At 39.2% G+C, this 72,089-nt stretch overlaps 1 protein-coding gene across 4 annotated transcripts; it reads left to right on the top strand.

Moving 5' to 3' along the window:
* Window positions 1–25,853: 25,853 nt before the first annotated feature.
* LOC107818410 (cytochrome b-c1 complex subunit 7-2, mitochondrial-like) lies at window positions 25,854–38,973 on the top strand. 4 transcript variants are annotated; one of them, XM_075225366.1, is made up of 4 exons: window positions 25,854–26,069; window positions 26,142–26,299; window positions 37,355–37,402; window positions 37,632–37,785. In XM_075225366.1, the coding sequence occupies exons 1-4, from the start codon at window positions 25,970–25,972 to the stop codon at window positions 37,647–37,649; spliced, it is 324 nt and encodes a 107-aa protein (XP_075081467.1). In that variant the 5' UTR covers window positions 25,854–25,969; the 3' UTR covers window positions 37,650–37,785. The 4 variants fall into 4 exon arrangements, with proteins under 4 accessions (XP_075081467.1, XP_075081466.1, XP_075081465.1 ...); XM_075225364.1 differs by lacking the exon at window positions 37,632–37,785 and adding an exon at window positions 38,465–38,973 and having other exon boundaries at window positions 25,856–26,069; XM_075225365.1 differs by lacking the exons at window positions 37,355–37,402; window positions 37,632–37,785 and adding an exon at window positions 38,465–38,904 and having other exon boundaries at window positions 25,855–26,069.
* The last annotated feature ends 33,116 nt before the right edge of the window (window positions 38,974–72,089 follow it).

Here is a 72,089-nt window from a genome sequence, read left to right as displayed (position 1 = left end):
TTGGGCTTTGAAGCCATTTTAGACCCCACTTCAAGGGGTTGGTTTAGGTTATTGGGTCAATTTGACCCATGAGATTTCTGAAGTAAATAGCAGGGCTTTAAGGGGTAATCTAGGAATTCTAGGTGAAAGAATCTCTTGTAACTGAATTGGAAGCTGCCTAGAAGGTGGGGATTGAGACTTATGTAAAAACCTAATTTTTAAACTAAGGATTAAACAGCAAAAATAAAAATTTCAAAAGGATAAAAGTGCAAAAACTGATTTCAATATTGCTGCCCTAAGGCTTGCCTATAAAGGCATTCTTTCTTATTCACAAGTGAGATTTTAGAGACTAAGAAGACTAAAAAAGGGAAACGGCTAGTTTTTGGAAAACTTTGAAGAAGACACTAAAATTCTTGCATTTCTTTGTTTCAAATTGGTTTAATTTTGCTTTGGAATTTCATAATGTTGATGAAAGTGTTCTGAGACTCTAAAGTCTGTTATCCATTGGTTTTCTCTACTGGATTGAAGAAGCTGTGGTTATGATTTTATTGCTGGTTGAGAAAAATATTTGAGTTTGGGGTTTAAAGTTTTGTTGAGCTGCTGATTTTCTGCACTGTTACATTGTTGTTTATTGTTGTTGCTCCTTCTTAACCTTAGAATTTTCCTTGTTTATTTGTTGTAACCAGGTATCTACTGAACCTCATTTGGCATGGTGAAATGAAAGATTTGTTGTTGTTGTTTGAGTTGGAAGCTTTGGGCTTATACATTTGATTAGTTTCATCTTTTTGTAGTTTGAATTCATCCAAATATGTATTATAAGTTTGTTCTTCCTCATGTATGATCTGCTCACTTTGTATTATTAGATACAATGTTACTAGATTAAACTTGATATGTAAACTTTAACACTTGTTCCAATCCGGTAGTTTGGGGATATGAAGTTATTGAAGCATGGTTTGAATGTATATGGATTTGTAGGAATTATGGTATTAGAAGGTTTAATTGACTTCCATATGTTTAGATCTATTTTACTCAAGCTGAAATTAGTATTTTTTTTGGGATTGATTGTCATTTGAGTTGCCAAAGTGACCACCATAGATTTGAAACCAAAAAATGTTCAGCTAAGGCTCATGTTAGTCGATGCTTTCTTTGTTTGAGAATTGTGTTGTTGTTTGGATATGGGTCTCGAATTATTCTGGGAATGAGGTTAATAGTACACCGAGTTATGGCAGCCTTAGTATATGTGTACTTGTAGGATAGAATTTAATAGTATGAAATCTGTTTTGCATTCGTCCAAGCCTTTTTCAAAATTGACAGTAGTTGTTTTAGTCTTAATCTCTTATGGAGAACTGTAGTATCGTTTAATTGGTTACTTTGGATTCATGCAGCTGGGCCTTAGTGTTGTCCCAGTACTCTCTTGACATCCAAGTATGCGTTACATGCTTCACTCAAGCCTCGCTCCTTTTTGGTTTTCGACGTGCAGGCTCACAAAATGCCATTTGGGCCTGTTGTCAGTTGGGTTTCTCGCATAAGCAAATGATGGTTTCATTTTATTCTACTGGTTCTTAAGGCTAGTTTACATGTTTGCCTAGATTGAATTCAAATCACGTTAAGCCTTTAGCTAATTAATTGGACCTTTGATTAGACTTAAGGCAAGCCATATTAGACAAGTTATAATTTATGGCCCTCAAAACTAAGTTTAGAAATCCTTTTAGTAAAATAGATTGAGGTGCGCCGTGCCAAATAAAATCTCGAAACGCATGGCCCTCACTTTAATTTTAATCCTTAGAAATCGAGGCATGCCATTTAGTTGAACTTTCCATGGCCCTCGCAAATTTGAAAGTGCGTAGTTGCTTTAGGCGCGTAACTTAAATTAATTTCCTTAAACTCGGGTGTGCATTTCATGTGACCCAAATCCAAATCTCAACAATGTTAAATAAAATATGTCGTGGACCGCGGGTGCATTTCATGTGGCGTGGTCCAAAGACGTGTTTTAAATAACGTTGAATCTACCTAAAATAATAAAAAAACGGTTAATAAGTTAAAATTGTACCATAGGTTAAAACATGTTTTCTTAAATCAGGTAATATACCAATTATGATAGTTTAAGCGACCGTGCTAGAACCACGGAATCCAGGGGTGCCTAACACCTTCCCTCGGGTTAACAGAATTCCTTATTCAGAATTTCTGGTTCGCAGACTTCAAAAGGAAAGTCGAATTTTCCTCGATTTGGGATTTTAAAATAAATCGGTGGCTTGGGACACTGGAAAACAAACTATTCCAAGTGGCGACTCTGAACAAAATTGAATAAATAATCCCATTTCGAATAATGTCACTTAAAGTGTAAAAATTCCCTATATATACCTCTCGGGGTGTATAAAAAGGAGGTGCATAATCCCTATATTCCCTAGTCGCCTTTTTCCAACATTAGGGCTCCAATCCCTAAGTTGAGATTTTTAGACATAGAGCCTCCATTCCCTAGTCGCCTTTTTGCCAACATTAGGGCTCCAATCCCTGAGTTGAGATTTTAGACATAGGGCCTCCATTCCCTAGTCGTCTTTTGCCAACATTAGGGCTCCAATCCCTGAGTTGAGATTTTTAGACATAGGGCCTCCATTCCCTAGTCGCCTTTTGCCAACATTAGGGCTCTGATCCCTAAGTTGAGATTTTTAGACATAGGGCCTCCATTCCCTAGTTGCCTTTTTGCCAACATTAGGGCTCCAATCCCTGAGTTAAGATTTTTAGACATAGGGCCTCCATTCCCTAGTCGCCTTGCCAACATCAGGGCTCCAATCCTTGAGTTGAGATTTTTAGACATAGGGCCTCCATTCCCTAGTCGCCTTTTTACTAACATTAGGGCTCCAATCCCTGAGTTGAGATTTTAGACATAGGGCCTCCATTCCCTAGTCGCCTTTTTTGCCAACATAGGGCTCCATTCCCTAGTTGAGAATTTTTAGACATAGGGCCTTCATTCCCTAGTCGTCTTTTGCCAACATAGGGCTTCATTCCCTAGTTGAGAATTTTAGATATAGGGCTCCATTCCCTAATCTTTCCTCCTAAAGACACACAATCCTTATTTTATCGCTTTCAAAAAAAAGGTTTTGATCTTAGTTACAAATAACTCACAAAATTTTTCTAGTGAAAACTGGGGCAGAAAAATTTCGTTTGTTTGTTTGTTTTGGTGTCTGAGCAGGTCTAACCTCGAGGCACAGGATTCGAGATGACCAAAAGAATGAGTCTCAATCCAGAATAAAGAAAAGAAGAGAAAAAAACAAAAAGAAACAAAAAAGAAGTGAACTCAGAATGCTGAAACGGAGAAAGACGCGGACTCCCCAAGATATGATTGAAATCATAGGCTTCGCATGTGTCGCCTTGATCCAAAGCTGAAGAAAGAACCAGCACCTACAGCTGACGAGCATCAAGATTCAGATTGGAGTCTGCAGCGAGAACTAGCCAAGACTCAAGATCAAGTTTCAAGAGATTTATAGATAGGAATCTTGTAACTCGTAGCTGATAGGATTAGCTAGCTTAGCTTTTTATTTTTCATTTTTTGGTGTAATAAGGAGTTCAACAAGCAGTAGCAGTAGCAGCAATAGTGAATCACAGCTTCCTGGTAGTCCCAGCTACCAAAACTTCCAGAACTACACTAACCTGATTCCTTTATAGCCAAGGATATGTAGGCAACCTTTGAAGCAAGGTTCGGTCAGATTTTTCAAAAAAATGGATCTCATGGAGTTTCAGATAGGCAAAAATCCCTCGAAACTGCTCATTTTATCTTTGCCCGAAAACCCTTCGTGTCTCCGAGCAAAGAGGGGCAGTTGTGAGCACGTGATTTTTTCCTCACATGAATTACTCCTACAAAATTCCCAAAATTAGATTTTTTTTCTTTTAATTATTTGTTATTTTAGGAATTATTGTAGAATTTTTCTAATTATTTGCATTCTTTGTGTGCATGTTTAATTCTTTTTAATTCATATAAATACAAAAAAAAGACATTGCATTTGCATTTAGGATTTAATTTTACATTTTTATATTAATTAGTAAATTAGTCTATTTTACAAAAAATAGAAAAATCACAAATAATAACTTATTTTTGCACTTTTAATGTTTAACTTCGAATTTTGGTATTTTTCTTTTAATTTAGTATTTAATAAGTTGTGGTAGTTATTATTTAGAGTTAATTAATTTAATTTGATAAGATAATTTGGTTTAGGGATTAATTTAGGTTTTATTTTTAATTTTTGAAAAGAAAAAGAAACAAAAGAAAGGAAAGGGATCAGATTTTGGGCTCTTAATTAAGTCTTCTCATAAGCCCAATCGTTTTACCCTCAAATACCCATTCAAACCTGGCCTTATTTCCGCCCCAACCCAGTCTGCCCCCACGCAGAGACCAAACGACCCCGTTTTAATAGCCTTCGATCAAGACCGTTGATCTCATTTGATCGAACGGTCCGGAACTGGGGTCATTGTTAATATATTAGGCCTATATAGTAACAATATAGTCGATAGCGACCAATATGAATCTATGCCCATTTGAAGCTTTCGGCTTAATCGGCCCAATGACGTCCATGCCCCAAGTAACAAACTGCCAAGGTGCTGACATGGGATGCAGTTCCGTAGGCGATGCATGAATCAAATCACCGTGCACCTGACATTGGTGACATTTTCGGACGAAACTGAAGCAGTCTTTTTCCATAGTCATCCAGTAGAAGCCCGTTCGAAGGATTTTCTTTTCCAAAACATACTCGTTTATATGGGGTCCGCACACTCCTGCGTGCACTTCATACATGATTCTTCCGGCTTCTTTGGCGTCGACACATCTTAACAAGTTGAGATCCGGAGTCCTTTTGTACAAGACATCACCGGTCAGGAAGAAACCACTTGTGTGTCGTCTAATGGTTCTCTTTTGGTCTCCACTGGCTTGCTCGAGGTATTCGTTAGTTTTTAGAAATCTTTTGATGTCATGGTACCATGGCTAAATATTTGGTTCTGCCTCAACCATATTACAGTAACCGTGCTTTTCCCGTATTTGGATTTCCAAGGGATCAATATGGGCATTGCCTGGGTATGGCAGCATCGAGGCTAAAGTAGCAAGTGCATCAGCTAGTTCATTGTGACAACGAGGGATGTACCTGAACTCTATTGACTTGAATCGCTTGCTAAGATCTTCCACATGTTGCCTGTAGGGAATAAGTTTGACATCTCGGTCTCCTATTCTTCTTGAGCTTGTCGGATAATAAGATCCAAGTCTCCTATGATTAACAATTCTTTGACATCTTGGTCAATTGCCATGTTCATACCCATAATGTAGGCTCCATACTCGGCAGTGTTGTTTGTGCAGAAAAACCGAAGTCGGGTTGTGGCTGGATAATGCTGACCAGTGGGTGAGATTAAGATTTCCCCGATTCCAACACCTTTTGCGTTTACCGCTCCATCAAAGAACATTTTCCAAGCATTAGTATTTTCAGATATTGCCTCAACTGAATTTACCTCTTCATCCGGGAAGTAGGTGCTCAAAGGTTGGTATTCATCATCAACCGGGTTTTCTGCCAGGTGATCTGCTAACGTCTGGGCTTTTATTGCCGTGCGAGTGACGTAGACTATGTCAAATTCAGTGAGTAGGATCTGCCACTTTGTTAACCTTGCCGTGGGCATTGGTTTCTGGAATATGTACTTTAAAGGGTCCAACCTGGTGATGAGATAAGTGGTGTAGGCCAACAAGTAATGCCTCAGCTTTTGAGCTACCCAGGTCAGAGCGCAACAAGTCCTTTCCAACAGATATATTTAGCTTCGTAAGTTGTGAATTTTTTGATCAAATAGTAGATTGCTTGTTCTTGCTTCCCGGTCATGTCATGTTGCTCGAGGACACATCCAAAAGAATTCTCCAAGACTGTCAAATACAAGAACAGAGGCCTTTCCGGTTCATGTGGGACCAAGACTTGCGGGTTCGACAAGTATTCTTTGACTTTGTCAAAAGCTTCTTGGTATTTGTTTGTCCATTTAATTGCTGCATCTTTCTTTAGCAGCTTGAAAATGGGTTCACATGTAGATGTCAACTCGGCAATGAATCGGCTGATGTAGTTCAATCTTCCAAGCAAGCTCATAACATCTTTTTTGGTTCTTGGAGGAGGCAGATCTCGAAAGAATTTTATCTTTGTTGGGTCTAACTCGATGGCCCCCCGACTGACTATGAATCCCAAGAGTTTTCCAGATGGAACCTCAAATGCACATTTGGCTGGGTTTAGCTACAGATCATATTTATGCAGCCGCTCAAAGAATTTTCTCAAATCCCGAACATGGTCATCATGGGTCTTGGACTTGATAATCACGTCGTCCACATACACCTCTATCTCTTGGTACATCATATCATGAAAAATGGCAGTCATGGCCCTCATGTAGGTTGCCCCGGCATTCTTCAGACCAAAAGGCATGACCCTGTAACAGTATGTGCCCCAGCGTGTGGTAAAAGCTATCTTTTCTGCATCCTCTTCATCCATCAACACCTGGTGATATCCTGCATAACAATCTAGGAAGGACTATATCTCATGTTTGGCGCAGTATCAACAAGGATGTGGATGTTCGGCAAAGGGAAATTATCCTTAGGACTTGCTTTGCTTAGATCTCTATAATCCACACACACTCGGGTTTTCCCGTCTTTATTTGGCACTAGAACTACGTTGGCTAACCATATGGTGTATCGAACCACTCGGATCACCCCCGCTTTTAACTGTTTTGTGACTTCTTCTTTAATCTTGTCACTGATATCGGTTTTAAACTTTCTTTGCTTTTGCTAGACAGGGGGATAATCGGGGTAAGTTGGCAACTTATGAACCACCAAATCAACACTTAGTCCTGGCATGTCATCGTATGACCAAGCAAACACATCTTTGAACTCAAACAAAAGTTGGATCAATGCATCCCAGATTTTTTCATCTGTGTGAATGCTTATCTTAGTTTCCCTGATTTCTTCAGAACCACCCAAATTAACCGGCTCAGTATCATTTAGGTTCGGCTTAGGTCTATTCTCAAATTGTTCCAATTCTCGATTTATTTCCCTAAAAAGCCTCTTCTTCATCATATTCTGGTTCTTGGTTCATTATTTCACAGTTAGACAGCGTGTTTGAATCTGGGCATAAAGTCCGCAAGCATGTCATGTTATTTAAAGCCGCATTATTAGAACTAAAAGAAGAAATAAAAGAGAAAAATAACAAAAATCAGAAAGAATAAAGAAAGATGAACGATGAAATATTGATTTCATTTCTTTGAATTTGAAGATAACAGGGTTTACATTGGGAATTATAGATAGGAAACCAAAGAAAACATTCGAGTTACACCCTGAAATAACTCGTGATGCATAAAAAGTGGTAGGACTAGACTACCGGGATTCCCTCCTAATTGGGAACGGAGTAGCCTTCCAATTTTGCAGTTTGGCACTGGGTCCCATGTATAGCACCTCAGCGGTGCTTGAGACTTCCCCTGGTTGGACCATGTGGGTTTCATACAGCATCTGCCTCATAGCCCCACAGATTTCTTCAATTTCCTCGGCCGTAAAGGCCTCATTTTCCTCTTCCTCATTGTACTTAGGCTTGACATATGTCCTATAAAGATGCGGAATCGGCTGAGGCAAAACCCAACCATTGTTCTTTCTTTCATCTGCCTATTTTCCATCAGCTGATGTGGGTTGGAAACCTATCCCAAAGAACTTCTCACTAGCAGTCAGGGTGATAGGTTCAGCAATTCCTTGTAATGAAGTATTGAGCCCCTTCCCGGGTTTGTAACCATGTCTGATCATTTCTTTGGAAACCATAATTGATGCATTTGAGAGAAAGGGTTGAGGGCACGAGTTTCCTTCTTCGCATTGGTCCGCGACCACAACCTCAAAAGCCTGATATACTATATGTTCACTTCCTTCTCTATCGTCAAGACAAGGGACTAACGGGTCTCGGTAGATCGATTGCTCATCTTCCCCGTGAACTACAATCTCCTGATCTTCATGTTCGAATTTCACCATCTGGTGGAGAGTAGAAGGCACAGCCCCCACTGCGTGAATCCACGGTCTTCCCAAGAGGAAATTATAGGAAGTATCCATGTCCAAGACTTGGAAGGTAACTTCGAAATCCACCGGGCCGATAGTCAGAATCAGATCAATCTCGCCTATTGTATCTCTCTATATGCCGTCAAAGGCACGCATATATGCATTGTTGGGTCTGATTCTCTCAGTACCGATTTCCATTCATTGTAGAGTTGAGAGTGGGCAAATATCTACCCCAGAACCACCATCTAACATGGCCCTTTTCACATAATACCCTTCGTATTTAACTGTCAGATGAAGGGCTTTGTTGTGTGCGGCCCTTTCCAGGGGCAAATCATTCTTGCTGAAAGAGATTTGATTAACTACAAAAAACCTCTCCGCCATCCTCTCCAATTGTTCTAAGTGGTTTCAATAGGTACGTATGCTTCATTAAGAGTTTTGATCAACACATTTTGATGTTCAGTTGAATTCATTAGCAAAGACAACAAGGAGACTTGGGCAAGGGATTTTCGGAGCTGGTCGATTATCTCGTAGTCTGCCATTTTCATTTTCTGGAAGAATGCTTCTACTTCTTCAGCACTCACTGGCTTCTTAGGTGGGAAATGCTTCTTTGTGGCATTATTCACTTCCTCCAGATTGAGGTACTTCTCAGTCGGGTTATTTTCCTTAACTTCTCCCGAGATCTCTTTACCTTTGTACGTTACTACCACTTTATTGTAGTTCCATGGAACGGCGGTGGGATCTGTCATGGGCCTTTGCGGTGCGCGGCCAATAACCACGGGCTCATTCAGCCTTTGTGGAGTTAACGGCCCCCGTACCACGTAGGGCCCTTTGGGCACATACATTTTAGCTCCCTTGTTTAGCTCAAACCTTCTAGGAGGACTCAATGACATCTGTTCTTTCTTATGGCCTCGAGGAACATAGAGAACGACATCTTTGGAGGGTGCTGCCCTAATTTTAGCTTCCACTTTCTTTTGTGTATTCTAGGGGTAGGTTTGCTCTTTTTCTCCCCCTTGTCTGGTCTCACGATAGCTTTTGGCTTCTTTTCCACATCGGCTATGGCAATGATGGCTATTAGAACTGGATCAAATTCTCTATCTTCACAGATCATTCCAATAACCGGCCCGTTGTTGTGAGCCGGTAATGGATTGTTGGTTACATTAGGAACGTCTTCATCCTTTAGAACTATTCTCTTTTGTTCTATCAGGTCTTCCACAACCCTCTTCAAAGTCCAACAATTATCTGTACTATGCCCTTCTGCCCCTGAATGATAGGCACACCGGGTGCCAGGTTGGTAAGAAGGTGATTCTGGGTTTTGCCTATTTGGGGGTACGGGTTGCAACAAACCCATTTGGACTAATTTGGGGAAGAGGCTAGAATATGACTCACCAATGGGTGAGAAGTTTGTTTTCCTTGGCGGTCACGTGCACGGGCATTGTAAGGGAAATTATTTTGTGGAGGTTGGGGATTATACTGGGCTTGGTGAGGAGGTTGATTTCTGGGAAATGGATGTTGGTTTTGATTGAATCATTGTTGTGGACTAACGTATGGTTGTGCATTCATCACTGCATATGGCTGAAGATCCATAACATAGGCTGCATCTTGATGTGGATAGTAGTATTGTGGGGTTCTTTCAGAGAAATGAGGTCTGGGTGGACGGGGTTTTCTTGCACTTGAAGTTGTCAATACTGCTTCTTCCTTCTTCTTTCAGTTTGCTACTCCTCCAGACCCGCCTTGGATTGCTTGGGAGGTAGCCCTTATAGCAGACTGACTCAAGATTCGCCATGTTTTCAAACAATTTTCAACCATTTCACCGATTTTGAAGGCTTCGACAAATAACTTACCCATTGCAGACATCATGTTTTGATAATAATCAGCCTCTTGGGCATGAAGAAAGACACTAACCATCTCTGTCTCGTCCATTGGAGGCTTGACTCTGGCAACTTGTTCGCGCCATTTGACAGCATACTCTCGGAAGCTCTCCGAGGACTTCTTCTTTAGATTTGACAATGAATTCCTGTCAGGGGCAATGTCGATGTTATATTGAAACTGCCTGACAAAGTCCCGAGCCACATCGTCCCAGATATGCCAGCGAGATATATCCTAATCCATATACCATTCCGAAGCGATGCCGACCAAGCTCTCTCCAAAGTAGGCCAGGAGAAGTTCTTCTTTTCTGCCCGCTCCCCGCAGTTGGTTGTAGTATCGTTTGAGGTGGGCAATGGGATCCCCATGCCCATAATATTTTTCAAACTTTGGGGTTTTGAAACCCAAGGGTAGATGTACGTGCGGGAACATGCATAGGTTGGCGTAAGATACGCTCTTTTGTCCACTCAGACCCTGTATATTTTTGAGACTTTGCTCCATATTTCTCATCTTTCTAGTAATCTCCTCTTGTTCAGGGGTTTTTGCGGTTTTCTCCTGCCCTGTGGTAAACTGTACCGAGGCGGCTGAGGGTAAGCATTGGTAGTAAACTGGGTTGGTTCCATTGGGAAAGATGGTGCTTGAAAGGTGAAAGAGGATGGATCGAAGTTAGGCCTGGGTAGAGTAGGTTGTGCCGTAGCTGAACAAGGTGGCGCAGTGAATATGTTTGAAGCCGCACCTGAAGTTAACACTTGGGGGTGAGCCTCAGAAGGTGTTCCCGCAAAGTGGGCGGAAATAGTAGGATATCCCAGTGGGGTATTTGGATAACTTATGGGGATGTTGGAGGTCCCACTTGCCCTAGGAAACAGCTCAGGGAATTCGGGTATCGCACTTAGTGGTTCTTTTTCGTTTGCCCAAGCGTCCCATATTTCCATCATGCGGAGACGCAGAAATCTATTTTCCTCAGCAGTTGTTGCCTCAGAAGTTGGGATGGCCGAGATTGGAGTATCCTCCATAATAGGAACTGTTGGCAGAGGAATCTCTGAAGACATTTCAACACATCTTTTTGACCTCGTGAAGTATGGATGTGAATCCAAACTACCACAAAACCAACCACCTTACTATAGATCTTGGACTTAATAGTAGACAACAAACTGGTCAGTTTGAAGCAAATAACACATAGGTAATCGCACGTTGGGGTGTGATGCACCTATACAGTTAAATGTGTTTCTATGTGTTTCACAATGGTTGCATGTTTCATCCCAGCTTTGCTTACTTTTCCCAATTTTCTTTTCTTTCAATTTTGGCTTTTTGTGCTTCTATTCCCATTTTCCGCTCTTTTCTTTCCTCTCTCTCCTTTTTTTGTTTTTCTTTTGGTTTTTTCTTTGACTCTCTTGAGTTATTTTACAAAATCATGACCGGATCCGATGAGGATTGCCTACTTATCACGACGCCGCATGAATCAGATCATTACATAGTTCAAGAAAAAATAAATGCAAAAATAAAGAAACAATTTTTGGGAATTTTCAATTTTCATTAATAAAACTGCTAAACTTTTCTATTACAAAAGACTACTCATTTATTGGAATTTCAAAACTACCAGCAGACTCAAAAGTAAATTCTAAACTATAAATCGTAGTAAAGACTCGATAAATGAAAAATCATGAATACATAAGTGCTTCGACTCCTGGGACATCATTCGGTCTTGCCACGGGCCCACGTGCGAGATCCCCTTGAAGCCGCTCCAAATCACTCATTATCTGGTGGACAAATGTCATTACTGCAGTGAAGAAAGTGGTCTGAGTCATGTCCTCACCTGCATGGAATTTCATGACGATGTAGTCGGCAGTGGCTCTAACCCTCTCTCGGATAATACCTTTTTCCTAAAGCAGGCGCCCGATTTGCTGATTCCGAGCTTCCAACACTTGAGTGTCATAATGATTTTGATTCTGCAATTGTTGCATATCTTCCTCCATCTGGGCCATCAAAGCATAACAATGTTCCTTGTCGGCTTTAAAGTACCTAGCTTGTTTGGCCACCTCATTTTCAAAGGTAGTTAGCTTTCTCTTCAGATTGATGATTTTCCCCTCATATTTTCTTTTCATTTGTCACACAAACTCTGCCCGCCCTTCTGCATTCTTTGCCAATTGTGATCGGACTTTTACTAGACTGGCCTCAGATTTTTCTAGGTCATCTTGACACTCGAGTACTTTCTTTCTCAGACCACTTATAAGCCTTTCATCTGCTCGGTTTCTTTTCGGGTTTCTAGTAGCTATTCTCATTTTCTGGATCTGAGCTTTGAGGGCTTCGTTTCCTGAGTTAGCTTTTTCTTTTCCCCTTCATCTGCGGCAACTTGGATACTGTTGCCAAATTTGAGGTCCCTGATTTGTCCCTCTAATTTACTTATCTTGGCCCTATAGCTTTCTTCTTTTGCCAACCAATCCCACTGCTCCCGCGAGTCATTAGTGAATTATTGGACATGGGGTTTCTTAGCAGGTCTCTCAGGCTCTCGAGGAATCTAAAACCTTTTACCGAACCAAATCATGTAATTGGGGTCTACCTCACCTTTAGCTAGATCCCGCACCACAGTCTTAGGTTCGAGAAATCTGCACTCATTCCAAACTTGGCGAACTCTCCCTTTTGGAAATACAGCTTTTGGGCCCAATTCGACGACATGTCTACTCAAATCTTCGTCATGGGGGACGGTTTGAAACCTGCCCAGTTAGCGCAAAACCCTGTGAGGAGCATATGGCTGAATGCTTCGGATGCCCATTAGGAGAAGATAACACACTTCGGCTGACATGTATACGACTTCGGTAGCATGGAGCCATCCGAACATCCACTCAATTTTATCCGAAGTTAAAGAACTCAAGTGTACAAACCAAGCCATGGTACCCTCTGGAAATTCAACCCCCACCACTTGGCTTTCAAATTCTTCGATGCAATCCCAACTGATCATGTCGTAGTTCATATACCCGACATGGTGGCAGAGATGTTCCTGTATCCACATTTGTAGTAGTAGGTTACAGCCTTGGAAGAATTTTCCCCCTTCTCAACAGATAGTCAAAGCTCGGTAAATCTCAAATAAGATCAGGGGAACCAGGGTGCCATTAGCTTTTTTGATTGCGACATCAACCATTCCCACGAGGCCCAATTCTATGTTGTCGTCTTTTCATGGACAGATTATAACACCCAAGAATGCTACTATAAAAACCAAACCCTGTCGTGCCTCCCATTTATCTTTATTTTTGGCATGGGTCAGACCAGTATTCGGTGCTTCAAAACCTTGGGGGTTGCCATAGCGTTGGTACAAGAACTGGAAAGTACAAAACCCTTCAGATAAATTCCCATCCTGAACATCCCGGCTAATACTCAACATATCCAGAAACTTGTGAGGAGATACTGGTCTCGGTGACACCGGGTACCGACTTCTAAGGTTTTCGTTAAGGCCGGCGTAACCCGAAATTTCCTCGAGCGTGGGTGTGAGATCAAAATCAGAAAAGCGGAACACATTGCGAGTCGGATCCTAAAAAGGTATCAGGGCTTCAATCACGTCCAATCTTAGCTTGATGTTCAAAAGTCCGACAAGACCACCCAAAACTTTTACCACGGTTCCTCGGCAGACTTTTCCTAAGTCGCTCCACCACATGTGGAGCTGTAAGGGGATCTTCTTAAGAGCTGCGAAGGGTTCATTGTCATTTGTGATCATCCTGCACATTTATTAGGGTGATTTAATTAAAAAACTCATTTTGACTCAAGAAAAAGTTATCACTATTTTTTTTTCAAAATTTTCATAAAAAATTTGGCTTTACAAATACGGCCTTTCAACACTTCGGGGAAGAAGATTTTAAGGCTGTGTTTGCTAATCGACCAAAAACCTTGAAAAGGCGACCAAAGGTGGCTGCTCTTGCAAAAACAGCCTTCTGGCGCCCTTTTAGGGACATTCGGCTATTTTAGACAAGAATGGCATCACCTTACTTATTTATAATAAAACAATAAAAATTTTGTTCTTTTTTGGCTATTTTTGCAAAAAGGGAAGTTGGACCCGATGGGGGTTGCCTACATATCCCACATCCAGTGAGAATCAAACTGGCGTAGTTCGGGCAGATTTGACAAAATAAAAACAAAACCAACTATTTTTAAAAACAAAATTTTCTTTTTTTTCTTTTTCAAAATTTCGACAGAGTTTCGGTATATTTTTTGGACATTGGTTTTTTTTTCAAAAACAGGCAATTATCTCTCTTAGCCCTCACATTGACTTTTTTTTCTCCAACTTTTCTCCTATTATTCAAAAGCCGGTCAACATGTAAATCCGAAGCAAATAAATGCACAAGTAGCAAGTAGGATGCATCAGGATGGTCTTTTCATTTCGAGTACACTTGTCCTAGACAAACCCAACCCATGTGTTGAGTCTCCAAAGTCAAATGCACGTGATGCAAACAAACGTTCCTACTAGGGATCCGGCATGAGGTTTTGTTATACTAGGTTTAATACTTGGGTTTATTGTTCTAGACCTGGCTTACCCGAGCGGACAGCTCGAGCCGAGGGGGAGCAGCATACCGGGAATACAAAAGCTTCACCGGCTTTGCAACTTGTTCGAACCTCATTCTAAAATTGGATAAGAGTCTAAACAGAAGAGAAGTCACACGAAGTGCACACTCCCCAGATGATTTAGAAGACTCAGAGAGAAGAAGGGTTTCGTAGCAGTTTATATACAGTTCACACAATATCAAAGCGGTAAAAAGCGGCATTTAGCACATTAGGCTCAAACATGTAAAAAATCAGATAATAAATAAAGCCAACTATAGGCTATTCTAAGCTCGAATTCTTGAACCCTGAACCAGAAGTTCTGGGTTATGCTTCCCCAGTAGAGTTATATTGACTCTACGCAATTAAATTCACATTAACAATCAATTCACCAAGTTATAACGGAGGCACAAATTGGCATGTTAAAGAAACACAACAAATCACGTAGAATGCATGACTCACACAAGAAACCACGGTCATTCCAACACCAAGATAACAATGAATAACCAAACACAATCAAAATGCGGATGAATGATTGAAGGAAAAACAATGACCATTCAAATCAACAAGTTGTTCTAACATGAAATGTACAATGAAAATCACAACCGAGGTACCGCCTCGTATTCACATTTCACAATTTCAATCACAATCTTTCCTTATATCACTGCATGAGACTTCCATTTAGTTTTAAAAATCATTTTCCCGAAATAGCTACACGCGTTTTATCCCACCTTATCTTACCGCATGGCTTCAAGTAGTTCTCCCACTAGCAACACACGTATCAAGCCCACTTTATCTCACAGCATGCGTATCAACCCCTAGTTTTATACCACCGCATGTGTATCAATATCACAATACAATCACAACTCGCACCACTGCCCATATGCCACAACTTGCCACAAAGTAAACAATACCAATATTTCCACAACAAATAGCACATGGCTCAACCACAATACGTATAAGAATTTCAACAATAAAAGAATGAATGAGAATGCTCAACAAGGAAAGGTATCTCAACAATTAACAGTTTTTCCTCAATGTAATAACGACTATTATAACTTCAACATCAATAATTCAACAAGATGATATTCCACGAAATAACAACTTCAATTAAAAGTGATTCAACAATTAAGAAGTAATAAGACAATAAGGAAGGCAATAACTTTAACTAAAGCATATAAGAGCAAAATAACAAGTGAGAGGTAGAACAAGTTCTACCAACATCAAATAGAGCATGTAAGAGTAGATTAACAATGAGAGATATAAAATTTTATGACAATTCAATTAAAGGCATGGAAAGAGACTAGATAATCTAAACCAGTCAAATACCACATATAGCATGTGTACCCACTTGTCACCTTGCGTACACGACCTTCACATAACACGAATAGCACAATCAACCCAAATCCTAAAGGGGTAGATTTTCCCACACAAAGTTAGGCAAGATACTTACCTCAAACAAGCCTAATTGATACACTAGAAATGTCATCTCGCTCAAATCATCCTGTGAACAGCTCGAAACTAGCCAAAAACAACTCAAAATCATCAAATAATGCCATAGGAAGCAAACCCAATCGATAAAGGTCGAATCTTTACACATTTACCCAAAGTCAACCAAAAAGTCAAACTCGAGCTCACACCTCAGAACCCGACAAAACTCACAAAATTTGACAATCCATTCAATTATAAATGCAACCATATCGATTTCACTCAATTCCGACTCTGAATCGGTGTTCAAAACTCAAAATTTACTTTAGGAAAGTTTAGATAAAACCCCCCAATTTCTCTTTTGAAATCATCAATCAAATGCTAAAAACGAAGAATAAATCACGGAATATAATTAAAGATGAGTAGAAAACACTTACCCCATAGAAGAAACTTGAATAATATCCTTGGATTCTTCCAATCCCAAACTTTCTAGATGAGAAAAACTCCAACATTAAGAGCCAAAAATACCCAGTTGTTCTATCTCGTTTCTTATTCCAAACAATCCCAAAACTCACTTTTGATGCCTCCAATGGATTCTTCGTGAAATTCCAGTCAAGTTAGGCTTTTGAATCACTCAATTTGACCTTATAATGAAGGAGATATGTTGATTTCATATCACGCCCCAACCTTGGGAGGCGTGGCTGGCACCCGGTGCCGCCCTGGCCCGAGCGAATCACTCTGTAACTCATTCATTCTTTTTGTATCTATCATGGGCCAACATGGCCACAACTTGAAATGTACAATTGTAAGTGAAAAACACTGTTTCATTGAACCATTTTTCTTGAAACATGAATACATATGGGCCGTCAAGGCCTCTAACATACTGTACAAAATGAACCTCTATCTACAAAGCCTCTAAGATTATTTGATATCAAATGGGACAGGGTACCGGCCTACCCATAAGTGTGTAGCAAAATTCTGACATGATAACTCATAAAACTCGGTTACCGATCCTTCGCTGAATGCTGACCTCGTCTACTATGAGGGCTCGTCAAATTGATTATCTATACCTGTAGGCATGAATGCAGCGTCCCCAACAAAAGGACGTCAGCACGAATAATGTACCGAGTATGTAAAGGCAGAACTGAAACATAACAATAAGTCAATATTAATTAAAGACATGGAAGAAATATAGAGTAAATGACACAACCTGTAAGTCTGGATGACTCTGTAAATCATGAAATACTTATAGTGTTATGCATATGCGTATGAATGTCATGTCGTGCATATGTACATGTGTTCATAACATCATCATGCCTGTAAGGGCATCCCATCACATCATCTCGGCCACTGTGGGCAAATTATCAACATATACTAGCTGATCAGGTGGTGGTACGTATATAACGCCATAATCTTTTCCCATATCCCATATACATACATACATATATATATATATATATATATATATGCGTATATAACGCCATCTGGTCACAATATTTATATATATACGCGTATATAACGCCATCTGGTGCCACTGTAGGCAAAATCATCAACGTATACCAGTTGATTAGGTGGTGGTGCGTATATAATGCCATAACCTTTTCCTATATCCCATATACATATATACGCGTATATAACGTCATCTGGTCATGGATCAATATAAATGAATGCAATGCATGATAATTACGTCAATAAAATCTTTCGGAGTGTCATAAGACCACTATGCCTCTGATTAATATCATGAAATAAAATTAATCAACATACGTATTTTATGAGACCCATGAACAGACGATAGAATAATAAGACCTATGGGAATTCAAGAACATAGACATCTCTAATACTTCTATGAGTAGAGTCATTTATGGAATTTGTGCATTTTCTCATTTCGTTTGTGTCGTATAGATCATGCCAAAAGAAAGGAGGGATAACCTTCACATACCTGAGCCGATTCTCTTAACAATCCCTCTAACACACGTTGATTGCGACAAAACACGTAACAACAAATCGAAGTAGGGAAAAATCCTTAAGATATTCTTGATATCATAGCACGTTATTTCTTATCCGACTAATATTCACTCCATACTCTATATCATCAAATAATTCCCTTCGGCCTTCTTCTGCCATGTATCCCCAAAGTTCCTCCAAGTTCAATACCAATAAAGAATTGTCACGACCCCAAACCCGGACCCAGTCGTGATGGTGCCTATCATGAAACAAGGCCAGCCGACACAACTCCCAATTCATTTTTAACAGTTATAGTAGTTCAATTTAAATCATTAACAGGTGATAAATTCCAAAATAAGTGTAATAGAACAAACATGAAAATAAACACAGCCCGACATCGGGGTGTCACCAGTCATGAACATCTAACATAAGTCTAAGAGTATGGAGAAGGGACTACACAGTTTATTACTGAATCCAGTACAATGGAAAATAAAGATAAGATGGAGAAACACTGGGTTGCGAACGCCGAGCAGCTACCTAGTGAACTCCAACATAGCCCGCTGGAAGCAGTCATCCCTCACTAGCAGGACCCGAGGCTCCTACATCTGCACACAAGGTGCATGGAGTAATGTGAGTATGCCAACTCGGTGAGTAATAAAAGTAAAGGCAGCTGAGCGATAAGAAAATACGTAAGACACAGCAAAATGCTATAAAGAGGCAGTATAAACTCAATACAAAGCAATAGAACAATGAAAACTTGTAAAAACACCTCACTTCGGTAAAGTCCTCTTTAAAACATCTTTTAACAGTTAAACAAGTGAATGAAAAGTATCGAGAAAAGATAAACACATAAAATCAGCCCCTCGGGCACAATATCAATAGAATCAGGCCCTCGGGCAATAACATGGAACAACATTAGGCCCTCGGGCAATAACATGGAACTACATGAGCCCCTCAGGCTATATCACATATCACACTGGGTACCTGTGCTCACTGGGGGTGTACAGACTCCGGGAGAGGCCCCTTACGACCCAAGCAATATTAAGCTATCTCGTGACATAATCAATAGGCTCTCGGCCTCATATCAAGCCACCTTGTGGCGTACAACTCAAGCCCTCAACCTCATAATCATGAATCAGCTTAATACCGCTGCGACGTGCAGCCCGATCCCATAATAACCTTACAACACAGGCCCTCGGCCCTACTCAGTCAGAAATCTCTAAAAGCTACTTGGGCATAGTAAAATATGATGTTCAGCTCAAAATATCATTTAAGATGTCAAAACAGAGTAAATATGGCTGAGTTATAAAAATAGTAGAATATAGCATGACTGAGTATAAGTATAAAGTCAAAACAATGAGGAATAGTAGTAAAAATTCCATAAGGGTCCAAAACAGTTGGCACGAAGCCCAAATATGGGATTTAGCCCAAAACATAATGATAACAAACAGTTTTCAATCAAATACGTAGTAAGAAAGTCATTCGGGACGGACTAAGTCACAATGCCCAATAGTGTACGACTCCACGCTCGTCATCTAGTGTGTGTGTCACCTCAATATAGCACAACGATGTGAAATTCGGGGTTTCATACCCTCAGGACAACATTTACAATCATTACTCACCTCTATCCGATCCAAACTCTAGCACGCGATGCCCTTGCCTCTCGAATCGGCCTCCGGATGCTCCAAATCTAACCAAAATTAGTGCAAAAACATCAAAATATGCTAAGAGAACAAAGCTCACTCAAAATAAATCAAATTACAATACAAATCCCGAAATTGGCCAAACCCGACCACCGGGCCCACGTCTCGGAATCCGATAAAAATTACATCAATAGACTCCTTGTCACTCCCAGAGTTCATTCATATCAAAAGCACTAAAATCCAACCACAAACGACCCCTCAAATCTCAAATTCTAGGTCTCTAATTACAAGCCCTAATTCTTCAATATTTAGGCTTAAATTCTATAAATTCCATAATTAATTAGGTAGAAATCACATTAGGATTGAGTATTAAGTCCATAAATCTTACCTCCAAGTGTTCCCCCCTTGATTTCCTCTTCAATCTTCTTCAATTGAGCTTCAAAATCGCCCAAAAATGGAGGAACTTAGGCTAAAAATCGCGGATATAGCCTTTTAAATCATTCTGCCCAGCTATTTCAAATCCTTCTTCGCGAACACGGTCAAAACCTCGCGTTCGCGAAGCACAAACTTAAGTTGACCACTTTTCCTTTATCGCGAACGCAACATCCTTCACGCGAACGCGAAGACTTAGCCTCAAAAACCATCGCGAACGTGTCTACCCTCTCGCAAACGCGAAGCCCACTGACTCCAACCTTTCGCGAACGCGAAAGCCAAAAGTCTGCAACACTCTCAACAGATTTTCTGCAATTTTTCTCAACTTGAAATGATCCGTTTAACCACCCGAAACTCACCCGAGGCCCTCGTGACCTTAACCAATCATTCCAACCTATCACATAACATCATTCAAACTTGCTCCAACCTTAAGAACGCTCAAAACAACATCAAAACACCAAATTTGCATCGGATTCAAGCCTAAGAATTCCAAAATCTTTCAAATTCCGCTTTCGATAAAAAAGTCTATCAAACCACGTCCGAATGACCTGAAATTTTGCGCACACATCCTAAATGACACAACAGACCTACTGCAACTCCCGGAACTCCAATCCGACCCCTATATCAAAATCTCACCTACCAACCGGAAAACGCCAAAATTTCAATTTTGCCAATTGAAGCCTAAATCTACTCCGTACCTCCAAAACACATTCCGATCACGCTCCTAAGTCCCAAATCACCTACCGATGCTATCCGAACCATCAAAATTCACATCCGGACCCTTTATCATATAAGTCAACATCCGGTTGACTTTTCCAACTTAAGCTTACTCAAAAGAGACTAAGTGCCTCAAATCTTACCAAAACCTCTCCGAACCCGAGCTAACCAACCCGATAATATATAATACCGCTAAACAAGGCAATAAGAAGAAGAAATGGAGAAAACGGAGCGGTAACTCATGAAACGACCGACTGGATCTTTACCAGAACCAAGATAAGGGTTTATTACCAATAAAGAAACCAAGACAAAGGAAATTATTCAAAGATAAGTTCTGTGTTATTCATGGTCCTCAACTATTGCTGGAAAAGGGAAGGATAGAACTAAGATTTGTCTTGCATATTTGAGTAGAGAGCTCTGGTTTTTATAGGCAGTGTGACATACTTTTGCACATTAATGTAATAGCTCCATGGTTACCCACTAAGCAGAGAGCAAAGTACAAATAAAGATTTGATCAGTACAAAAACAAAGTGGGAGGCATTACTGGTGACAAAATAATTTAAATAAGAATTACTCAGTAAAAGTATAATAAAGAGGGATAGCACAAATTGGTTAAAGATTCTACTATTTCTAAACAGAACAAAGAAACGGAGGCATTTGTTTGTTCTTTTTTACAATGCCAAAATCTGTAAGTTGTCTTATGATATAGAGTTTGACATTGCCTCCAACATGTAAACAAGGTCATTTTAGGTGTTATGACTCAACCAATTCTTAATGTGGCACATGTAATAAATGACTAATGAGTCATTTTTAAATTAAAAGGGGGTTGCCACGTGGGGGTGGGGTGTTTAATCTTATCCCTTAATTATTAATTAACTAGGTAATGACATGTCATCCAATAATTAATTAATTATCCGCATAATTAAGAATTATTTCAAATTACCTGATATACTATTCCCTTTTAATACACTTTATATATACCCTACTATCATGGTCATATGGTATCATATAAAAAAAATACATGCACTATTATTTCATTAAAACATCCATGTAAAAATATATATATTTTCTCAACTTCTAATTTTCCTACTCTCATATAAAGAGTAAAAAATTTCGTACGTTTAATTTTTAAAATGGTAAAAAGATATCCTTCTTTTCTTGTGAGAAAATAATTTATATCTTTACAAAAAAGAAAATCTCATAAAATTTTCTCATATTATGTATGTGTAAAATTTAAAGCATATTCAAAAGTAGTGATATTAACTAGTTTCTCGCCACATGCGTTGCACGTGTATATTAAATCATATATATATATATATATATATATATATATATATATATATATATATATATATATATATATATTATTCTCGATATAATATTATCACAAACAACATAACCATCAACGTGTATCCTTCCATTAACGGATCTGTATCATTATTCCACTTTTAATTCTAACTCATAATTGTCTTCTGCATCAAAATTGAATGTCTCTTTCATTTTGAGTCCTTTGTTTGCATCTTTAGTCAATTTTTGCCATATTAATTACCAACGTGAGTTTATAGATATTGCCAACCATTGTGACTCAAATGGTCTTAATTCCTTCGAGCTCGTATGGATTACTACGACTCATGCTAATATTAAAGTACGGGATGTAATATTTCAATATTTGGAAATACTACAAATTTTAAAATTTGAATTAAGTGGCAATTTCATAATTAATCTGAAAAAATCTAGCAACCCAATTCTTAGTAAAATGACCATAAATTCCTCATACGATATCGATACTTGATGATTTCAGTTGTTATGGCTCCAAAATTATGATGTTGGTATAATAGTTTAGTTGAAATACAAATCAAAGATCGTTTGCTCAATATGGTAACCTTTATGCTCAAATCGATATCGAAACCGAAAACAATCACCATACAACCTAAACTTATCCAAAACTCATCGGAATTTAACCAAACTTTGTGGACATTTCCAAAATCATCATACAAACTTATTGGAATAAGTAAAACCTAATTTCGAGTCCGTTTATCCAAAAGTCAAACCTTGGTCAACTCTTTCAACTTAAAGCTTCTAAAACGAGAATCATTCTTCCAAATCAACCGTGAACCGCTCGAAAACCGAAACCAACTATACATGAAAGTCATAATACATAATATGAAACTACCCAAAGTATTAAACCAGCGAATGGAACGCTAAAGATCAAAACGACCGGTCGAGTTGTTATAGTTGAATTGCTATTGTTGATTGAAATTGTTTGGAGAGCGGGTTGCACACCACAACGAAAATTGAAAGGTAATGAACTGAAATGGTGGAATAAGGATGGATTATAATATTGACAGATGATGATATGGTGGAATCGGGTTGCGCGCCGCAACGAATTGTGTCAGTTGTATTTATTTGTGACTGTTGGATTTGCCTTGGTATTTAAGATGAGTTTATAAGACTTGTTACTCTGGACTCTCTGGTAGTTGGATTTTGAGTTCGTTGTTATGAGTTAACTGTTTTATTTCTATTATTATTATTATTATTATTATTATTATTATTATTATTATTATTATTATTATTATTATTATTATTATTATTATTATTACTATTATTATTATTATTATTATTACATGTTATTGTAAGTGACCCGCCTTAGCTTCGTTATTACTTCGTCGAGGTTAGGCTCGGTAGTTACTGAGTACATGGGGCCGGTTGTACTCATACTACACTCTGTACTTCTTGTGCAAATACCGAAATTGATCCCAGCAATATTGAGTGACATTTGCTCGGTTCTAGCTATAAGTGGAGACTTGAGGTATAGCTGCATGACGTACGCAGCCCCGAAGTCCTCTTCTATATCATCTTAGCTGTTTATTTTGATTTAGACGTTTATGTTATTTTATTCAGATTATTATTTGTAGTACTCTAGACGCTCATGTATTCATGACACCAGTTTCGATATTATATTTAGATTTCGTCATTTATTAGTTTATTACCTTATTTTTGACAATTTAGTTGTATTGTTTTCATTTAATTTAGAATTGTTAAAAATGATTAATAGATATAGCTAACATTGGCTTGCCTAGCAAGTGAAATGTTAGGCGCTATTATGGCCCCGAGGGAGAGAATTCCGGGTCGTGTCATATTTTGACGAATTTTGTATCAATTGTCATGACTATAACATGTCAAGTTTAATTTTTTAGGACAAAACTCCAACAAAAGTTTTTAAATTATTTTAAAATAGAAGATATAAAATTAAAATAAAATAATTAAAAATACCGATTTAAAAAAATTAATACTTTCTCCCACGTTTAATTGGCAGTTTTTTTAAATTATTTATTAAACCTACTAATGCAAAAAGAAATGCTATTCTCTCCGCATTTTTTGTGGTGCATTTTGAATTTATTTATATACTTAATATTTTTTTTTTACATAGGAACAAGAAAAAATGAAGAAAAAAAATAAACTACCCGATAATTTAACCCCACGACTGATGTTTTTCTAAATGTAGACTTGGAACAACAATTCTAACCTACCTCATAAATAACAACAAATAATTATTTATGATTTCTTATTTCAAATATCCAGATTAAGCCAAGTGACAACCTAATAATATGTTTGGCAATGCTCAACATTATTGGCAATATTAGGATAATATAAATAAATAATATAATAAACTTAGTTAGTTTAGAAATAATGAGATTAATTTTCCTAATATGATTGTGAATTGCGTATTTTCTAATTACATTATACGTGATTTTTTTTAAAAATAATTTTGATTGCTAAGTTATGTGGAAGTTGGATGTAATTTTGTAACTATCAATACGAAAATTTGCAAATTATTCAAGCGGTAAAATGGCTAAAAAGTTTAATTTAATATTTAATGATATACAAATGAAATTGTGCACTAAAGTACGGGTGTACAAAATCGAACCGAAACCGAACTGAAACTTAATGGCTTATTGGTATCGGGTTAACGGTTTAACGGACGGGGAATTATTTGAAATTTTTTTATTAACGGCTAATCGGTTTGGGGGTGGATTATTCAATTTTCTTAACGGATAATCCGTTAACCCATTAAGAATTAACGGATAGTCCGTTAACCCGTTAAGAATATATATATAAAACCCTTCCACTTCCAGTACTCTATCTCTAACCCTAGTCTAGGGACTGTAACAACAGATGCTCATGCGATCTAGTTATCAATAATAGAGTTCCCCACTTGGATTAAAGCCAAAAATACATAGTCTTATAGCTTTACGGTAACTTATTCTCACTCGGTCATCCTGTCATATCTTTGACACTCAGCTCATCTTCTCATAATGTGATACTAAGCTTAGTGCCTCTCATGACAGTTGACAGATGTACACTTTAACCTTAGAACAATCGTGTCACCTTACCTGTAACACACGTATTCCACTAAATAGAAGGAAACTTTTAGTAATTAGTACTTCATAAGAAGCCATACACCATCAGACCTCCTTAAAGGATATAATTGTACGTGTCTTTGTCCTTGTCCAACGTCTTATAGTAACCTTATCATGGTTGCCACTCTCTATGCAATGTGTTCTGCTTTTTTCACTCTACAACACATGACACACTACATCATTCTTATATAGGCGTTAATAGACATGTCTGTCTAGACTCAATATGTAATTTCCTATTCTGAATTTGTATGCTAGGCTGTCAGCAAATTAAACAATTAATGCACGCAAGATTGAATTAAGCCGATAAACCGTCCGATAACCATTCGATAAGAGCTAAACCGATACCAATCCGCCCGATATCTTATCGGGTGGCTAGCGGATTAATACATTTAAAAGCTGATAACCGATAAGCCAAACCGTTAAGAGTAAATAACCGCACAATCTGCCCGATAAGTAGCCCTACCCCAAAGTATGGTTTTTTGGTCGACCAAAATATTCTCCAAAGGATATATGTCTATCAAAACAGGCAATTTTTTTTAACTTATTAATTATATTCATATTGATTTGCTTTCATATTGTTGCACCAATATTTATCAGTTGATGAGTTTATATAATAATATTATCTACTATTCCATGAAGAAAGCAAAAAGATGAAAAATATTTTTAATGCAAACTTTATCCTGAATTTCTTCAAGTACTTAAATAATAAAATTATTATTCAAGAAAAAATAATAGATCCAGTGCATTTACATATTCATAAAATAATATCTTTTATATACTTTTTTGTGTGTATAGTATTTTTTCAGTAATATTTTTTATGAAAAGTTATACTTAATGTTGTGGGTATAAATACTAGTTGGAGAATAAAAAGAACATGTAAATTGACCGATTCTAACGCTGTTGTCCACCCGAAACTAGGAAGTCTTCCTTTGAGTATGTTATAAGGCAAACTTGCTTTCATCGCCGGAAAATAACGAGTCTCAAAGATGGCGGCGCCGTCATGGATCCTATCGCTATTGAATCCTCGGAAGAACGTGCTGGCCTCTATGCACATGAAATGCGTCTCCACTCGCCTTCGCAAATACGGTTAGCCTTCTTTTGCTCTCTGCGATTTGCTTTAAATCTACATGTATTTACCTATTCGCCGTTTGTATTTAGGATTGAGATTTGATGATTTGTTCGATCCAATGGAGGATATGGACATAAAGGAGGCTCTAAGACGCCTCCCTCGTGAAGTTGTGGACGCTCGACACCAGCGTCTTCTCCGTGCTATGGATCTCTCCATGAAGCATCAATACCTCCCCGACGATCTTCAGGTTTGAAATGTGTTCCTAATTGTTATTAATTTGTTATTTGTGTTGAATTTGGCAAAGTCCCACATCGGTGGGTTAGCCATTTGGTTGGGAAATTTTCCCTATAAAATAAGGCCCAATCTTTAGGATTTAAACACACCTCTCATTTGCCTTCTCATCTGTTTAAGACATTTGTATCTTCTCTCTTTAGTATTATTTCACTTGTATTTTTGGAGTGGAATGAAATATTGGTTGTGTCCGAGGAGTATGCAAAATTAGCCGAACCTCGTAAATTCTGGTGTTCCCTTTATTGTTGCTTTATTGTCTTATTTATTATTTGGTGGCTGTCATAATTTTTGGTATAGTAGTTGTGACTTCTTCACACTATATACATTTGACTTACGCAACAATTGGTATCAGAGCTAAGGTACTGTCTTAGTATGCTCTGTGGCTGCAGCATAGTCTCTTGGTAACTGTGTCAAGATTCTGTCTGAGTATGCTCTGTGGTTGCAGCTTAGTCTGATCTTCCACACCAGAAAGGAAATAATCTTGATTTGTGTCGTCAGCTATTAAATAATATTTGTGTCAAAGATGGGAGACAATAAACAAGAAGAATCTACATCAAGTGTCAACAATACGTCATCATTGGCATCTTCGCTTATGACAAGAATTGTGTCAAATGCGAAATTTGCGGTAGAAATATTTGACGGGTCCGGACATTTTGGGATATGGCAAGACGAGGTTCTAGATGTCCTTTTTCAACAAGGGCTAGATCTGGTCATTGAAGAAAAGAAACCAGATGTTATTGGAGAAGAAGATTGGAAAATTATCAACCGTGTTGCTTGCGGTACCATTCGATCCTACCTTGCTAGAGAGCAGAAATATCCATACACAAAGGAAACTTCTGCAAGTAAAATATGGAAAGCACTGGAGGATAAATTTTTGAAGAAAAACAGTCAAAATAAATTGTACATGAAGAAGAGACTGTTTCACTTCACCTATGTTCCTGGTACCACGATGAATGAACATATCACCAGTTTCAATAAGTTGGTCACAGATTTGCAAAATATGGATACAACTTATGATGATGGTGACTTGGCCTTAATGTTGTTGGCGTCACTTCTTGATGAGTACGAGCACCTTGAAACTACTCTACTCCATGGAAATGACGAAATTTCTCTCAGAGAAGTTTGTTCAGCTTTGTACAGCTATGAACAAAGAAAGCGAGAAAAACAGAAGGACGGAGAAGGAGAAGCACTATTTGTGAGGGGTCGTCCTCAAAGTCAAATGAGGACAAAGAAGGGAAGATCCAAGTCAAGATCCAGACCCAGCAAAGATGAATGTGCCTTTTGTCGAGAAAAGGGGCACTGGAAGAAAGACTGTCCGAAGTTGAAGAATAAGGCAAACATAACAATGAAAAGGCCATTATGGATTCAAATGTAGCTGATTGTGACGATTCAGACTTCTCATTAGTTACAACAGAGTCATTAACATCATCAGACATATGGTTGATGGACTCGGCTTGTAGCCATCATATGTGTCCCAACAGGGACTGGTTTGTGGAATTTTAAGAAGGAGAATATGGAGTCATCCACACAACGGATAACAACCCTCTTACCTCATATGACATTGGTTCAATACGATTAAGGAACCATGATGGAATGATCAGAACATTAACCGATGTTCGATATGTACCAGACTTGAAGAAGAATCTCATCTCTGTGGGAGCCCTAGAATCAAAAGGGTTCAAAATCATTGCAGAAAATGGAGTGATGAGAGTATGCTCAGGTGCTCTAGTGGTAATGAAGGCTAATCGGAAGAACAATAATATGTACCGCTATCGTGGTAGTACAGTTATTGGGACAGCGACAGTGACATCCAGTGACGACAAAGAGGCAGAAGCAACCAAGCTATGGCACATGCACTTGGGACATGCTGGAGGAAAATCCTTGAAAACTCTATCAGATCAAGGATTGTTAAAAGGAGTCAAGGCTTGCAACTTGGAGTTTTGTGAGCATTGTGTTAAAGGGGAAACAGACAAGGGTTAAATTTGGTACAGCGATCCATAATACTAAAGACATTTTGGATTATGTACACTCTGATGTTTGGGGTCCTTCCAAAACACCTTCAATGGGTGGGAAGCACTATTTTGTAACCTTTGTTGATGATTTTTCTCGAAGAGTGTGGGTGTATACAATGAAGAGCAAAGATGAAGTGTTGAGAATTTTTCTCAAATGGAAGACGATGGTGGAGAATCAAACAGGCAAGAGGATCAAGTGTATTCGCACAGACAATGGAGGTGAATACAAAAATGATCATTTCAATAAGGTCTGTCAAAATGATGGCATCGTCCGACACTTCACTGTCAGACATACACCACAACAGAATGGAGTGGCAGAACGTATGAACCGGACCTTGCTGGAGAAGGTACGGTGTATGTTGTCCAATGCTGGCTTGGGCAAAAAATTTTGGGCTGAGGCAGTTACATATGCATGCCACCTCATTAATCGCTTACCATCTGCTGCTATTGATGGCAAGACACCATTTGAAAAATGGTATGGAAAGTTTGCTGTAGATTATGACTCTTTGCACGTGTTTGGCTCAACTGCATATTATCATGTGAAAGAGTCAAAATTGGATCCAAGGGCAAAGAAGGCTATTTTTATGGGAATTACTTCTGGAGTCAAAGGATATCGCTTATGGTGTCCTATGACAAATAAAGTAATATTCAGCAGGGATGTTACCTTTGATGAATCTGCTATGGTAAATAAGGTAACAGAAGATACCAAACAAAATGAAGGTGCTTCTAAGCAAGTGGAGTTTGAGGGAAAATTTATTTTTCCTACACAAGAAGCAGAGGAGGAAACAAATGAAGATTACCCTCTGGAAGGAGAGCCAGTAGAGGAGATTCCAACTCAGGAACCTCAACAACAACTTGAATCAATAGCAACCAGCAGGCCAAAAAGAACAATAACGAAACTTGTTCGTCTCATAGAGACGGTTGCTTGTGCAACCTCAATTGTAGCTGATGATGTTCCTACCACTTATAAAGACGCAGTCCAAAGTTAAGAAGAAGATAAGTGGGGGATTGCCATGAATGATGAAATACAGTCCCTTCATCAGAATCATACATGGAGATTGGCCAATCTCCCGAAGGGAAAGAAAGCAATTGGGTGCAAATGGGTATTTGCAAAGAAGGAAGGATTTCCTAACCAAGTAGATGTTCACTACAAAGCAAGATTGGTGGCCAAAGGATATGCTCAAAAGGAGGGAATTGATTACAATGAAGTGTTTTCTCCAGTTGTAAAACATTCCTCCATTAGAATTATGTTGGCTTTGGTAGCACAATTGGATTTGGAACTAGTTAAGATGGATGTAAAAACTGCGTTTTTACATGGAAACTTGGAGGAGGAAATCTACATGACTCAGCCAGAAGGATTCAAAGTTGCTGGAAAAGAAAATATGGTGTGCAAACTTGAAAAATCGTTGTACGGATTGAAACAATCTTCTAGACAATGGTACAAGCGATTTGACGAGTTTATGTTGCGGCAAGGGTACAAGAGAAGCAAATACGATCATTGTGTGTATTTGCACAAGCTTAAAGATGGTTCCTTTGTATATCTTCTCCTATATGTTGATGATATGTTGATAGCTTCCAAGAATTCGGAAGAAATTGATAAGTTGAAGATTCAACTAAAGAAGGAGTTCGAGATGAAGGATCTGGGTAAGGCAAAGAAAATTCTTGGCATGGAGATAATTAGAGATAGATGTTCAAAGAAACTCTGTTTATCTCAGAAAGAATATTTGAAGAGAGTACTACAACGTTTTGGCATAGATGACAAGACTAAGCCAGTTAGTATTCCACTTGCTCCCCATTTTAAGCTAAGTACTACTATGTCGCCAATGGATGAAGCTTGAACGAGAGTATATGTCAAAGGTACCATACGCAAATGTTGTTGGTAGCTTGATGTATGCAATGGTTTGCACAAGGCCTGACATTTCACAAGCTGTTGGAGTTATTAGCAGATATATGCACAATCCAGGGAAGGAGCATTGGCAAGCTGTGAAGTGGATTCTACGGTATATTCATAATACTGTAGATGTCGGGTTAGTTTTTGAGCAGGAAGACAATCAGTCTGTAATTGGATATTGTGACTCAGATTTTGCGGGTGATCTGGACAAACGAAGATCAACTACTGGTTATGTGTTTACTTTTGCAAAGGCACCAGTTAGTTGGAAGTCGACTTTGCAGTCAACAGTTGCTTTGTCTACAACAGAGGCAGAGTATATGGCTATTACAGAGGCTGTGAAGGAGGCAATTTGGCTTCAAGGATTGCTAAAGGAGCTTGGTGTTGAACAAAAAGGTATCACAATTTTTTGTGATAGTCAAAGTGCTATTCAATTAGCGAAGAACCAAGTTTATCATGCAAGGACGAAGCACATTGATGTTCGGTATCATTTTGTACGAGAAATCATAGAAGAAGGTGGAGTCACGATGAAGAAAATTCATACTACAGAGAATCCTGCTGATATGCTGACAAAAGTGGTGACTGCGGTCAAGTTTCAACATTGTTTGGATTTGATCAACATTGTTGAACACTGAAGATTGAAGATGAAGACACAACCAAAATTTGTTATTGAGAGAAGATTGAAGATGTGGAATTTTGCCAAGGTAGAGATTTGTTGAATTTGGCAAAGTCCCACATCGGTGGGTTAGCCATTTGGTTGGGAAATTTTCCCTATAAAAGAAGGCCTAATGTTTAGGATTTAAACACACCTCTCATTTGCCTTCTCATCTGTTTAAGGCATTTGTATCTTCTCTCTTTAGTATTATTTCACTTGTATTTTTGGAGTGGAATAAAATATTGGTTGTGTCCGAGGAGTAGGCAAAATTAGCCGAACCTCGTAAATTCTGGTGTTCCCTTTATTGTTGCTTTATTGTCTTATTTATTATTTGGTGGTTGTCATAATTTTTGGTATAGTAGTTGTGACTTATTCACACTATATACATTTAACTTACGCAACAATTTGATTCGAGTTGACGAAAGAAATATATCTTCAGTGTTATTAAAAATCGTGCTTCTGATGGAGGGGCATTTTCTGGAAAAATGTACACTTTATATACCAGGCAGGCCTTTGAGTTGAAGTTGACTTGAAAAAAGTGTTTTGAAGTTGATCTTACAAAGAAGTGTGAATTTGTTGTTTCAAGCAAAAATTAACTAAGAAAATATGGATTCTAAGCCATATTCCTTTTTGTTACATGAACTGTATAGAAAAAGCTCACAGTTTTTGTCGTGTCTGAGTTACAAATAGTTCAAACTTTTCTCAAATTCAGTGTCTTGTGTTAGAAAGGGAGAAGCAAAAGTAAGCAGTACCCTTTCTAAACATGACAACTTCCTGTTTATTTTGAAATGACACGACCGTTGGCAATCGGTTGTGTCTCTTCTCCTTTTCTTTATTTATTTGTCAGGTGTACCCATATGGGTTATTCGGATTTAACTCCTTCATCTCACCGCTTGCACATCGTGGATCAACTCTTATTCCTATCTTTTAACTTTCATACATGTCAACTAGATCGTGTAACCAGAACATACATAACAAAGGTCTTTACCTATTAGACACTTCAATTTCAGATGATGTGTGCCTATAAAACCTCTCATCAGTAACCAGTAAAAAAATAACACATGCACTTCACTCGCCTAACATGGCAGAAATAACGAATGTAAAATAGCCATGTGGCTTTGGAGTCTAGCTAATTAATAAAAACTTTTAAGGAAAAAAGAAAAGATAAAATGATTGTCAAAACTCCCGCCGCCGGCAGCTCCCACCCCCACCCTTCATCTTCTTCCTTAGGAATTAGGATCTCCTCCTTTCTTTTGGAAGAACTCCCCCACCCCCAAACACTACTTCATGTAGTGTCTCCAGAACCCCCTCCCCCTATCCATCTTCTTTTCTGTACCTCCATAGTCGATGGAAGTTCAACACTAACCATATGGAGTGTCGCAAAATGTCAAGAAACGACACATTTGGGGAATACAATTGGCATCTTGTAATTTTCCAAAGAAAAATTTCGAAGATTAGTTTAGAGCATGAAGATCATGTGCCAATCTCGTGTATCTATGGCTTTCTCGTAATCTCAATTTGACTTAATTTTCTTGGAATGTCCCCGCCAAATCGAATCAAAGATGACCATTTGACAATAACTTAGAATAGGAACTACCAAATTCGATCTCAAGATATCGGTCTGGGTCATGAGGGCACGGTGTTAAAATTACTTACTCCCTCCGTCCCAATTTATCTGGCACCATTTGACTTGGCATGTTATTTAAGAAAGAAATGAAATTTTCGGACAAACTAAAAATAAGCCTTAGATTGTTAAATTGTTAAACTAAAAAGAAATGTCTAAAATAAGCCTTAGACATTTGTGTGGTCGTAAATCACTCATTAAGAGTAAAATGAAATTTTCGAAGTTAAATTGTTTCTATTTGTAGAAAGATGACTTTTTTTTTTGGGACAAACTAAAAAGGAAAGAGTTTCACCTAAATTGGGATAGAGGGAATATAATTTTTACGGTTTCACAAAATAACTAGCAGAGATTAATATATGTACCACTCTTATAGGGGGTTATCTCTTCACGAGTGAAGCCATGCGTTTTAGAGAAGTTTGCGCTTCAAATAATGGTGCACGAAGTGATTCCGTTGAGAATTATTCAATTCTTTTAGTTTCAACTTTGAGGAGTTTAATATTGACATTATTGTATATATAATGCTGAAACTAGTTATTTTAATTGCAATGTATTATTTTACTAAATTCATAGATATTTGATAATTTTGAATGTCACGTCAATTGTGCGCCTCAATTCAAAGAAGTGTGCCCTTCTAGCTTTTCGTTTCAATTTCACGAATTTGGTTGTTTTTGCGCTTTTCGTTTTAAAAAACCACGACAATTACATGGTATGAACATATCACACTATTTACTCTTTTCTGATAAAGTATATGTCGTTTCAAATATAAATTATGCTGATGATAATGTTCATACAACCATATATTAACTCTTATGTTTCACATATCTTCTTTATTTTTCGTAATTCTGAGTTCACATATCTACTCATTGATTTTATCTATTAGAATTGACATCTGGAATTAAGGCAAACTATTACATTTAATAACTTATGACACATGATTAATAATATAAATGGAGAATACATAGTTTTCTCTCTCACCATGGGTCCAATGAAAACAATCTTTCTGCCTTTTTAAAGGTAGGGGTAAGCTCTGCGTACACACTACCTCCTCAGGCCGCACTTGTAGGAATACACAAGGTTTTTTGTTGTTGTTGTTGTTGGTTTTGAAACTAGCATGTGAATGATGCCTATAACATTATACAACATAAATAAGATGCTCAAATAGTCATAGAACAAATAAAACATGCAACAAGGCATGTAACAAACAAGGCATAAAAAGGCTAAACAAACTACCCCAAGCATGGATAAATCTTGGCATCCGTATATACGCTCGTCACCTCGCATATACGTTACCCCAAACAAATAGCACATAGCAATAATATCATTTTTAGGAAAAATTCTCTATATCGAAGTCAACCAAGGTACTTACCTCTATCCCAGACTAGCTCTATTCCTCAAAATCCGTTTTTCCTTCTCCAACTCCATCAAACGAGCCCGATCTAACCCAAAGAATGCTCCACAATGTCGTTGGACTCAATTCCATAAGCAAAAGATAGGCTTAGGTCAAAGTCAACAAAAGTCAAACCCAGGCCACATGATCAGATCCCGAAACCAGAGTAAGGAACTAGAGTCAAATTCTGTTTACCCATAACCTCGTGAGTCCATATATGTTATTAGATTCTCAATCCTAGTCCAAATCATATCAAATCCTCAAAAGTACTTTTTGATGAAGTATAAATCCTCAAAAGTACTTTCTTAACATTCAAGTAAGAAATCCTCATTTCCTGCTTGAATCCATATTTAAATGACAGATCTTAGGTTAAATTCATAAAATAAATTCAAATAAGTTAGAATCAGTTACCCCAAGCTCCAAAATGGTGAAAAATAACATAAAAAATCACCAAAACTCCGTATTTGTACAATCTGAAACTTTTGCAGTGCTGGCCGCACTCTAGTCTGTAGAAGGTTGTGCTTTAGACTACACTTCAGTTAAATGAGGGGGTTATGCAAATGTCAAAATGTCGAACAGTTTGAACCACTGAGAACTAGACTTAAAGGGTTACAACTTTCATTTTTGGATTATCCCCAAATTCATTATAGATTAGGATATATACGTTCCCGAAGTTAGACCAAAAACTTGCGGCCCTCCTGTGTTGCGGATTACTGTGCGGTCTGCACTTCCCCAGTGCTGGCCGCACTATGGTCCACACTAGGACCTGCAATAGCTACAAAAATATGTTCCAAATGCGCCAAACACCTCCGAGCCCCTCGGGTCCTAATCCAATCATTTCAACAAGTCCATTGACACTATACAGACCTATCCATGGTCTCGAAACACGAAACGAAGCGCATTAACTCAAATCGAGGACCAAAATGAACTTAATGGACTTCTAAGTCTCAAGTTAGCATGCAAGTGTACCAAACCACTCCCGAGCCCTTCAGGACCCAAACCACCAATATCCGCAAGTCATAAAACACCAAATGAACCTATAGGAACTCTCAAATCAAGGAGCGAGGTGCTAGAACTCAAACCAGCCGGTTTGATTGTTACACTATTATCAATCTAGCAATGATAAGTTTATCTCACCTCTATTAGTCACTTAGACTATAGAGGCGATTGCCTATGTCATGTGTGTTCGACATACCTTTTACACTTCGAATTTATGTTTTAGACATAAAAATGATAATTTTTACATGAATATGCAAGAATGGAGAATTAAGCGTCAACTTACATTAACTTCAATAATGTAGGTTTACATGAACATGATTGGAAAAAGTTAAAATATGAAAGGATTAGTATCTTCTCGAACCCAACGACTTGCCATGTCTTTATAAGCATCACATGCTATGGGTTTCAGTTCTCATTGCAGTTCTCTACCATATGATGCACAGAGATGTATTTCATGTTCACTTGTATATGTACAATATTTCTTTAACAAAATTGTACTTAGTGTTAGTATGTTTCATCTTCTCATGGTACTTGGGATCCATTGTGTAGGCTATTGCAGCTTGGCTATAACGTTTGTGGTTTTTTAACATTTGATGGTTACTGATTCAATAGTACTATCAAACTCATCTAAATATACCAGATAAAAGTTTAAGCCAAACAGCTACTTGTATAGTTGCTAAAAGTGGTACAAATTCAGCTTCCATTGTGGATTAGGCTATGCATGATTGCTTCTTGCTACTCCACGATGTGGCACCATTTTTTATCAAGAATACATATCTAGAGATTGATTTTCTTTCATCTAAATCTCCTGTCCAATCAGTAAAGGTGTAACCTTTGAGTTGTAGATCTTTTTCTTGGTAACACAAGGAATAGTCGGTGTGCCTTTGGATACCTCGGTATCCTTTTAGCTTCTTTCTAGTATTGTTTTCCTGAGTCATATTGATATCTGCTAGCCTAATAACATAACATATATTCGGAATAGCACACAGCATGATATGCATTAGATTATCGGTTGCACTAGTCTAAAGAACTCCTTTTTATTTGGTCCTCCTATTGTGAAGTATGTGGACATATCCTATGGGCTGAAGCTTTGGCTCTAGAAATAGAAGCGTTTATGAGTTTGCAATCTTGCGAATCACCATATAAAATCATTCAATAATCTTCTTAATTATGCGTCAAGGTTATCGGCAAAACCACCATATGTACGAGATTCATGAATCATGCAAAATTCTTGTCATTTCTGTCTATTTCTAACTTCATTCAAAGAAGACAGATTCTGAAGCATGGCTTTTGAAGAATGAAATCGCATACCGAGGGGGAACGTTTTTCTCCTTTATCTTTAGGGATTAGATAGAAATAAACCCTATGTTCTGATGCCAATGAAGGAGAAAACAGGAACACACAATATATGGATTCTAATCTGCATTCGTTCTTGGTTCTTTTGAGTGGGTGTATTCGTACTTCTTTCACTAGCCAATGTTACAATCACATGTATTTGAATATGAACTGTATAGAAAAGGTTCATAATCTGTCACACATGCGTTACAGATAGATAAAAATATTTGAAATCTGCTTACAAAGAACAAAGACCGGAAAATTTTCAATTTCTTTTGCTGGAAGAAAGAGAAGCAAAAATAGCTAATAATAAATACCCGGTGAAATAATAGAGGCGCACAGAAGTTAGTTGGGACACCATCGTTAAAAATATCGCTAAAACGAAAGGAAAAAAGCAATATCCTTTATAAACAAGATAACTTGTTGTCTACTTGAACTGTCACTAATTGGCAACCAATTGTGTCTCTTCTCCTTTTCTTTCATTTTAATTTAATTTTACTTTTCGAGTTCACCCACATGGGTGACCTGGATTTATTTCCTTCAGAACTTGTATGGTGGCATGAACTTCACTTGAACAAAAAAAGTTCGTGAAAGTTGAAGATTTATGAGTGGAAACAAGTATTTCACTTGAAATACATCTTTATATTTCATATTTTGCTTAAGGTTCAAATAATGTTTTACTTGAAACCCAGTGTTCATGGCTAAACTAGAATACTGAAATAGTGTTCATCACCAAAAGGGCTCTAGGTGATCCTAGTGAGAAGTCGTTAACTTCTTTGAATCTGAGTCGAAAAGATTAGAGAAAAGAGAAAAGAGAAAAGGAATGAATAAAATAAGGCCTTTTTTTTTACTTGATAGTAGGACCTCCTATACTTGCAGCTTCAATGTTCTTTTTGTTTAGTTTGTAATGTATCTTCCATTTGTCTTTTTCATTTCCAAAATACTAGATGTCTTAATATCATGCATGTGGCTATTGTCTTTGTATATGTTCTGATATAGTTTATGATTCCTGGGTATTTTATATGTACAGGCAAAGCAGACCCCATTTAGGAGTTATTTACATGATATGTTCTGATATAGTTTATGATTCCTGGGTATTTTATATGTACAGGCAAAGCAGACCCCATTTAGGAGTTATTTACATGACATGATATCTCTGGTGAGTTCATGTTTCTAACTGGGTGTAGCTAGAGTTATTTGATACTCTTTGATTTCCTTCACAAATGTAGAGTTGATTAGAGAAGCATTTGGCAATTTTGAACTTCATTTTTCTCTTTTTTGGGGATGGGGGTCTGTTTTCTGAAGTCCACAGTTCCAATATCATTTTTTGTGCTTGACATTATCTATGTGGATAATAAGACGCTTCTTGCTTAACAATTTAATAACAGGTGAATCAAAATCCATAACTATTAGTTCTTTCAAAGCACATATACTATGTCCAATTTTTGTAGCAAGGAGCTACTTGAGAAAGAAAACAAGAAATCAAATAATCAAGGAGCACACTGAGAGTTGTTCTTTCCAATTCACTTCCACCACCTTATACAAGTAACTGCCTCAAGGCAATTTGATAACGCCTGATATTGCCACCTGCTCTGCATACTAGAAAAAGAATCCTACATCTAATTGATACGCATGTACTCGACATTGGCCTGTAAGCTCCTTTGTTCCTCTCCGTCCACCGGACATGGTGTTGGTAATTAAGTTCTGATAAGGCTATTGCTTTCTATGTACTGTGCTTTGTGGATTTCCGTATTCAAGATGTAGATGAAAGTTTCCAATGTGGGAGTTTAAAGATACTAGTTAAACTATAAACCGTAAACATCAAACTGTATCCTGTTCAAATATCAAGTCTTGTATACTTTGGATGTAAGGTGAAACCGGACTTTTGAAATGCAATAGGACAGTAATTTTTGTTTGTTCAAGCTTTGCAGATACTTGACCATTTTTAGCTACTTCCAAGAAGAATGTTTAGTTTAATTTTGAGAAATACCAACAACCCCCCACCCCCAACAAAAAAAAAAAAAAGCCACCACAAACCAACCCAAGATGAAAACAGATACTCCTTTAATTTTATTACTGATAAAGTCAGAAAATCTTCTGCCCCTGAATATGTTTAAAACTTGCCATTGTAATAGTTATTTGAGAATTTAGTTAATATCAAGGAAACTACCTTAAATTTCCTTCTCTGCTAACGACTTCTCTGAAATTTGCCTTTCTGAAGATAAAGAAGGAGAAGGCAGAACGTGAAGCTTTGGGAGCGATGCCTCTTTATCAACGCACTATTCCCTGATCTGCCACCATCCCTGTGCTTGCCATTTGATTTATGCTGGTAATAATTGGAGCCTTCTTTGGAGAAAAGGTCATATGGATGTTATTTTGTTGTATTGCGTGGAGGAACATATTGCTTACGCGTGGCTTGTAAGGAGCCAGGCCATATTTGCTCACTAATAAATTTTCTTCTGAACTGCAAAGTTTTGAGTGAAACTTTTCGAATTCTTTTGGATTTGGCTGCGTTTAAAAAGCAGTTGCATGGTGGAGATATTTATTCACCATGGCATGTCATATTTCTTTTTATATATCAGGTTTATGAGTTTTTCAGATGGCTTATGAATCAAGTTCTTGGGTGTCTTAAGTCTGCCCAGCAGCAATGTTTTGTGTAAATTTTGTTTAAACACCAGTATCTGATTAGGAAAATTGTCAAATTTATATTGATGTCCATGGTTATTGGTATTTGATATTCTGAGCTTTGAATTCCTTCTACTGCGGTTATGAGGTAGAATCTTGTGCTGTTACAGTGGATTAGCTGTAATCTCTAAGCAAACCTTGCATTCAACAGTGCCATTTTCATCTTGCTGTTGATCTTGGATAGAAGGTTTGCCATCATTTGCCTGTTCTAGTTTCTTTCAATCTGCTTCCTCCTAATTAAGGGTGTATTGTGGGCCGGGCCCAGCCCGGGATCGCGTGCCAAACGGGCCGGTCTCTTGGGGTCCCAATCATCCTCTATCTCAGTCATGTGAACGCCTCCACCCTTGTGGTCGGGCAGAGGGTTGTTGCGGACATTCGGAGCAGGCTCCTTTGCCACAATAATCTTGTTATCGATCAGTGCCTGGATCTTATCTTTCAGAGAACGACATTCATCAATGGTATGCCTTTTCATGCCGGAATGGTATGCACAAGATTTATTAGGATTGACCTATTGGGAAGGGTTTTCAGGAGTTATAGCGGGGATGGGGGTGACATAACCAGCAACTTTGAGCCTTTCATACAGCTGGTCAATTGGTCCGACAATGTCGGTATATTGTTTGGGAGGTCTGCGGTTGAAATTTGGTCGGGGTCTAGGAAAGTTTTGGCGAGTGGGAGGTGATTGATAGTGGGAGGGTTGAGTATTGTAGGCTTGGTAGACATGTGCAGGTTGGGAATATCTGGGTAAAGTAGGCTGATATGTGGGCGGAGGAGGTGATGGGTTAGTAGGAGGTGGAGCTTGGTAAGAGGGTGAGAGTGCTTGGTAATTTGGGGTAGGTTGATATGTGAGTGGAGGCATCAGGTAGGTTTGATATTTGATAGGGGACTTGGTTCTCTGTGCATCCATCACGGCGCTCACGTCCCTTTTCTTGGTCGTGTCACCAGACTATAGAGCTTTGTTGGTAGCCTGCAAAGCCTCAAAGTTTGTGACCATACCACTTTTGATGCCTTCCTCGATCCTCTCACCTAGCTTGATGGTGTCGGAAAATTTCTGGCTTTCAATCAGCATCAACCTTTCATAGTACTGCGAGTCTTGAGCTCGGATGAAAAACCTGTTCATTTGTTCCTCTTCTAAAGCCGGTCTGACCTTAGCAGCTTCTGATCTCCAGCGAGTAGCATACTCGCGGAATGTCTTCGCGGGTTTCTTCTTTAGGTTCTGGATGTAGAACACATCTGGCGCATTTTCTGTGTTGAACCTGAACCTGTCCATGAAATCCGACGTCATGCTTACCCAGTTCGACAATTCTTCGGATCTTGGTTAATGTACCAAGACAGAGCATCTCCCTTCAGATTCCTCATGAAAAGTTTCATGCGAATCCTTTCGTCCTTCCCTACTCAGACCAACTTGTCGCAGTATGTTCTCAAATGAACTCTGGGATCCCATGTGCCATCAAACATCTCGAACTTAGGAGGTTTGTACCCCTCAGGCAGTTCGACATCTGGTTGTATGCAGAGGTCTTCGTAGTTCAACCCTTCAATCCCCTTGCTTTCTTCGACGCCCTGAATTTGGCTAGTCAGTTTCTTGAGTTCCTCTGCCAGGTTCTTGATAAGTGAGTCTTTATCATTAGACTCGGGTGTGCTTGAGATGGGTTGAATGGAGTGTGGTATGGTTTCCACATAGATGAGGGTGTTATGGTGAGTGTGGAGATGGTCGTTTGTGGGGTTCAGTGGTTCAGGGATGAGCAGTGGAGTGTTGTTGGAAGTGTGGCAAGTATTGCAGTGATGATGGGGAGCGGGATGGTTTTGTGGTTTCGGAATGTTTTGTGGAGGTGTGGGGTTCTGAGCGTTAGGAAAATTGACGTCTGGGGTGGTGAGGGAAAATGACAAGCTTGCGAAATTCCGGACCTGATCAAGTTCCTCTTGAAATTTCAACAGTTTCTGCTCGAGTTGGGATGCACTTTCTTTGGAGGCCTGAGTACCCTAAGTGATTTCTACTCATTCAATCGAGTTTTCCTTTCTGATGCTGCTCAAATCTTCCATCTTTCCCTTGTTCCTGTTTCTGACGGGACTAGGAGGAGGAGTGGGTAGAGGGCCCTTGGATCTTGTGGAGTATGATGACGATGCCAGAGTGCACGAACTAACCTTTGGGGAGGGGAATAAAACAAAAAAGTAACAAGTTAGTGAGGATTATGAAAAGAAACGTTGCGATATTTAAACACGTAGTGCAAGAATGTAAGTCGTGTCCTAATTTGGGAGCCTCGTTGTGCCCGAGGTAGGCCTAGCGACAAGTTGATTTGGAGAACTTATAATGCTAAATGCCTCATTTTATTGATAAAAATAAGACGAATCCCAAAACGACACTAAATAACAGAAGATAAAAATGTCACTAATGGTCATTGACCTTATTACATTCATAAAACGAAAAGGTAAATTCCTATCTATTTGGTCCCAGAAGGACCTTCCCCAGACTCGGCATCTTTGGCTCCATCGAACAACTTCACCAGCTCACGAAGTCCAAGCAACAAGTAGGCTCTAGCCAGGTGTTCACATTCGTTTTCCTCAGCATTCTGGCAGTCCTCGATCCTCTGATGAATTTCCTTTCCAGCTCCACTAACCCCGTTCCAAGTATCCTAGTCGCTTGTTGGCGCTGACAGCCATGTCTTTCCATTCTTCAATCAGCTTTTGGTGGGCTTCTTGAATCTCGCGGTGTTCGCTTTCACATTCCCGAATCCTCTTGCGCAGTTGGTTGTATTTGACATGTGCTTCAACCCTTTCATCGATGATTCTGTGACCTCGAATAAGCCTAGGTTGGTCCAGACCATTGTGATTGTCCTCCAACCATCCTGAATAGTATGGGGTGCAACCATCATGGTATCTGTCTGGCTCGATAGTATCTCTCCCCATGATGATCTTGCAATGCCACATATGCTGAGCTTGACACTTATAAGGACTGTCATCAGCTTGGAAGTCGGCCCGGAAGTAACTCATCTTGTCGACCCTTGGTATAACCTGTTTCCTACCAGCCTGTCTCATAACCCGGAGAGGGACATAAGGGTAGGTTCCTCTCAAACCGATCAGTATCAGAAATGGTACGTCCCTGGATCGGGCGATGAACTCTTCAGTAGGGAACCACTCGAACATCCATTGTATTTGATCCTCAGTCAGATTTTCAAACAGCTCCACCCATCCTTTGGCATCTTCTGGCTGAGCAAACATGCTGGGCATGTAGTTCATTCGCCTTGGTTGATGGAAGGCTATATGATCGTCCCAGTCCCTAAGCTGAATCTCTTGTCGATACTCGCCTTTTTGGAGGTGCTCCATGAGCCAGAGTTGGAGTAGCAAGTTGCAACCCTCGAAGTGTTTGGCTCCTTGTTGACATTTTTCCAGGGCTCGACATATTTCTGCAACGATCATGGGCACTATGCTAAATGGTTGCTCACCAATTCCCTCCATTATGGTTTTGGTGACCATGGCTAGCCTGGTATGGACCCTAGCCTTCTTCATTGGAAACACTATCATCCCCAAGAAGCATAACATGAAGACAAATACTCTTCGGTGAATATGCCCCAACGACGTGAGGGCGAACTCATCAGGATAAGTACGATAAAATTTGTTGTGACCGTACCTCTCGTACAAATAATCAAAGGGAATATAGGACTCCTTCAAACAGGTTAAGTCTGGATTCTTCTTTAGACCCATCACCTTGAGAAAACCTCTACCTTTGCGATTTTCTGGCATTAACAGACCCGGAGTTTCCCATGGTATACCCGCCAGTCCTCCTATTTCCTCTAGTAGGGGTGTCATCTCAATCTCCCCGAAGCGAAACACAGACCTATCACAATCCCAGAACAGGGTAGCAGCTTCAATAATCTTGTTGTTGGGTTGGATCTCCAGGAGGGAAGGTAGATTTTCTAGGTATTTCCGGACAAGCGTCTGATCACTGGAATGAAGATCTCTCCACCAGCTTAGCAATCTTAGGTGGATGTTGGTTACCATGCCAAATCTGGGGACTTCGTGCCTCATTTTCTGCAAGACAAAAGTGTTAGGTCGTTACCCCTACCAGACTCGACTATTAAATATCAATAATCGGCATAAGAAGCATTTAGTTCTCCAAATAAATGCACAGAACGTGGTAGTGTCTGTTTGGGTTTCAAGGAAACCCAGTGGACTTTGGACAAGGCTATCTTAAAGAGTCATTATGCGGACAACATAATTGACTCGGCTAGGTTTGACAATGATGCATGCACAATTAAACAGAGTAGAGTTTCTATGGGGTATTAGACTGGTACCCTTGAGCGGACAACTGAAGAGGGAAAGGCACGGAACCGTCGACTACACCGTTGATCGATTGGTTTTACCGCAAATATGCCTTTGCTAGATTTAAGGGGTGATAATATCGGAAGGGCGCAACCACTCATTATAAGCATTGCTATGGTATTTTGTTTGGCACGAGTGGAATATGATGTTGAATATGTAGTTACAATAATTAAACAAGTTGTCACGTATTTGCACGTTCATAAAGTAATAATTACAATAATTCCTCAGAATTTACAACGGTAATGAAGGAAAGCAGTAAAGAAATAAAGGAAAGAAACAAAGAGCCAAGTCAGTTTCGTAGTAGAAGAAGGGAAATAAATATTTAAAGGCATTAAATAAAGACATGTAAAGTAGCATAAAGTCACAAATAGCATGAAATGGTAAAAGCCTAAAAGGTATCCCCAGTAGAGTCGCCATGCTGTCGCGCCCCCTTTTTCTCGCGAAATCGAGTTTATGACATTTGGGAGGACAACTCGTTCCCTTTTGGGAATTGGGTTTGGATTGAAGAGTCACCACCTAATGATTAAAGTGCATTAGGACACTAAGAAGGATTTTGATTTAGAAAACCAGAGATTGGGTAAGAGCTAGAAATTATCCCGATGGGAAGGTGTTAGGCGCCCCTCAGGATCCACTAGTGTGGTTCCCGACCATGCTACAATTGTGACTTTAAGTACAAGTAAGCAAATAAAGGTTTCAAATATGAGGGATTGTCACATTATGGCTGCAAATAAATTAAAGTTTGAAGAAACAAAGAAAGCTGAAATTTTGAGGAAATAGTTTGAAAATTCTGAAAAGTAATAAAATAAACAAGTTAAGGGAAGGGGGTCCTAGGTTTACAAATAATATGGATCACATCAATGCAATACCCGATAATCACTCCTCAGAAGAGGGGTTACACGTGGTATTAGCGCATCGATCATCATATCCATATCTTCCCTTTTCCACCCCGTTGAGGTATTAAAACGCGGAATAGTTTCGTTACTTATTGCATGCTCTTACCCGTCCCAATCCTATCAGTCCCGGAGGCATTTGGGACTACTAGTCCTAAAGGGAAATTGGGCTTTTGGGTTTAAAATGACAAAATCTAAGGCGACAATCGAAAACACGTAGAGCAGTTTTGGGGAAACATATAACAGTTAAAGGCTCAAACATGCCTCCTCAACTTAAATACAGATTGTTTAGCATGTTTTGCACATACTGGTTATGGTCTGAATTAAACTTAAAAACGTTAAAGCAGGCTGATTTATCACATATTTTCAGATAAGAAGTCCGAATTAGGCATGCCCGCTGGTTGTAATTATCAAAGACTGGTGCAGTTATAACCTTTACCCTAAAGCTTGCCTAGGTGAAACCTATAGGCATGATATCTATGCATAAAAGAAATATACTGATTTTAAAGAAAAAGACTTATTAATTGCAGGAACATAAGTTCTGCAAATATTAAACAACGTTACTACTGATTTTTAGACTTATAAGCGAGATAGACGATTCAGATTCAGTTGATTACTCCTATAGGCATGCTTTCTAAGCGTTATTGATTTAAAAATGTTTATAGTCGAAATAAAAATGCATGAGTCCTATAGGCATGGTATCTAAAATGTTGTTTGTTATTAAAACCTGTGAACATGTTTGCCTAGTGATAGATGCATATGCGGAATTCAAGAAGTCCTATAGACAGGTTATCTATATGATATGCAGCATTATGAAATGCAGAACCTATAGACATGTTTTCTAGATAATACAGAAATGCAGAAATTTATAGACATGTTTTCTATATGAAAATGCAGGACCTATAAACATGATTTCTATATGAAAATGCAGAACCTATAAACAGGATTTCTATATGAAAATGCAGAACCTATAAATAGGATTTCTATATGAAAATGTAGAACCTATAAACAAGATTTCTATATGAAAACGCAGAAGTGAAAGCAGGACATGATTGCATAAGTATAATAAATTCCTATGAACATGATATCTACCCCTTTTGCATGCATGATTTACCCTCCCCTTTTCACTAAAAGCCCCAATAGTTATTACAAATTATTACAACCCAGAATGAATAAGAAAAGCAAAATTACATCAGAAATAATAGTACAACCAAGGGGAGCCTAATTCAGACTCCAAGTCTGAAATATGAAATGAACCAACTCCAAAGATCAAATTTCCAAAGCCTTTCTCCTATTTGGGATGTGTCAGAGTCAGTGCTTACACCCAAATATATTACATAATTGAGTTATAGTGTAGTGTGGATCAAATGTCCAAGTTCAGAGGGAACTCAAGGTCCCAAAGCAAGGCTCATAGGAGGGGGCAGAACTTTGAATCTAAGAGAGAGTGTAAGTGCAGAGAGGGGATTCTGGGGGAAAGCCAAGACAAGCTAGTGGTCATACCTAGAAATTGGAGTGCCGACACACCCTAGCCAGCCTGTTAGCCACATTGTTTGGGAGTTAGGATCCCCTAAGGGATCAAGTCCAGACATGAGCAACAACTTGGATGTTGCCATGTTCTGAACTTTAACTCAAACACATAGAAGGGGACATGGGTGCAGGGATTCATAGTAGAAATATATGCTAATTAACATTAAACATAGGCAGTAAAGCAGACAGGGGTGTAGAAGCTGTAAAATAAATACATTGGGATGAGGCTGAAAATCAAACTAGAACACACCAGTTTCAGGGAAACAAGAAAAGAAAGCAGTAGTCTTGTGAAGCCAAAGTGCAAGCAAATAGTCAGAATGCTATGATTAAAGAACTATGATACTTGAGTAGTATAAAAGTGTTAAATTGAGAGTGTCATGGTGAGAAAGGAGTCGTGCCCCTTTTATAGTGTAAAAGGCAAGCAGAATAAGGTAGGAGAATAGTTTTAAAATCAATTACAAAAGTTCCCCTTTAATTGAGGGATTCTGATTTCAAACGGGTAAAAATAATTAAGGAAAGAGATTGATCAAAACCTTTTCCAAAGCAGTACAAGAAGGGTAAATACATAGAGATTTATTTAAGGAAAAAGTCTGATGGCACACAGTTTGCGCAAGTAAGGAAAGGAAATCAGTTAACAGCCAAGAAATCAAAATTGAAGGCCTTGTACGAATGAACCAAGTCAGGAAAAATGAGGAAGGTTTTACTTAAGGAAAATCAGTAACAATCAATCAAACCTAAAAAAAAGGATTCTGAATCAATCATAAGTTGGAAAGCCTTTTGAAGAAGGTTCAACACACATATAAAAGCATACAGACATGCTTAAACAAGAAAGAACTGTCATGCTAATCAGAAGAGTCTAGCATAGAAGAGTCTAAAAGTTCAAAGTTGTAAACAAAGAAATTCAAACTTAGTTCATAGACTCAGAATGAGTCTAAAAGAGTCAAGGGTTCCAAAATAGAACCCTAGTCCAAACACAAGATCACCCTCGTCAAAACCCCCAAATTCTAGGGTTCCTACTTCGAATCAGATACAGAGACGAGGAGGCAAGTAATTGAAACAGGCTCAGAGATCTCTTTCAGAGACTCATGAGAAAACAAACATATACAATAGCAAGTTCAAAATGAAGAAACTGATTTGAAGCATATGTTTAAGAAAAACCTGGGACTTAAACAAGTTCAGAAGAGAAAAGAGGTAGTATAACACTTAAGAAAACAGTAGAGGAAACATGTGTAAATGGAACTCAAACAAAGGTCCAGTAAAGGCAACAAAGAACTTAAGAATTTAGTAGGAAATACATACAGTAGGAGAACACAAAATACCAGAAAAGTATATCAACAAGACATATAGGAAAAACACAGCAGGGTGAATATGTGAGCATGGTGTAGAAACACAGTAGAAAGACAAGGCACAGAAGAACATATATAGTATAAAAACATAGGAAAATAGTAGAAGCACATGTGTGACAAATACACACAAAGAAAAAGGAAAAGAAAAGTCGGAGAAACATTTTGAACTTTTCAAAACCCTAAATCGAAGAGAAGTAATTTTTTGAAAGAAAAAATGGGGAAATCGTTTAAGAACTCAAGTATAGCACAGATATATAACAAATCTAAGAAAAATTAGAGAAAACCTCGAATAGCTAGGGTTTCAGAGGAACCCTAAACGAGAAAAGCTTGGAAAAAGGTCTGATCTTGAGTGGGATGAGTCAGAAAAAGGCTCATAATGCTTGGATATGCCGGAGCAAGGCCGGAGAGGCCATAGAACCTTGAATCGAAGAAGATATGAACGGACACCATCGAGGTCAGACCTCAAATCTTCGAGCACCAAGCGTTCAAGAGCAGAGGGAGGTGAGTATAGGCCATCCATGGCCTGAGAGCCCATGGATTCCAGTGAGATTGAGGTTGAAAATGGTAGAAGACGATTAAGGTTTCAGGAACCTTCGAGGGAGTTTGAGAGGAGAGGGATTTCAGAGGCGGCGGTTGGAATGAAATGAGGGGATTAGGGTAGTCATTTGTGTTTAATTATGGAAGGGCGAATAGTGGCCGTTGATCTGAATGATCAACGACCTAGATTTAAAAGGGTAGGTGGGGAACCGGGTTGGGTCATTTGAATTGGGTTAGGGTTGGGTTAAATGGAACTGGGTTGGTCCGAAATTGGGTCAATTAAGGGTATCAAATTTGGCTATAATTGAAATAAAAAATGGGTCAGATTTTAAATAGCCAGTTTTTCCCTTTCTATTTTATAAAAATAGTAAAAATGATTTTGAAAGCAAATTAAAAGTACTGGATCAGTTAATAATATATAAATATTAATTTAAAAATATTGTAATCAATTTCATAATTATAAAATGCTATTAGTCTCAATATAGGCTAAAATTGCAATTATATGCAATTTAGCTTTTAAAATACCAAATAAATTTGTAAAAAATGTATAAAAATTACTATAGCTATATTTTGGTATAAATATGAGAATAAAATAAATTATTCACTAAAATAATAATTTTGGGAATAATTATTGATTTTTGTACTGCTAAAATGGGCAATAAATCAGTTTAAAAATCTTTTAGAAAGTAGGAAAATTATTGAAACACTTAGACATACTTATATATGCATATATATGCTATTTTGAAATATTTGCATGTAAAACTACATAGGTAAAAATTGGGTATCAACAGGCAGCGGGTGGAGTAAACAAAGGTAGGATCTACGGACTTGGAGTACGTCGACGACCTACAAGTCATCCAAACCCACTCTTACCAATTCTTTTTATTCTCAAAATCAAGAACATATGGAAGATATGAGAAAGAATATTCGTGATTTGAAGCAACAATTGGACTCCCAATTCGGAACATTTGTTAAGATGCAAAATTCATGAGAAAACATGGGCATGATCTATCTGATGATGAGGATGAATAAACTGAATCTAATGTGTAGTAGTTTAGGTGTGATGTTTTGGTTGATTGATAAAATTGTTTGTGAGAGACAACTTATATTTTGTTTTTAAAATTAAATGTGGGATACTATTTGAATATTTTTATGCCCAAAATAGTTAGGTTTAATAGTTGGTAATGTTGGTTTAAGTTGTGTTAATGATTGGTATTATTGGTTTAGATTGTGTTAATGGTTGGTATTATTGGTTTAGAATGTGTTAATGGTTAGTATTGTTGATGTTATTGTATTGTAATAGTTTGACAGGTGGTGTAGCTCAAAATTGGGCAGAATTCTGCCCAGTTTTATAGAAAATTCCGATTGATTTCCGACAGAAACAGTCGGACAGCAGACCAAATTTTTTTTTAAAAATAATTAATATTTAACCGTTTTCGATGGATTCAGTCGGAAATTAAATAAAATTTATTTTTTTAATTATTAATTTTCGACCGATGCGGTCGAAAATTATATATTTTTATTATTTAATTTTAAATAAATAATTATTTTTATTTATATTATTACGACTGATTCGGTCGGTAAATTCCGACCACTTTGGTCAGAAATTTGAGAATATTTGGTCATTTGGCCTTTTGAACGTTCCGACAACTTTGGTCGGAAATCACCGACAGATTCAGTCGTAAATTGATTTCCGACCAACTGTTTTTCGACCGACCAATTTCGGTCGAAAAGTAGTCGAAAATTCGTTATTTCTGACCGTTTTAACAGTCGGAATTCTGCCATTTTTCAGTAGTGCGCATATCCCAAAAAATCAGAGAATGCCATAATCATCTCTCCTTGTTGGTCTCTCAAGCATCCTCCTCCTCCAGCAGGTCCTGGATTGCCCTTGCTGTGTTGAGCTTGACGTGGTGTTAACCATTTCACAAGTATAATCTTCAGTCTAGGCTTGAAATAATTGTGTACCTGCACAAGAAAATTAGATTGAATAAAAATAAAACAACCAACTGATTATGCTAGGTAGGATTCATGAGAGTAAGTTTCAAGCTAGACAGTGTAGGTATTCCCCATGTTCCACCATAGAATGACCAAGCTGCCCTAGTAGCTTCTCTTTCTAGAAAAATATGCTCAGTGGTTTTTATGTTAGGGGTTCTGCAGCATGAACAAGTGGATGGTCCTGGATGTCCAAATTTGCTTGTGATGTCATCTGTTGGGATTCCTCTTTTCAAGAGTCTCATCATGAAAAAGGACACATTAAAGGGAAGGCCTTTGTGCCATATTTTAGTAGCTGAGCATGTCGTGGTCTATGATTGTTTCATGATGTTCCAAGCAGACCTACATGTTTAATTCCGAATATGTTTTGGTCCAAATAAGAAGGTCCTTACAAGAAGTAAAAATTGTACGGGGTGCCCTATTTGGTCTCCCCATTTAACCTATACCCATTTTTTAAAAAACTTTTAACTTGTACCCATTTTTTAAACAACTTCAGCCCCCTTTCCCCTCTTCATTCTCCCAGTGATCTCCATATATACGTTGTTTCTAGAAGGCCACCTTTAGCTGGACATAGTTTTTTGTTAAATGAGTATCTATTTCATTTTAATTAGACTGTATAAAAGTACATACATCTATATATACATGAATATATTTAATCAAATTACGGCGTTCTAACATTAACCAAGGCACATATTTCAATTACGCAGTTATGATTTTTAAGTCAAGCACAGATTCAGTAACAAAAACATGAGTATGCATATTGTAGTACGTAATATATATGCATGCAGACACTGGAATAAGCATAAGCAAAGGCAATATCACCAATTCTAGAGCTGAAGTTCGACAGTTACAAAACAAAAACTTTAGCTCTAGAGCTGAAGTTCGCCAGATACAAAACAAAAACTTCAGCTCTAGAGCTGAAGTTCTCCAGTTACAAAACAAAAACTTCAGCTCTAGAACTGAAGTTCGCCAGTTACAAAACAAAAACTTCAGCTCTAGAGCTGAACTTCAGGCCCGACTACTAGAATGCTAAAGTTTTGCATGATTGCCTTTGCTACTTCAGCCCCGTATGATGAAGTTATGTGAAAAAGCGGGTACGCTTGCAATAGCGGGCACAAGTTAAAATGTGACACAAAAAGCAGGTATAGATGCAAATTCCCTTTACAAGAAGCATTTGGTTGAGTTATAGTGTTGACCAGGTTCATACGGATAATATGACCAAGCTTATCTATCGTCACTACCCAAACTGTGATGGCGCCTAGCCGTACTAGCTACGCAAATCAACTCACAATCAACATAATATAATCAGGATTCCTTTTAGTTAACAGAGTCATATCATAATAAAGATATGACTGATCTCAAAGCAGTATAATATCTGATACAATCGTAACATGGTTCAAACAAGACCAAAACAATACAATACCCAAGAATCAGGTGACACAAGTACACGAGCAACTACTGAATAAGTACAAGTCTGAATACATAATCGAAACCGTCTGAGAGAAAGAAAATATATAGAAGATAAATAAGGATAGGGACTCGGGCAATGCAAACTGAATACATGAGGTGCAGCTCACCCTAAGTCTCTGAGCGAACACCTACACTCAACAAGAGGCTCTGCTAGTACCACACGAGGATCTGCACAAAAGATATGCAAAAATATAGTATGAGTACACCACGGTCGGCACCCAGTAAGTATTAAGTCTAACCTCGAAGAAGTAGTGGCGAAGCTATAGGCACCAAGATACTTACAACATAGATATAAATAACAGAGCTTGGAACTGAAACAGTAAATATCCTCATGAACAACAGGTATCAAAGATATAAAACAGTCGAAAGGTATAAAGTATGCTTTTCTAATTCAAGATATAATCATAATGCTGCTCAAATATGGTATTTAAAGATGACATGCTTCAATCAACGGAGTCGAGGCTCCCAATTAGCATATATATATATATATATATATGTGTGTGTGTGTGACATGCAACAGTTAGTATTTAAATGAATGCTTATTAATGAAATTAAGGATGTCTATGCATGCTCAAGACTCTATCTCTTACCATAACCGATACAAGATGCATGTACCACGATACACAATTCATGTATCACCGAAACCCAATACAAAATTCATGTATCAACCCGATACACAATCCATGTATTGACCACGCTCACAGGGCCCAAAGTAACATGAGTAATCACCTGACTTTAGAGAGACGGATCCTTATCAAATTGCAAAAGGAGCTTGATATCTACTTATAATTGAATATCTGCTCATCATGTCATGTCCCATTACTATATTTCAACCGCACGAACTTACCTTTCGTGCCTCAATCTCAGTCCAAATCAAGCATCCAAATATAATACGTATACATATGCCCAAGAATTAATATATAAAATGCCCAAGGACTTAATAACAATCACACGAATATATGCTCAGGGACTTTTTGTATGACTACAGATGATTCAAGTAATTCAACATATCAAGAAGAAGCTCCCACACCTTCATAAATAATTATAAACCAAGGCATGATATCTAACATAAATAGGAGATCAAACGTAGTCTTACAAGCTAAATAAATCATGAATCAAGATGAGAACATAATCAAAACAAGGTATAACGTATCTCAATTCTACTCCAGACATGATACAAATTTGGTACGCGCATATGTGATCGCCACCTTGCATATACACCACCTCCAATACCTTAAACACATAAAAATCAAGTCATATCCTAGGGGTTTCCCTCTTAACAAGGTTAGCTAAGGGACTTACCTCTTCTCGGGCTATCTTCAACCTCAAATCACGTCAAAATCTCTCTCGAGCCCTCCAATCATGCAAATCCAAGCCAAACATCATCCAAGGAAATCAAACAATGCTATAGGAACCGATCCCAAACCATAAAGCTTTAATCTTTGATGAATTTCCAAAAATTAAACAAAAGTCAACTTGGGTCCACGTTCCCCAAATCAACCAATACCAAAATTTGATGACCCATAACCTATCGAGTCCAAATATATAATTTGTTTCCAAAATCGAGTCCAAATCGGTACTCAAAATCCCAAAATACACTCTCTTAAAGTGTACACAAAAGCCCAAATTTTCCTTCAAAATTTCATATTTTAGGTGTAGAAATCCATGAGGATTCAGTATATAAAATCAAATCCAAGTGAAAATTCCTTACCTCTAATGTATTAGTGGAATTGCTCTTCAAAATCTTTCCCTCTCAAAGTCCAGGGCTCAAGATAAGAAAGAATGGGTAAAAGCCCGAAATGTCATCTTAAATAATTTGCCCAGAAGTACCCTTCGCGAATGCGGCACAAGCCTCGCGTTCATGTAGAACAAAACGTTGCTGCCCATAAAATACACTAAGCTATCGTGAAAGAGCCCATGTGATCGCAAAGGTTTGCTACTCCTACAACATCGCAAACGCGTCTGACTAACTGCGAACGTGATGACCAAACACCAGCCACGCTCTCCATCTATGCGAACATGATCAAAGACATGCAAACATATAGGCCATCCTGCTAACAGTACGCAAATGTGAAGGAACCCATGTGAACGCAAAGCACATAGCCCTAGCTGGACACATCTCTCGACAATTGCGAGCCTAGCACCACAATCGTTAAGCACTGCAAAACACCAGCAACTCAGCTACTCTAAAACATATAGAAATGGTTCGAAACCAAAACTAAAACACACCCGAGCCCCTCAGAACCCCGTCCAATTATTCCACAAGTCCAACTACAATATCCAAACTTATCCAAAAGCTCAAAATACCACAAATAACATCAAGATATGAATCGAAGATCAAAATCATTCTCTTAACTTTCAAACATTCCAACTTCGCCGAACTCATCCAAATAAAACTTATATATTTCGGATCACAACCAAACTTTGCACACAAGTTTAAGTACACCAAATGAAACTAACCAAAGCCCCAAACCCCAATAACTTAAAAGTCAACTCCTGCTTAAACCTATGAACTCTCAAATCACTCTCCAACCTTCCGAAACCAAACCAACCAACCCGCAAGTCACAAAACAACAAATAAATAAACAAGAAACATCAAACATGGGGTATGGGGCTCCAATACACAAAATGACCAGCCGTGTCATTATATTATCCTCCACTTAAACATGCATTCGTCCTCGAACATTCCAAGAGTCGTTCCAAAGCCATCAAATAACTGCATAATCTTATCATACACACAAACCTGAGCAATCCCATTCCACCTCAATCCATATAAGTCCATTAACATAATCGAACAGAACATTCTTCCTTCCACATTAGCCTACAATCCTTAGAACCAAATTCCAACATTTAGAACTCCCTCTTAGATCTGATTCTTATATAAATACACTGTATCAACCCCTATGAGTTGTATCAACTGTAAACATATCCCTAAGGTATAACCACATGACGTACCCCAAAACTCATGTACTCATTACACTATTTTCTTACCATAATAGTTGCTCATTACCAAATCAGGTACCGGTAATATGCCTTATATCAAATAGAACCTTGTTCTAAACCTTCGCAACATTATTAATGATAAAAGAAACTTGTAGAAACTTATAACCACCCGTCAAATCAATAAGTCGTGGAGTTCTCTCATTTGACAAGAACCCATATTGTACATATCTCTTTCGACACAAAGCTTATTCGGAATAGTCAATTTATAATGAACAACTGGGGACTTACAAGAACATCATGGGATTTAATTCTAAGAGATAAGTTTAGTTAACATACCTTTCTTGAGATTTCCTTACATTAATACAATGTTCTGGAAATTCTAGCAACTTCAATCTATTTAGAAACATAATGTCACGACCCTAAACCCGGACCCGATCGTGATTGTGCCTCTCGTGAAGACAAGGCCAGCCGACTCTTTCTCATTTCAGTTTTAAACAATTAATAATAAGAATTTAAGTAATTTAACATAATAAAACCCCAAAATACAGTGAATAATACAATTTTGCGGAAATACAAACCAACACAGCCCAATACTGGGGTGTCACTAGTCAGGAACATCTAAACAATCCGGAATACTCAGAGAAATCTACAGAGTTTAATACAGTAACTAAGAACATGGAGAATAAGATAGGGAAGAAGCTCCAGGTTGTGAACGCCGACAACTACCTAGAGACTCCTCGGATCCGCCTGAGCTGGAAAGATCAGCACTCGGGAGCAGGACTAGATGCGCCCGAATCTGCACACGAGGTGCAGGGAGTAAAGTGAGTACTCCAACTCAGTGAGTAATAATCATAAATAAGGACTGAAAGTAGGAAATCACGTAAAGCACATTTGCAGACTATAATGAAGCAGTAAAACCAGTGAAAGATATGTGAAAGTATCTCGAATTAAACTTCATGAAAACCTTTTTCAACAATTTAAGCAAGTAAATGACAGGCAATTAATGAAAATAAACACATAAAGGCTCGCCCCTCGGGCATAGTATCAACAAATCCTCCACTTAGGCAATATCGCAGAACAATACCAGCCCCTCGAGCTATATCTCACATCACAATGGGTACCCGCGCTCACTGGGGGTGTGCAGACTCCTGGAGGGGCCCCTTATAGCCCAAGCGCAATATCAAGCCATCTCGTGGCATCATCAATAGGCTCTCGGCCTCATATCAATCAAGCTACCTCGTGGCGTACATATCTCAGGCTCTCGGCCTCATAATCAATATCAAATGTTTCTTCACAACATAGGCCATCGACCTTACTCAGTCAAAATTATCACAAGCCACTCGAGCAATAGTAAAATATGATTCTCAGCCCAAAATATCATTTAAAGTGTTAAAATAGAGTAAACATGGCTGAGTACGAAAACAATGAAATATAACATGACTGAGTTCAAGTATAAAGCCAAAACAGTAAGGAAATATCAATAAAAGTCCCCTAAGGGTTCAAATAGTTGGCATTCAGCCCAAATAATGATGATAACAAACAGATTTCAGTCAAATACTATTGGCCCAAGTTCAAGTGAAGTTTTGAAGAATGACAAATGAACACAGTCATGGACTAGGTTCATTATGTGAGGCATAGTATTTATCAACCTAGACATGTGAGATACACATGAAGGAGATAAGTCTCAGTAATCAAGCAGCAATATCTACTGAACTGATCGAAAATGTTGCATATTGGATGAGGAGAGAAAGTCTCCTTATGGTAAGAGGACACAATCACACAATCTGGATAAATGATAGGGTTGGAATTTGTATTGAACGACGACTCAACTTCGATGGAAGATCAACAATTGAGCTCAATCAAACTCTGATTACTAACTCATTAAATAACAATGATTGTTCTCTTTTACAGGTGTTGCACATACGCAGAAGTTAAACGTGAATATGGAGCAAAATAGCAATGCTTTTTGCAAGCAGTTCGTGTGTAATTCAAGTGTGCAAACCTGAAGCTACTTGAACGAGATAGAAGAACTAGCTCCGTTGTGTTTATTCTTATTCTAGTTCAATTGTAGTACGTGGGTTAAAGTTGTACCTTTTCAGCTTTCATAGAAGCATTTGTAATAGGTACTTCGAGTGTTCAAGTTATAGGCTAATTTGAAGGTGTCGCAACAGTTGAGGCTATGTGCTACACAGGGATTAGAGTTAATCCTTAGGTTTACAAAGAGTTTTGTAAATGCTATTTTGACTCAGTGATTTTAGTGTATGTTTGGGAAAATCCTACTGAGTAGTAGGTCGTGGTTTTTTCACCTTTTGAGCCAGGTGTTTTCCACGTAAAAATCTCTGTGTTCTTTATTTTCTGTACTTTTAATTCCGCAACAGTAGCAGTTAGAACACCTAGAAGAACCAGGTTCTTCTAGATCGAAAAATTGGGTACCATACAAATTACCCCCCTCTTGTGTGGTATTGACGTTTAGAACATCAATTGGTATCAGAGCGGGTTATCCTTGAAGAGGCTAACACCTTAGGAAAAGATCAACATGAGTGCACCACCTAGGAACTAGGAAGGGCAATCCACTGCCAGGCCTCCACTATTCAATGGACAGTACTACTCCTGGTGGAAGAACAGGATGAAGGATCACATTGTAGAAGAAGACTATGAACTCTGGGACATAGTCACTGATGGTCCTTTGGCAACTACAATGAAAAATGAGGAAGGAGTGGTTGTGCCAAAGACAAGGGCTGACTGCACTGCTGAAGACCTAAAAAAGTGGGAGAAAAATGCTAAGGCCAAGAAATGGCTTATGTATGGACTAGGTCCAGATGAGTACAGTAGGATCCAAAGCTGTACTACTGCCAAGGAGATATGGGACACTTTGCAAGTGGCTCATGAAGGAGCACCTCAAGTGAAAAGATCCAGAGGAACACTATTGTATTCTCAATATGAGAATTTTACTATGAAGGAAGGAGAAACTATCCAAGAGATGTATACTAGGTTCACTACACTGACAAATGAACTTAAGTCCCTTGGAAGGATTATTCTTGAAGAAGACAAGGTTGAGAAAATCCTGACAAGGGTTCTGCCAGTCTCATGGGAAAGCAAAATCACGGCCATTCAGGAATCCAAGAATATTGCTACTCTCAGACTAGATGAACTAATTGGAAATCTTACTGCTTATGAATTGAGAAGGCAAACCATGAAGATGGATACACCCAAGAAGGAGAGAAGCCTAGCTCTCAGAATTGCTGAAGGTTCAGATCTGGAAGATGATGAGATGTTTATGATCACTAGAGAATTCAAAAAGTACCTGATGAGAGGAAAGGGTTCTTCAAGAGGTACAACCTTCAACAAGTTAAGAGCTTCTGAGAAACAGACCAATAAGGGTTGCTACAAGTGTGGTAAGACTGATCACATGATCAAGAACTGCCCTCTATAGGAAATTGAGTGGAAGAAAGAAAGGGCTGAACGAAGGAACAGGTTCAACCAAAAAGGAACAAAGGTTCAACCAAGGCTATGGTTGCTGCTTGGGGAGAAACTTCAGATAAAGATTCGGAAGATGAAGCTGAAGAAGAGCAAGCACTGATGGCCATCATAGAATCAGATGATGAACAAGAGGTAAGTATCCTTCATCTCAAAAATAAGATTAAATTTTTGTCTAAAGAAAAGTTGGCTGAGCTACTACTAGACTTCATTGATAAGTCTGAGATAATTAACAATGAGAAAGAAGTTCTGTCTAGGGAATGTATGATCCTAAAAGCAAAATGCAAAAGTCTAGAGTCTAGGGCTAATGAGAGTGATAAAACAAATGCTGAGTTGAAGAACCAGGTTCTTGAACTTGATAACAGTGTCCTAGAACTTAGGTCTGAAAACTTAAAACTGAAACTAGGAACAGGAAAGAAGAAAGCTGATCAAACATATCTCACTCTAGAAGAAAACTTGGGGAAAACGAAAGATGAATTGTATAAGAAAGATGAACTCATCAAAGTCCTGAAGGAAGATCTAGGAAAGGTGAAACATGAACTAGACAGAACTTGCAAGTGGAACAAGGCTTCTGATGCACTCTCTTGGCTGCAAGAGCATCACAGTAGCAACAAAAGAGGACTTGGCTATGGAACTCAAGCTCCAAAATGGGACTCTATAAGCAAGTACCTCACTCTTCCTGAAAATAAAATTTGCACACATTGTGGCAAGGCTGGCCATTATAAAAATGAATGTAATGCAAAAGAAAAGGCCAGTCAAAAGAACAAAGTCTTTGTTCAAGAGAAAAACAAGCTGCCTGGGTGGGCAAGAAGGAATATGATTCATCCTTTTGCCTATAGAAAGGGACTCAAACTAGTTTGGGTTCCTAAGACTAACCCCTGATTTCTTTTTGCAGGTCCAAGTGAAAGGGAGGATCCAAATATGGTATATGGATAGTGGCTGCTCAAAACATATAACTGGGAATAAGGACCAGTTCCTTTCACTTGAGGACTTAAAAGGAGGTAATGTCTCCATTGGTAATGGAAAGAAAGGTGAGATCATTGGGGTTGGAAAGGTAGGCAAAACAGATTCTCATTCCATAGAGAATGTCTACCTGATAGATGGCTTGAAATATAGCCTAATAAGTGTGTCACAATTGTGTGTTAGAGGTAATCTTGTAGCTTTTACCTCTACCAAATGCTTTGTGATTAACCTTATCACTGACAAAATTATTTTGCAGGGAAAAAGAGTTAACAATATTTACATTGTAGATTTGTCTACACTCTCAGAAAATGAACTCACTTGCTTAAGTGTGTTGGTTAATGATCCCCTCCTGTGGCACAAAAGACTTGGTCATGCAAGTCTAAATCAGCTAAACAAATTAGTCTCTAAAGTCTTGGTGATAGGGTTACCTAATATCAAGTTCAAGGAAGACAAAGTTTGTGAGGCACGTGCAAGGGGGAAGCAGGTAAGATCATCTTTCAAAAGCAAGAAAATGGTAAGTACAAACAAGTCGTTGGAACTGGTCCATATGGATCTATGTGGTCCAATGAGAACCATGAGCAGAGGTGGAAAGAAATATGTAATGGTGCTTGTCGATGATTATTCTAGATTTACCCGGGTTCTATTTATAACCTCCAAATATGAAGCATTCGACATATTTATTGTATTTGTTAGAAAAACTCAGAAACAATTAGGAAATCAACTTGCACCCATTAGGTCTGATCATGGAACTGAATTTGAAAATTCCAAGTTTGCTGAATTCTGTGATGAAAATGGTATAGATCATAATTTCTCTTCCCCTAGGACCCCTCAACAAAATGGAGTAGTTGAAAGGAAGAATAGAACTCTGGAGGACATGGATAGAACCATGCTGCTTTCTAGTAAATTTCCCCACAACTTTTGGGCAGAGACCGTAAACACTGCATGTTACATAATCAATAGATGCATGACCAGACCTCTGGTAGAGAAGACTCCCTATGAGTTACTTAAAGGGAGAAAACCAAACATATCCCATATTAGGTCATTTGGTTGCAAGTGCTATGTGCACAATAATGGAAAAGACTCCCTAGGTAAGTTTGATCCCAGAAGTGATGAGGGATATCCTTGGGATATTATTCACATAGCAAAACATATAAAGTGTTTAATAAAAGAACTATGTGTGTATAAGAAAGTGTACATGTAGTATTTAATGAAACTAACATTCTTTCTAAGAGACATGAACATGAAGATGAAGCCATTGGATTGGTAAAGGAATTGACTGAATCCCCAACACAAGTCAAAGTGGCATCAAAAGAAGGAACAGGTGATGGAACAGGTCCTTCAAATCAGGGCAACCTGACAGGGGGAACTAATCAAGGAGAAATTGAATCAAACCCCCTAGAGGAACTTGTTCATAAACCTGTTCCTCAGCAACAGAACATGGGAGAGATATCTAGCAGAAACCAGTTGTTTGTGAAACCTCACAAGTATCAAAGTTCTCATCCCATTGAGAACATTATTACTGATCCAATATCTGGAGTCAAAACTAGATCACAGCTAAAGAATCTGTGTGCTTTTGATCCTTTCCTATCTCTTAATGAACCTAAAAATGTTGTTGAGGCTTTGCAGGATGCATATTGGGTGAATGCAATGCAAGATGAACTCAACCAATTTGAAAGAAGTCAAGTTTGGCATCTAGTTCTGAAACCCAAGGACAGATCAGTCATTGGTACAAAATGGGTCTTCAGAAACAAACTTGATGAAGATAGAACAGTTACAAGAAACAAAGCAAGACTGGTGGTACAAGGATACAACCAAGAGAAGGGCATAGACTATGATGAGGCATTTGCTCCAGTTGCAAGACTAGAGGCAATCAGACTTCTCATAGCCTTTGCAGCACACATGGAATTCACTCTTCATCAGATGGATGTCAAAAGTGTCTTCCTCAATGGCTACCTAAAGGAAGAAGTGTTTGTGAAACAACCTCCAGGGTTTGAGATCAAGGAATGTCCTGAGCATGTGTACAAGTTAGACAAAGCTCTTTATAGGCTCAAGCAGGCCCCAAGAGCTTGGTATGAACGACTATCCAAATTCCTACTGGAGCATGGTTACAAAAGAGGTAAAATTGACAGTACCTTATTTTTAAGGGAAAAAGGTAAAGATCTCCTTGTTGTGCAAATATATGTGGATGACATCATATTTGGGGCTACCACTGATAGGCTGAGTAAGGACTTTGCAAAACTAATGGGCAGTGAGTTTGAAATGAGCATGATGGGTGAGCTTAACTTCTTTTTAGGCTTGCAGATCAAACAAAGTCCAAATGGAACCATGATCCATCAGCAGAAGTATACAAAAGAGCTAATCAAAAAGTTTAAAATGGAGGAATCTAAAGAAATAGACACACCCATTGCAACTGCCACCAAATTAGATATTGATGAACCTGGTTCATCAGTCGATCAAAAGTTGTATAGGGGTATGATTGGTTCACTATTGTATCTTACTGCAAGCAGACCTGACATCGTTTTTAGTGTAGGGCTTTGTGCTCGTTTTCAGGTAAATCCAAAAGAGTCCCACTTGACTGCGGTAAAGAGGACACTAAGATATCTGAAAGGCACCACTGATATGTGTCTCTGGTATCCTAAAGGTAGTAATTTTGATCTAGTTGGATATGTTGATGCTGATTATGCAGGTTTCTTAGTGGACAAGAAAAGCACCTCAGGTATGGCACATTTCCTTGGTTCATGTCTTGTGTCATGGGCTACCAAAAAGCAAAATTCTGTGGCCCTATCTAATGCTGAAGCTGAGCATGTTGTTGTTGCTTCCTGTTGTGCTAATTTGCTATGGATCAAACAACAGCTGGTAGATTATGGAATTGAAGTGGGATGTATTCCAATATTCTGTGATAACAATAGTGCTATAAGTATGACAAAGAACCCTGTTCATCATAAGAGAACTAAGCACATAGATGTTAGACACCACTTCTTAAGAGATAACTATGAGAAAGGATTGGTTTCAATAGAATTCTATGCTACTGATAAACAAATAGCTGACATCTTCACTAAAGCACTGAGTAGAGAAAACTTTGAGAGGAACAAGTTGGTGTTAGGGATGATTAAGATCACCTAATAGGTCCGGTTCAGAATGCATAATGAAAAAAAAAATATTTTTTGGTTAGGAGTTCTAACTTTGTGTAAACATCTAGATCAATTCTTACTCAGTTTCATACTTTAATTAGTATACTCTTGTGACATGTGTATGACTCACTAATCTCTTACAAAGTTTCTTCTATTTTGGCATTTGAGGCATGTTCAAGAGAGTTCTATATAAAGAACCTGGTTCATCAGTATGTGTTCATATGAAAAGCTCAGGTATGTTTTCTATACTCTGCACAATTAGAAAGATTATTTTTCTAATCATGAGCAGAAGTCCTACATTTATCAAATTCCCAGAAATTCTATCCGTTGAGCATTGCACCAATTTTGTTCCCCTAGAACATTAAAAACCGAGATTTTTACCTAAAATCTAGAGATGCCTAATAATCACTAAGAGACCGGAATTACATCTTGATTAGACTTCTAATTGGCCTCTGAAAAAGCTGTCGTTACTGCATTTAAGTCTAATCATCTTTAAATACATGACACACCTCTTCTTCATTAGTCCATAACCGTCAAAACTCTTCTCAAGTTCTGATCGCCCTTCTTCTATCCAAAATTCCCAAATTTTTCTTAAGAAACAATCCACCATGACTAACCCCCAAGATTATCCTAGCACTCCCCCACCAGTATCTGACTCAAGATTTGAGTCTGAAGCTTTTATTTCTGCCAGTGAAGGAGAAGTATATGGGTCTTCTGACACTGCCAAAATTCAAGAACCCCCTGGTGAGGTAAGTTCTTATGTGGTACTCTCTACTATGGTTGAAAATGTAGAAAATAGGTTTGTCTTGGTTGGTCCTGTCAAAGATGTAAAGGGGGTTGAATCTAGTAGAAGTGAAGGTAAAAAGAAAGAAAAAGAGGGAGAGGGAGCAAGTGGTGATGAGAGGGGAAATGGGAAAGAAAAAGTTCTGGCTATCTGTGGAGGTGTTGAAGAAGGCGGCAACAAGTCAAGGGGAAGTGGTTCTGGGGAGGTGGCTGAAGGGCTTGTGCATCTAAGCAAGCAACAAGATGAACCTGGTTCATCTGTTGAGGAAACACTGGCTGATCTTCTGAAGAGGGTTGGGGCCAGTTATGATCCAAAGAAGCGTAAAGCTTCCACACAAAAGGCTCCAACTTCTTCCAAGCCAACAAAGAAAAGAAAAATGTCATCCCCAAAACCTACTGTACCTTCAGTACCTAAGGAAAGAGCCACTAGAAGCAGGGTCAGACAAAGTGAAGCTGAGTTACAGAAAGCTCTAGAAGAAAGCAAGAAGAAAAAGAAGGAGAAGGGAAAAGCAAAGGCTGTAGAGAGTTTTGAGGTTGCAGAAGAAGAAGAAGAAGAGATGGAACTGGTCCATCAAGAAAGGGGAAAAACTGTGGAGGTTCCTATACCCAAACCAAAAAGGGCCAAGGCTTCTTCCAAGAAGTCTTCCTCTGAACCTGTATCTGATGAACCCTCTTTAGCCAAAAGAACCAAATCTGCAGTGAAAGGTAAGCAAGTAAAAATTACTGAGGAAGAAGAAGAATAGAGTGGAGAAGAATAAGAAGAAGAGGAATCTGAAAAGGAACAAGATAGGTTTGCCATCTTTGGCAGAAGAATTTTTTTGAAAGGAAGACTATTGAGAGACCTGGATGAGCCAGGAATGAGAAAACTGGTGGACGCCCTAGCTGCACAAGGTTGGAAGGACATGGTCCTTGAAATGGATGGGAGGCTACCTAGGAAAGAATTGATTGAGTTTATGGCCAATGCCACAATGAAGAATGGGGTAGTCACCAGTATAGTGAAAGGAGTAAGGGTGCAGTTTGATGCACTCAAATTGGGTAAGATTCTAGACATACCTAGTGAGGGGTATGATCATTATACAAGGCAAAGGTGGCCATGTATAGATTCTTTCCCTACTGCTCTTCAAGTCACTAGGAATTTTTGTGATGCCACAACTGCTGAAGATGTGCCTGAAGCCAGGTTTGTGCAGAAACGTGAGATGAGGCCTGAGCACAAGGTCTTGTTTGAATTTGTTAACAAGTGCCTACTGCCCAGATAGGAGAGGAGGCACACTGCCAACTACATGGACTTGGTTCTTATGGAGTGCATTGTGAGAGGAATGCATATCAAATTGGCCTACCTTTATTGTCAAATTACTAGACAGGGTCATAAATGGCTCCAAGGCTCATGCCACCCTATATGGGTTCATATTGACTACTGTTCTGGATAGGCTGAATATGCCTTTGAAGAAATGGGAGATGGCATCAATCAAGGAACACTTTGGCGTCAAGACTCTTCTAGCTTGTGACTATCCAGTCAATGCCACCCCAGTTAAACCTGGTTCATCCCTGAAGACACTGTGAACAGCAAGGTTAGGGCTTTGGTTCAAGAGTGTGGATCTAAGGATGCTGAAATTGCTCGGCTCCAGGCTCGTGTAGCTGAACTGGAAACTGAAAGAGATGGCCTTAGAATTGAGCTAGCAAAAGAAAAGGAAAAGAGTGATGGGATGCTTCAGAATATGCTCAACCTTCTCCAAACCCAGCCCTCTAGTTCCTCCAAGCCTTAGGATGTCCAGTTGTTGTCTTCTGAACCAAACTAGTACCCCTAGTGACCCAGATTAGGGACTTTTTCGTTTTTTTGCTCATGCTTTGGAAGTTTTTCTTTCTTTTTGTGGTTTGTTGGTGGAAACATATCTTATCAATGACAGCTGCTGTTTCTCTTGTTCTATAAAGATTTTGCTCTTAATAGTTTGAATATGTTTGTTGATTATTAATGATTTCATCCATGTTTTCACTTGCAGTTGCCCAAGTGGCCATGAGTAATTTACTAAAATCTGGGATTCACAATGCATGCAACTTTTCGATGATGCCAAAAGGGGGAAGAGATATTGTGCTTTACTCTTTATTCTGAATAATGTGATATTTATAACCTAATTACATCTGGTCCTTGATGATAAGTTAAAATTCTAAGTTAATGTGTTGATGGTCAAGCTGAGTTCCTACAGGTTCTTTGATTAGTAAAAGCACAGAGTTTGTCATCATCAAAAAGGGGGAATTTGTTGGCCAAGTTCAGGTGAAGTTTTGAAGAATGACAAATGAACTCAGTCATGGACCAGGTTCATCATGTGAGGCATAGTATTTATCAACCTAGACATGTGAGATACACGTGAAGGAGATAAGTCTCAGTAATCAAGCAACAATATCTCCTGAACTGATTGAAAGGTTGCATATTGGATAAGGAGAGAAAGTCTCCTTATGGGAAAAGGACAAAATCACACAATCCAGATAAATGATAGGGTTGGAGTTTGTATTGAACAAGGACTCAACTTCGATGGAAGATCAGCAATTGAGTCTCAATCAAACTCTGATTACTAACTCATTAAATAACAGTGATTGTTCTCTTTTACAGGTGTTGCACATACGCAGAAGTTAAACGTGAATAGGGAGCAAAATAGCAATGCTTTTTGCAAGCAGTTCGTGTGTAATTCAATTGTGCAAACCTGAAGCTACTTGAACGAGATAGAAGAACCAGTTACGTTGTGTTTATTCTTATTCTAGTTCAATTGTAGTAGGTGATTTAAAGTTGTACCTTTTCAGCTTTCATAGAAGCATTTGTAATAGGTACTTTGAGTGTCCAATTTATAGGCTAACTTGAAGGTGTTGCAACAGTTGAGGCTGTGTGCTACACAGGGATTAGAGTTAATCCTTAGGTTTATAAAGAGTTTTGTAAATGCTATTTTGGCTCAGTGATTTTAGTGGATGTTTGGGAAAATCCTACTGAGTAGTAGGTCGTGGTTTTTTCACCTTTTGAGCCAGGTATTTTCCACGTAAAAATCTTTGTGTTCTTTATTTTCTGTACTTTTAATTCCACAACAGTAGCAGTTAGAACACCTAGAAGAACCAGGTTCTTCTACATCGAAAAATTGGGTACCACACAAATCACCCCCCCTCTTGTGTGGTATTGACGTTTATAACATCAAATACGCGGCAAAATAGTCATTAGGGACGGACTAAGTCACAATCCCCAACAGTGCACGACCCCACGCTCGTCATCTAGCGTGTACATCACATCAATATAGCACAACGATGTGCAATCCAGGGTTTCATACCCACAGAACATCATTTACAATCATTACTCACCTCAATCCAGTCAAATCTCTAGCTCACGATGCCTTTGCCCCTCGAATCTGCCTCCACTCGCGTCGAATCTATCCAAAATCAGAACGAGGATGTCAAAATATGCTAAGGGAACGAAGCCCAAGCGAAAAAAATCAATTTACAACATAAATCCCGAAATTACCAAAACCCGACCCTCGAGCCCACGTCTCGGAATTCGAAAATTTTTACATCAATGGGTTCCTCATCTCCCCAAGAGTTCATACATACCAAAAGCATCAAAATCCATCCACAAATGACCCCTCAAATCCCAAATTTCTAGGTCTCCAATTTCAAGCATTAGTTCTTCAATTTTTGGCTTAGATTCCATGATTATTTAGGTGGAATCACATAAGAATCGCGTTTTAAGTCCAAGAATCTTACCAACAAGTGATTACCCTTGAATCCCTCTTCAATCCCCTTCAAAAATCTCCAAAAATGATCAACAATGGAAGAAATAAACCCCAAAATCGCGGACAAGACGACTATTTAAACCTTCTGCCCAGGCCTGAATTCCTTCATCTTGATCGCGGGACTTCCTTCGCGATCGCGAAGCACATTTTTTTAGGACCCAACTTTTACTCTATGTGAACGCGTAAACACTCACGCGAACGCAATGCTCAGGCTTCCAACACTACGCGATCGCGGACAGGGGACCACGTTCGCAAAGAACAAACTCCCAGTCAAACCCCTGGTCCACTTAACTCTACGCGAACGCGACCTTCACTATGCGTTCGCGATCAACAACTTCACCACCTTATGAGATCGCAAGTCAACCTTCACGAACGCGAAGAACAAAATGGGTTGCCCCCTCAAAAGCTCTACGCGATACGAGACCCCCTACGTGATCGCGAAGAGGAAAACTCTGCAACAGCTGAAGCTCCAAAATCTGCAACTCTCCAAAGCATGAAATGGTCCGATTGACCACCCGAAACTCACCCGAGGCCCCCGGGACCTCAACCAAATATACCAACGTATCCCATAACCTCATTCAAACTTTTTCCAACCTTCGAAACGCTCAAAACAATATCAATACACCAAATTCGCATCGGATTCAAGCCTAAGAATTCCAAAATCTTCTAAATTATGCTTTTGATAAAAAACGCAACCAAACCACGTCCGAATGACCTGAAATTTTGCACACACATCCCAAATGAGACAACGGAACTACGGCAACTCTCAGAATTCCATTCTGACCCCTATATCAAAATCTCACCTACCAATCGGAAATCGCCAAAATCTCAACTTCGCCAATTCAAGCCTAAATTTACTCCGAACCTCCAAAACTTATTCCGATCATGCTCCTAAGTCCGAAATCACCTCCCGAAGCTAACTGAACCATCGGAACTCACATTTGAGCCCTCTAACACATAAGTCAACATCCAGTTGAGTTTTCCAACTTAAGCTTCTTCAAAAGAGACTAAGTGCCTCAAACCTTACCAAATCCTTTTCGAACCCAAGCCAACCAACCCGATCACACATAGAACCGATAGACAAAGCAATAAGAAGCAGAAATGGGAAAAACTGGAGTGGCAACTCATGAGACAACTGGCCGGGTCATCACATCCTCCCCTACTTAAACAAACTTTTGTCCTCGAACGAGTCAAGAAACATACCTGAAGCCTCAAACAGGTGAGGGTATCTTCTCCGCATCTTTCGCTCGGTATCCCAGGTAGCCTCCTCCATGGGCTAACCTCTCCATTGCACTTTCACTGAAGTTATATCCTTTGACCTCAACTTTCGAACCTGATGACCCAAAATAGCTACTGGCTCCACATCATAAGTCAAATCATCATCCAACTGAACCGTGCTGAAATCCAAAACATGAGACGGATCCCCAATATACTTCAGGAGCATAGAAACATGAAATACCGGATGCACACTCGACAAGCTGGGTGGCAAAGCAAGCTCATAAGCCCCCCAATCCTCCGAAGCAACTCAAAAGGCCCAATGAACCGAGGACTCAATTTACCTTTCTTCCCAAATCTCATAACACCCTTTATGGGCGAAACCTTCAACAGAACCTTCTCGCCAACCATGTAGGACACATCTCGAAACTTCCTGTCAGCATAACTCTTTTGCCTCGACTGCGCTGTACGAAGCCTCTCCTGAATCACCTTCACCTTTTCTAAAGCATCCTGCACCAAGTCTGTCCCCAATAGCCTAGCCTCACCCGGCTCAAACCAACCAACTGGAGATCTACACCGCCTTCCGTACAAAGCCTTATATGGAGACATCTTAATACTCGACTGGTAGCTATTGTTATAAGCAAACTCTGCAAGCGGTAGAAATTGATCCCATAACCCTCCAAAATCAATGACATAAGCACGCAACATGTCCTCCAATATCTGAATAGTGCGCTCGGACTGACCGTCCGTTTGAGGGTGAAAAGTTGTGCTCAACTCAACCTGAGTACCCAACTCTCGCTGCACAGACCTCCAAAACTACGAAGTAAACTGAATGCCCCTATCTGAAATGATGGAAACTGGGACACCATGCAAACAAACAATATCCTGGATATAGATCTCTACCAACTGCTCTAAAGAATAGGTAGTACACATAGGAATAAAGTGTGCGAACTTGTCAGCCAATCCACAATCACCCAAATAGCATCAAACTTCTTCAAAGTCCATGGAAGTCCAACTACAAAGTCTATAGTGATCCTCTCCCACTTCCACTCTTGAATATCCATCCGCCGAAGCAAGCTACCCGGTATTTGATGCTCATATTTCACTTGCTGACAATTGAGACACTGAGCTACAAATCCCACAATGTCTTTCTTCATTCTCCTCCACCAATAGTGCTACCTCAAATCCTGATACATCTTCGCGGCACCGGGATGAATGGAATACCGCGAGCTATGGGCCTCTTCCAGACTCAACTCTCGAAGCCCATCCACATTGGACACACATATCCGGCCCTGTATCCTCAACACCCCATCATCACCAATGGTCACATCTCTAGCATCATTATGCTGAACTCTGTCCTTAAGGACAAGCAAATGCGGATTATCATACTGGCGCTCTCTGATGCGATCATATAAGGAAGACCGAGAAACCACACAAGCCAATACCCGACTGGGCTCCGAAATATCCAACCTCACGAACCGATTGGCCAAGGCCTGAACATCAACTGCAAAAGGTCTCTCCCTAACTAGAATATATGCCAAACTCCCCATACTCACCGCCTTTCGTCTCAAAGCATCAGCCACCACATTGGCCTTTCCCGGATGGTACAACATAGTGATATCATAATCCTTTAGCAACTCCAACCATCTCCGCTGCCTCAAATTAAGATCCTTCTACTTGAACAAGTGTTGGAGGCTACAATGATCAGTGAACACCTCACAAGGCACACCATACAAGTAATGCCTCCAAATCTTCAACGTGTGAACTATGGCAGTCAACTCCAAATCATGAACGGGGTAGTTCTTCTCATGGGGCTTCAATTGACGGGAAGCATAAGCAATAATTCTACCCTTCTGCATCAAAACACAACCAATACCAACTTTCGAAGCATCACAATACACGGTATATGAACCTGAAGCTGATGGCAGAACCAACATGGAGTTGTGGTCAAGACTGTCTTGAGCTTCTAAAAGCTCTCCTCACACTCGTCCGACCATACAAATGAAGCATCCTTCTGAGTCAACTTGGTCAAGGGCGTTGTGATAGATGAGAATCCCTGAACAAATTGGTAATAATAGCCTGCCAAACCAAGAAAGCTGCAAATCTCTGTGGTTGAGAATGGTCTGGGCCAACTCTGAACCGCCTCTATCTTCTTCGGATCAACCTGAATACCACTGGACACCATGTTCCCCAAGAAAGCCATTGAACTGAGCCAAACTCACACTTGGAGAATTTTGCATAAAGCTTCTCCTCCCCTCAATATCTGCAACACAACTCTCAAATGCTCCGGGTGCTCCTCCTGGCTACGCGAATACACCAGAATATCATCAATGAAAATTATGACAAACGAGTCGAGATAAGGCCGGAACACGCTGTTCATCAGATGCATGAACGTTGCTGGGGCATTGGTCAGCCCAAAAGACATCACCAAGAACTCATAATGACCATATTGGGTCATAAAAGATGTCTTAAGAATATCTGAGTCCCTAATCTTCAACTGTTGATAACCTAAATGGAGATCAATCTTGGAGAACACTCTCGCTCCCTGAAGCTGGTCGAATAAATCATCAATGCGAGGCAAAGGATACTTGTTCTTAACTGTTACCTTGTTCAATTGCCTATAATCAATGCACATCCTCATAGTGCCACCTTCTTCTTCACAAATAGAATCGGCGCACCCCAAGGTGACACACTAGGCCGAATGAATCCTTTATCAAGGAGTTCCTAAAGTTGCTCCTTTAATTCCTTCAACTCCGCTGGTGCCATACGATACGGCGGAATTGAAATGGACTGAGTGCCCGAACACCAGGTCAATACCAAAATCAATATCCCTGTCCGGTGGCATGCCCAGCAGGTCTACAGGAAACACATCGGGAAAATCCCTCACAATTGGAACAGAATCAATACTGGGAGTCTCAGAACCGACATCCCTCATAAAGGCTAGATACGAAAGACAACCCTTCCCAACCATACGATGGGCTTTCAAGAATAAGATCACTCTACTAGGAACATAATCAGTCATACCTCGCCACTCAATCTGTGGCACACCCGGTATAGCCAATGTGACTGTCTTAGCATGATAGTCCAGAATAGCACGACATGGAGATAACCAATCCATGATCAAAATGACATCGAAATCTACCATACACAATAATAAAAGATCCACACGGGTCTCCAAACCCCCAATAGTCACCACACACGACCGGTACACATGGTCTACAACAATAGTATCGCCCACCGGGGTAGATACATCAATAGGTGAAGCAAGAAACTCACGTGGCATACCCAAATAACGATCAAAGTATGATAACACATAAAAGAAGGTGGAACCGGGATCAAATAATATAGAGGCATCTCTGTGGTAGACTGAAACAATAGCTGTAATAACAACATCTGAAGCAATAGCATCGAGTGTGCCTGGAAGTGCATAGAAACGGGCTTGACCGCCACCTGATCGACCTCCCCCTCTGGGGTGACCCCTAGCTGACTAACCTTCATCCCTAGCTGGTTGGGCGAGTGGTGGTAAAGTAACTAGCGCTGAAGCTGATGACTGACCCCTCTGGTGAGATGAACTCGCAAGACGACGAGGGCACTGCCTTCACATATGACCCATCTCACCATACTCATAACAACTCCCAAGTGTTGGAGAAGGGGACTAAAGGGAACCCCCCGCCCCAGAGTGACTAGCAGATGCATCCAGCATTGAAGAGCCCTGAACTGATGAAGCACGGGATGAACTTTGAGCTGGAAGGGCACTAAGTGATGACTGGCCCTGATGAGAACTGTGAGAACCATGACCCGATGATGTCCTACGATAACCTTGGCGAGTTGGCTGAACATGCCTGAATGGACGGCTTCTGCCGTGCTGAAACTGACCTCTCGAAGGAGTACCACTATAACTACTAGATCCTCGAGGCCTCTTGGCCTCCCTCTCCTCGCGCTCCTGGCAACGAACAGACTCACTCTCCCGAGCAATGTCTACAACCTCCTCAAAGGTAGCACCAATCACCCTCTACTTAGTCATGAGAATACGAAGTCGATAAATGAGGCCATCAACAAACCTCCTAATCCTCTCTCTATCTATCGGAACCAACCAAATAGCATGATGAGCTAACTCGGAGAACCTCATCTCATACTGCGTCACAATCATCTCTCCTTGACGCAACCACTCAAACTCCATACGCAGCTCCTCTCTACGGGACTGCGGCACATACTTCTCTAGAAAGAGAACAGAGAACTGCTGCCAGGTAAGGGGTGCTGCACCAACAGGCCTACGCCTCTCGAAAGCCTCCCACCAAGTGAAGGCAGCTCCAGAAAACTGATAAGTAGTGAAAGCGACCCCGCTAGTCTCCAGAATACCTGTTGTACGAAGCATCCTATGACACTTATCCAAGAAGCCCTAGGCATCCTCGCCCTCTGCACCACTGAAGGTCGGAGGCTGAAGTCTACCAAACCTCTCTAACCTACGCTGCTCGTCATCTAGCATGACAAGAACTACATAGTCCTGAGCAGCTGCAACCAGCTGGGCTGGATGTGCCTCCCACCAAGGTCGGATGCTGCACCAACAGGCCTACGCCTCTCGAAAGCCTCCCACCAAGTGAAGGCAGCTCCAGAAAACTGATAAGTAGTGAAAGCGACCCCGCTAGTCTCCAGAATACCTGTTGTACGAAGCATCCTATGACACTTATCCAAGAAGCCCTAGGCATCCTCGCCCTCTGCACCACTGAAGGTCGGAGGCTGAAGTCTACCAAACCTCTCTAACCTACGCTGCTCGTCCTCTAGCATGACAAGAACTACATAGTCCTGAGC

Source organism: Nicotiana tabacum, chromosome 11 (assembly GCF_000715075.1).
Source record: "Nicotiana tabacum cultivar K326 chromosome 11, ASM71507v2, whole genome shotgun sequence".
In the NCBI taxonomy this organism is placed as follows: domain Eukaryota; kingdom Viridiplantae; phylum Streptophyta; class Magnoliopsida; order Solanales; family Solanaceae; genus Nicotiana; species Nicotiana tabacum.
This window is presented reverse-complemented; position numbering and strand designations above follow the sequence as displayed.

What these genes read in the sequence shown, in the direction of transcription:
- LOC107818410 (XM_075225364.1), top strand. Translation starts at nt 25,970, where the DNA reads ATGGCGGCGCCGTCATGGATCCTATCGCTATTGAATCCTCGGAAGAAC. An exon ending in CACTCGCCTTCGCAAATACG is followed by an intron (nt 26,070 to 26,141) that starts GTTAGCCTTCTT and finishes GTTTGTATTTAG; the next exon opens with GATTGAGATTTGATGATTTG. An exon ending in TACATGACATGATATCTCTG is followed by an intron (nt 37,403 to 38,464) that starts GTGAGTTCATGT and finishes GCCTTTCTGAAG; the next exon opens with ATAAAGAAGGAGAAGGCAGA.